Source organism: Bos grunniens, chromosome 15, assembly GCF_055505025.1.
Source record: "Bos grunniens cultivar Pamir isolate PY7600 chromosome 15, Bosgru_T2T1.0, whole genome shotgun sequence".
Lineage (NCBI taxonomy): Eukaryota > Metazoa > Chordata > Mammalia > Artiodactyla > Bovidae > Bos > Bos grunniens.
In genome coordinates, this window is record NC_141179.1 from 19,879,286 (window position 1) to 19,951,374 (window position 72,089).

Sequence of the window (72,089 nt, forward strand, 5' to 3'; positions counted from 1 at the left end):
AATGTCGATGTTTACCCTTGCCATCTCCTGTGTGACCACTTCCGATTTACCTTGATTCATGGACCTAACATTCCAGGTTCCTATGCAATATTGTTCTTCACAGCATCAGACTTTACTTTCACCACCAGGCACATTGACAGCAGGGTGTTGTTTCCACTGTGGCTCAGCCTCTTCATTCCTTCTGGAACTATATCTCCACTCTTCTGAAGCAGCATATTGGATACCTACCTACCTGGGGGTGGAGTGGGGGGCTCATCTTTCAGTGTTATCTTTTTGACTTTTCATACTGTCCATGGAGTTATCAAGGCAAGAATTCTGAAGTGGTTTGCCATTCCCTTCTCCAGTGGACTACGTTTTGTCAGAACTCTCCACAATGACACATTTGTCTTGGGTAGTGCTACATGGCATGGTTCATAGTTTCACTAAGTTACACAAAGCTGTGATCCATGTGATAATTTTGTTTAGTTTTCTGTGGTTATCATTTTCATTCTGTCTTTCCTCTGATGAATGAGGATAAGAAGCTTGTGCAAGCTTCCTGATGGGAAGCACTGGCTGTGGGGGAAACAGAGTCTTGCTCTGATGGGTAAGGCCATGCTCAGTAAATCTTTAACCCAATTTTCTGCTGATGGTGGGGCTATGTTCCCTCCCTGTAGTTTGACCTGAGGTAAAGCTATGGTAGGGGTAATAGTGACCTTGTCTAAAAGGACTCATGCCAGCACACATCACCTCCCATGACTGCTGCTCTTAGTGCCTTTAACCCTGTGGCAGTCCACTGTCAACCCACACCTCTGCTAGAGACTCCCAAACACTCACAGACCAGTCTGGCCCAGTCTTTTGTGGGGTCACTGCTCCTTTATCCTGGGTCATCATGACCCAGGTTTTATTTGTACCCTCCAAGAGTCTCTGTTTCCGCAGCTCTGTGGGCATTCTGTAATCAAATCCCACTGATCTTCAAAGTCAGATACCCTGGGGATTCTCAGTCCCTTTGCTGGATCCCCAGGTTGGGAAGTTTGTTGTAGGGACTAGAACTTTCACAACACTGTGAGAACTTCTTTGGTATAGTCATTCTCCAGTTTCGGGATTCCTCACCCTGAGCTCTAGGTGGGGAGAGGGGGGCTAATGGCAACCTCCTGCAAGGGGAGGAGGTTGCCATATACCACACCTCCTAGGGTTACTGCTGCCAGAGCCCCTATTCCCCCAGCAGGTCACTGCTGATACATGCCTCTGCAGGAGAACCTCAAACATTCAAAGGCAGGTCTGGCTCAGTCTCTTATAGAGGTCACTGCTCCTTTCCCTGGGTTCTGTTGCACACAATGTTTTGTTTGTGCCCTTCAAGAGTCTCTGGTGGATATGAAGTTTGATTTTAAACTCCATTTGCTCCTCCTACTGTCCTGTTGTGGTTTGTCCTTTGCCCTTAGATGTGGGGTATTTTTTTTTTTTTTTTGATGAGTTCCAACATTCTCCCATCAATGGTTTTTTTAGCAACTAGTTGTGATTTTGGTGGTTTCATAGGAGAAGATGAGCACACATCCTTCTACCCTGCCATCTCACTTACAGATGGTGATCAAAACCATCCCCAAGAAAAAGAAGGCAAAATGATTGTCTGAGGAGACCTTACAAATAGCTGAGGAAAGAAGAGAAGTGAAAGGTAAAGGAGAAAAAGACATACCCATCTGAATGCAGAGTTCCAAAGAACAGCAAGGAGAGATAAGAAGGCCTTCTTAAGTGAACAATGCAAAGAAACAGAGGAGAAAAAAATAGAATGGGAAAGACTAGAGATCACTTCAAGAAAATTAGAGATACCAAGGGAACATTTTATGCAAAGATGGGTACAGAAAAGGACAGAAAGAGCAAGGACCTAATAGAAGCAGAAGATATTAAGAAGAGATGGCAAGAATACACAGAAGAACTGTACAAATTTTTCTTAATGACCAGGATAGGTCATTTAGTTCCCCAAGAGGGAATTAAGAGTTTTCAAGAAGATGAAAGAGAGTGAAAACTAAGATAGCATCTTGTCCCATCTCTTCATGGTAAATAGATGGGGAAATGGAACCAGTGACAGACTTTGTTTTCTTGGGCTCCAAAATCACTGCGGACTGTGACCATAGCCATGAATTAAAAGACGTTTGCTCCTTGAAAGAAAAGCTATGACAATCCTAGGTGTATATTAATAAAGCAGAGACATCACTTTGCCAACAAAGGTCAATCTAGTAAAAGCTATGGTTTTTCCAGTAGTCATGTACAGATGTGAGAGTTGGACTATGAAAGCTGAGGACCAAAGAATTGATGCTTTTGAACTTTGGAAGGACTGATGCTGAAGCTGAAGCTCCAATACTTCAGGCACCTGATCTAAGAACAGGAGAACAGACAGAGAGAAAGAGAGATCTTCTGAAAGACAAGGCATTTACTCCCAGTGAAAGTCAGTTATACTTCATATAAGAGAAAAAAGGCGTGAGAAAATCCACCTGAGGCCCTTTTGGAATTGATCTATCAAAGATATGGAAAAATGGCAAAAGAATTGAGAGAAACCCCTTTGAGGCATTGAAGATCTTCATCAATTTCAGGGTATTTCTACTTCAAAAAAAGGGGGCCAGAGAAACAGGGATGAGATAAATTCCCAAGATACAGAAAGTTGACTCTGGTACCAGAGCAATAAAAATTCCCCAATTACTTAATAAGATGGCAGCCAGCTGTAATGCAGAAAAGACTTTTTTTTATAGTTAAGAAAACTGGTGGCTCAACTTTAAATCATAATGAGAACTGTGGAAACTTACCAGTGCTCAGATTTTAAGTCATGCAGAAAAGAAATCCCTGGAGAATGAGTAAATGAAGCCAAAAGGGAACTGAGTAAAACCAAGCAGCCATTCTAGAAGCATGACATGACAAAGAATGTGTCCTGTTTCTTTGAGTGACTATTATTTACTTCAGTGTCTATTTTTTAATATATAAAAGATCTGGCATAATGTAAATAATTACAGTACATATGGATGCCCAAAGAAGATATGACCCATGGACAATAAGAGAAATAATCAATTCAAGTAGAATCAAAGCTGATGCTGAAGTTGGCATTATCAGACAAAAAACCTAAAATATCTGTGATTCTTTCTGAATTAGTGAGGTCATTTTTAGATATATATTCAAGAGTCAAATTGCTGGATCATATAGTAGTTCTATTTTTAATTATTTTTCAGAAACTGCCATGCTGTTTTCCACAGTGGAAATACCAATTTACTTTCCCAAGAGCAGTGTACTAGGGTTCCCCTTTCTCCATATCCTCATCAACATTTGTTATTTGTGTTCTTTTTGATGATAACCATTTTGAAAGGTATGAGGTGATATCTCATTGTGGTTTTGATTTGCATTTGCCTGGTGATTAGCAATGTTGAACTTCTTTTCATGTGCCTGTTAGCCATCTGCATGCCCTCTTTGGAAAAATGTCCATTCTGTCCTTCAGTTCAATTTTCAATCAAGTTGTGTGTGTGTGTGTGTGTGTGTTTATCGTGAGTTATTTGAGCTGTTTATATACGTTTGGTATTGATTTCTTATCAGTCATATCATTTCCAAATATTCTCTCTTACTCAGTAGATTGTCTTTTTGTTTTGTTGATGGTTTCCTTGCTGTGAAAAAACTTCTAAGTTTAATTAGGCCCTGCTTATTTATTTTTGCTTTTATTTCCTTTACTTTAGGAGACATATTAAAAAATATTGCTACAATTATGCAAATAAGCAACAGGCACATGAAAAGATATTCAACATTGCTAATATGTATACACAAATATATACACAATGGGTTACCCCCCAGTCATAAAAAAGAATAAAATTTTGCCACTTGTAACAATGTGAATTGACATAGAGAACACTATGCTAAGTGAAATATTTCAGAAAGAGAATGAAAATACTGTATAATATTAGTTATATGTGTAATATAAAGAATATAAAAAAAGAAGTGGACTCACAGATATAGAGGCAAAAATAATGGTTGCAAGTGGAAGTGGGGAAGAGGGGCATACAGGAATGAGAGAGAATGAGAGATAAAAATTATTCTGTGTAAGATAGGTTAAGGATGTATAGTACAATTGGGGAATACAGACAATATTTTGTAATAATTTTAAATGGTATGTAATCTTTAAAAGATTACAGATACATCTAAAAGATAGATAGTGAAAAAGCAGAAACAGTGACAGATTTTATTTTCATGCACTCCAAAATTATTGTGGATGGTGACTGCAGCCACAAAATTAAAAGACACTTGCTCCTTAGAAGAAAAGTTATGACAAACCTAGACAGTTCATTAAAAAGCAGAGGTATCATTTTGTCAGCAAAGGTTAGTACAGTCAAAGCTATGTTTTTGTTTTTGTTTTTGTTTTTGTTTTCAGTAGTCATGTATGGTTGTAAGAGTTGGACCATAAAGAAGGCTGAGAGCACTGAAGAATTTATGCTTCTGAATTGTGGTGCTGAAGAAGGCTCTTGAGAGTCCCTTGGACAGCAAAAAGATCAAACCACTCAATCCTAAAGGAAATCAACCTTGAATATTCACTGGAAGGACTGATGCTGAAGCTGAAGCTCCAATACTTTGACCACTTGATGCAAAGAGCCAACTCATTGGAAAAGACACTGATGCTAGAAAAGATTGAAGGCAAGAGGAGAAGGGGATGACAGAGGATGAGATGATTGGATGGAATCACTGACTCAATGGACACGAGTTTGAGTAAACTCCAGGAGATAGTGAAGGACAGGGAAGCCTGGAGTTATGCAGTTCATGGGGTTGTAAAGAGTTAAACATGACAGTAATAGAACAAAAAGAACAACCTTAAAAATTGTAAAAAATTTTTTCAAATTAAAAAATAAAATACCCATGATGTTTTTTAAAAAATGCCGAAGGATTGTGGAATAGGTGGACAAAATATATAAAGCAATTGGTATCTTCAGTAGAGACATGGAAATTATGAAAAAAGAATCAAATAGAAATACTAGAATTGAAAATTAAACAAAAGAAATAAAGAATTCTTTAAATGGGCAGGGTAGAAACAACAAAGAAAAGAATGAGTGAAAATAAAACAGGTCAAAAATATAAACAGAAATGCAAATAGAAAAAAAATGAGTAAAATAAGAGAATAAAGTGACCAAGGTTTGTGGAATAATATCAAAAAGTCTCACATGCGTGTAATTGGAGCACTGAAAGTGAAAGCAGACAATTATTTCAAAAAGTAATGGCCAAAACTTTTCATTTTGGATACCAAATCAAAAAATTCAAGACCAGTAATCCCCAAAACTATGAACCGAAAGAAAATCACAGGTAGGCACATCACAAATCACGGTTTCTTTTTTAAGTGCAATTAGTCAAAAAGCCAGAGAAATTAAAATACACTGGATACACAGAGACAATAAATTACAGATGACTTTTCAGCATAAATAATGGAAACCAAAAAGCAATGGAATTACGTCTTCAAGAAGCTGAAAATAAAAATACTATCAAGCTAAAATTCCATTTCTAGAAAAAAATTTTAAATGAAAGTGATTAAAATTACAGACCATTAAGACAGACTTTTAAATAAATAATTCTGGGACAACTGGGTAGCTATTTGCAAAAAGTTAAAATTAGATCCACATCTAACACCATACACATGACTAAATTACAAGTACTGTAAGAAAGTAGAAACATATTCTTCCTTCAGTTCATTCACTCAGTCGTGTCCAACTATTTGTGACCCCGTGAATCTCAGCACGCCAGGCCTCCCTGTCCATCACCAACTCCCGGAGTTCACTCAAACTCACGTCCATCGAGTCAGTGATGCCATCCAGCCATCTCATCCACTGTTGTCCCCTTTTCCTCCTGCCCCCAAGCCCTCCCAGCATCAGAGTCTTTTCCAATGAGTCAACTCTTGGCATAGGTGGCCAAAGTACTGGAGTTTCAGCTTTAGCATCATTCCTTCCAAAGAACACCCAGGGCTGATCTCCTTTAGAATGGACTGGTTGGCTCTTCTTGCAGTCCAAGGGACTCTGAAGAGTCTTCTCCAACACCACAGTTCAAAAGCACCAATTCTTCAGTGCTCACTAGGTTGGTCATAACTTTCCTCCCAAGAAGTAAGCATCTTTTAATTTCATGGCTGCAATCACCATCTGCAGTGATTTTGGAGCCCGAAAAAATAAAGTCTGACACTGTTTCCACTCTTTCCCCATCTATTTCCCTTAGGTGTAGGGAAATTCTATCTAATATAGCTCAAAATCCTGAACCAATAAAAGAAAAGTTTTATATGTTTCATTACATAAAAATTTGAAGGAGAAAAGATTAACAACTTAGTAGAAAACTAATATGAAAACTAATATGAAGATATCATTTGCAGAAATATACAAAATAGCTCACAAACTCACTCATAATGAGGAAATGCCAATAAAAGAATACTAAGAAACCATTAATGACATATTAGACTGACAAAACTAAAATTATCTTGGCAATGCTGTGGAGAAATAGACACTCATACAATGCAGATGGAAATGCAAGTTGACTGAACCCTTAAAAAAGAAAATTTGAAAATATCTACTAATGCTATTTATGCACTTAACTCTGACCCATAAGTTCCCCTGAATTAAATTTAGTGTTCTAATTGAGGCACATACACACTGGTGGCTCAGAGGTTAAAGCATCTGCCTGCAACGCGGGAGACCAGGGTTCGATCCCTGGGTCGGGAAGATTCCCATGGAGAAGGAAATGGCAATCCAATCCAGTATTCTTGCTTGGAGAATCCCATGGACAGAGGAACCGGGTGGGCTACAGTCCACGGGGTCGCAAAGAGTTGGACATGACTAAGCGATTTCATTCACTCACACATCAGTTGGTGAAGACTCCTGAGAGTCCTTTGGACGGCGAGGAGATCCAACCAGTCCATCCTAAAGGAGATCTGTCCTGGGTGTTCATTGGTAGGACTGATGTTGAAGCTGAAACTCCAATACTTTGGCCACCTGATGTGAAGAGCTGCCTCATTTGAAAAGACCCTGATGCTAGGAAAGATTGAGGGCAGGAGGAGAAGGGGACGACAGAGGATGAGATGGTTGGATGGCATCACCGACTCAACGGACATGGGTTTGGATGGACTCTGGGAGTTGGTGATGGACAGGGAGGCCTGGCGTGCTGTGGTTCATGGTGTCGCAAAGAGTCAGACACTACTGAGCAACTGAACTGAACTGAATGAATAGCATGACCTCATTGAAGAGTATTGGGAAGAGAATAACTAGTAATTAATTTTGGAAAGCAGTATTTTGCTAAAGGCAAAAAGAATTACATTGAAATACTACAATCTAGTTAGTAATTTTTTTTATATACAAGAATATGTTATGAAGTCTGTAATTACTTCATGTGTATTCTGAAATTAAACAAACAGTGAGTTTAGTATAGATAAGGAGAGCAAGATTTCTGATTGTTGGGGGAAAATTTTACAAATAAGAAAGGAACAAGAAAGACTAAAATAAACTTATTATATTAAATTACAATCAGTGGTGTCTGTATGTACTACTCATTTTTTTTTAGAATAAGTATACATGCACAAACACATACACATGTGTGTGTGTGCAGCATAGAATACTTACAAATATTTAATAGTCTGTCTTCTAAGAGGATGTGGGAGAAATCAGAGTATCCAGAAGCCTAGATATTGATAAATATCCTTAAAAAAAAAAAAAAAAAAGCAGAGCACTTGGAAAAGAAGTTAATTCTAGGCTGCTGCTGCTGCTAAGTCACTTCAGTCATGTACGACTCTGTGCAACCCCATAGACGGCAGCCCACCAGGATCCCCCGTCCCTGGGATTCTCCAGGCAAGAACACTGGAGTGGATTCCCATTTCCTTCTCCAATGCATGAAAGCGAAAAGTGAAAGTGAAGTCGCTCAGTCGTGTCCGACTCTAAGCAACCCCATGGACTGCAGCCTACCAGCCTCTTCCATCCATGGGACTGGGGTGCCATTGCCTTCTCTGAGTACTCTAATTCTAGGACTGAGGCACAAAAAATGCAAGATAAACTTGAAACATCTTGTGATATCAGAACAAAGAAGTGCTTAAATGTATGGGGAGAAGATGAATCATTCATATTGCTGGTAGAAGTGCAAAATTGTACAGCCACTATGGGAAGAAATTTAATAGTTTCTTAAATAACAAATTATCATAAAACTCAGACATTGCACTCTGAACATTTACTCAAGAGAAATAAAAATTTATGTTCATGCAAAAATCTGTACATGAATGTCCATGGTAACTTAATTATAATAGCCAAAAACTAGAATCAACTTGAATGTCCTGCAATGGGTGAATAGTCAAAAACCTATTGTGCTGAATAAATCCATACCATGGCATAGCACTCAGCAACAAAAAGAGTGAATTATTCGGGAATTCCTTGGTGGTCCAGTGACCAAGCTGCTGCACTCACAATGAAGAGCACCCGGGTTCAATCCCTGGTTAGGAAACTAGATTTCGCATGCCATAACTAAAGATTCTGCACGTCATAACTTAAAAAAAAAAAAAAAAAAGAATTATTAGTACACACCACAACTTAGGTTAATCTTCAGTGAATAATGCTGAGTGAAAAAGTCATTCCCAAAAGACTATGCTCTCTGAATCCATTTATATAATATTTTTAAATGACAAAGATTTAGAAATGAAAAATAGATCATTGCTTGCCAAAGGTTAGATAGTGGTGAGGGGTACAAGGAGATTTATAAAAGGAAACAGTTGAAACTGTTCTGTATCTTGACTGTGGTGGTAAATACATAAACATGTAATAAAACTGCATAGAACTAAATAAGTACAAGTTAAATTTTGTAAATAATAATACTGGTGAATTGTACTGTCAGTATTTTTTTTTTTTAATTTTCATTTTAACACTTTTGAAAGTCTGTACAAAATTATAACAGAAACACTTACACAACACTTACTTTGTACCAGACACTATCCCAAGTATTTTGCATAGATTAAATTAGTTCACTCTAAAAAAAAAATTCCTGAAGAAAGCATAATTATTACACTAATTTTCAACAGAAGATGTAACTGAGTCACAGAGAGGTTAACTGATCAGATTCACACAATTAGTAAATGGCAGTATGAGGCTTCAAATTGTGTTCATACTCATTGTTTAAGAAACTCAAAATATTCTACAAGACATTATGAAAAACAGCCACCTTCTGCATTCCCTTTCCAGCCTTTCCCATATTGTATATTCAACTAATATGCTTACAAAAGATGAGGACTTAAGTCTCTTTTACCACTGTTAGAAACCACCACATACCTCTGACACTCCACATTTTCCCACTTGAATCCTTTTTATATCATTTTTATATATATATATATATATATATATACATATATTTGGCCTGGGCAGATGAGAACATATGCATACATGCACTTTCTTTTTTCTAATAATTAATCTATTTTTTATTGAAGGATAACTGCTTTATAGAATTTTTCTGTTTTCTGTCAAACCTCAACATGAATCAGCCATAGGTATACATATATCACCTCCCTCTTGAACCTCTCTCCCACCTCCCTCCCCATCCCACCCCTCTAGGTTGATACAGAGTGCCTATCGAGTCTTCTGAGCCATACAGCAAATTCCCATTGGCTATCTATTTTACATGTGGTAATGTAAGTTCCCATGTTACTCTTTCCACCATCTCACCCTCTCCTCCCCTCTCCTCATGTCCATAAGTCTATATTCTCTATGTCTGTTTCTCCATGTCTGTTGCCCTGTAAATAAATTCTTCAGTATCATTTTTCTAGATTCCTTGTGTATGCATTAGAATATGATATTTATCTTTCTCTTTCTGACTTACTTCACTCTGTATAATAGGCTCAGCTTCATCCACCTCATTAGAACTGACTCAAATGCCATCCTTTTTACGGTTGAGTAATATTCCATTGGTAACAAAGGAAACTATAAGCAAGGTGAAAAGACAGCCTTAAGAATGGGAGAAAATAATAGCAAATGAAGCAACTGACAAAGAATTAATCTCAAAAAAATATAACCAACTGCTGTAGTTCAACTCCAGAAAAATAAACGATTCAATCAAAAAATGAGCCAAAGAACTAAACAGACATTTCTCCAAAGAAGACATACAGATGGCTAACAAACACATGAAAAGATGCTCAACATCACTCATTATCAGAGAAATGCAAATCAAAACCACAGTGAGGTACCATCTCACGCAGGTCAAAATGGCTGCCATCCGAAAGTCTACAAGCAATAAATGCTGGAGAGGGTGTGGAGAAAAGGGAACCCTCTTACACTGTTGGTGGGAGTGCAAACTAGTACAGCCACTTTGGAGAACAGTGTGGAGATTCCTTAAAAAACTGGAAATAGAACTGCCATATGACCCAGCAATCCTACTTCTGGGCATATACAATGAGGAAACCAGAATTGAAAGAGACACATGTACCCCAGTGTTCATCACAGCAGTGTTTATAGTAGCCAGGACATGGAAGCAACCTAGATGTCCATCTGCAGACAAATGGACAAAAGAGCTGTGGTGCATATACACAATGGACTATTACTCAGCCATTAAAAAGAATACGCATACACACTGAAGAAACCAGAAGGGAAAGAGACACGTGTACCCCAATGTTCATCGCAGCACTGTTTATAATAGCCAGGACATGGAAGCAACCTAGATGTCCATCAGCAGATGAATGGATAAGAAAGCAGTGGTACATATACACAATGGAGTATTACTCAGCCATTAAAAAGAAAACATTTGAATCAGTTCTAATGAGGTGGATGAAACTGGAGCCTATTATACAGAGTGAAGTAAGCCAGAAGGAAAAACACCAATACAGTATACTAACGCATATATATGGAATTTAGAAAGATGGTAACAATAACCCTGTGTATGAGACAGCAAAAGAGACACTGATGTATAGAACAGTCTTATGGACTCTGTGGGAGAGGAAGAGGGTGGGAAGATTTGGGAGAATGGCATTGAAACATGTAAAATATCATGTATGAAACGAGATGCCAGTCCAGGATCGATGCATGATACTGGATGCTTGGGGCTAGAGCACTGGGACGACCCAGAGGGATGGTATGGGGAGGGAGGAGGGTTCAGGATGGGGAACACATGTATACCTGTGGCGGATTCATTTTGATATTTGGCAAAACTAATACAATTATGTAAAGTTTAAAAATAAAATTAAAAAAAAAATAAATAAAGTATCAACCAGTCAAATAAGAAAAGTATAGCATCTCAATAATGAGGAAAATACATGGATACTGTGCAAAATTCTTTCCTCAATATTTAAAAAAAAAAGTCTTCTTTAAAAAAAAAAAAAAGAATACATTTGAATCAGTTCTAAGGACGTGGATGAAACTGGAGCCTATTACACAAAGTGAAGTAAGTCAGAAAGAAAAACATCAATACAGTATATTAATACATATATATGGAATTTAGAAAGATGGTAACGATGACCCTATATACAAGACAGCAAAAGAGACACAGATGTATAGAACAGTCTTTTGGACTCTGTGGGAGAAGGCACAGGTGGGATGATTTGAGAGAATAGCATTGAAATATGTATATTATCATATGTGAAACAGATCACCAGTCCAGGTTCAATGTATGAGACAGGATGCTTGGGGCTGGTGCACTGGGATGACCCTGAGGGATGGGATGGGGAGGGAAGTGGGAGGGGGGTTTAGGATGGGGAACACATGTACACCCATGGCTGATTCATGTCAATGTATGGCAAAAACCACTACAATATTGTAAAGTAATTAGCCTCTAATTAAAATTAAAAAAAAATATTCCATTGTGTATATGTACCACAAATTCTTTATCCATGCATCTGTCGATGGACATCTAGGTTGCTTCCATATTCTAGCTATTATAAATAGTGCTGCCATGAACAATGGGATACATGTGTCTTTTTCAATTTTGGTCTCCTCAGGGTATGTGCCTAGGAGTGGGATTGCTGGGTCATATGGTGCTTTTATTCCTAGCTTTTTAAAGAATCTCCATACCGTCTTTCATAGTGGCTGTATCAATTTACATTCCCACCAAGAGTGCAAAAGTGTTCCCTTTTCTACATACCTTTTCCAGCATTTATTGTTTGCAGACTTTTGGATGATGGCTATTCTGACTGGTGTGAGGTGACATCTCATTGTAGTTTTGATTTGCTTTTCTCTAATAATGAGTGATGTTGAACATCTTTTCATATCTTTGTTAGCCACCTATATGTCTTCTTTGGAGAAATGCCTTTTTAGGTCTTTTTCCCACTTTTTGATTGGGTTGTTTTTCTGGTATTGAGTTGTATGAGCTGCTTGTATATTTTGGAAATTAATCCTTTGTCAGTTGTTTCATTTGCAATTATTTTCTCCCATTCTGAGGGTTGTCTTTTCACCTTACTTATAGTTTCCTTTGCTGTGCAAAAGCTTTTGAGTTTAATCAGGTCCCACTTGTTTATTTTCTTTTTATTTCCATTACTCTAGGAGGAGGGTCATAGAGGATCTTGCTTTAATTTATGCCACTGAATGTTCTGCCTAGGTTTTCCTCTAAGAGTTTTATAGATTTTGGTCTTACATTTAGGTCTTTAATCCATTTTGAGTTTAATTTTGTGTATGGCATTAGGAAGTGTTCTAATTTCATTCTTTCACATGTAGCTTTCCAGTTTTCCCAGCACCAGGTATTGAAGAGGCTGTCTTTGCCCCATTGTATATTTGTGCCTCCTTTGTTAAAAATAATGTACCCATAGGTGCATGGGTTTACTTCTGGGCTTTCTATCTTGTTCCATTGGTCTATATTTCTGTATTTGTGTCAGTACCATACTGGCTTGGTGACTATAGCTTTGTAATATAATCTGATGTCAGGAAGGTTGATTCCTCCAGCTCCATTCTTCTTTCTCAAGACTGTTTTGGCTATTTGGGGTCTTTTGTGTTTCCATATGAATTGCAAAATTTTTTGATCTATTTCTGTGAAAAAATGCCATTGGCAATTTGATAGGAATCACATTGAATCTGTAGATTGTGTTTGGTAGTATAGTCATTTTCACAATATTGATTCTTCCTACCCAGGAACATGGAATATCTCTCCATCTGTTTATGTCATCTTTGATTTCTTTCATTAGTGTCACAATTTTCTGTGTATACTTCTTTTGTCTCCTTAGCTTAGTTTATTCCTAGATATTTAATTATTTTTGTTGCAATGGTGAATGGGATTGATTCCTTAATTGCTGTTTCTGATTTTTCATTGTTAGTATATGCAATTTCAAGTGATTTCTGTGTGTTGATTTTGTACCCTGCAACTTTGCTAAATTCACTGATTGCTCTAGTAATTTCCTGATCCTATCTTTAGGGTTTTCTATGTACAGTATCATATCATCTTCAAACACTGAGAGCTTTACTTCCTTTTCAATCTGGATTCCTTTTATTTCTTTTTCTTCTCTGACTGCTGTAGTAGGACTTCCAGAACTATGTTGAATAATAGTGATGAAGGTGGACATCCTTGTCTTGTTCCTGATCTTAGGGGGAATGCTTTAATTTTTGTACCATTGAGAATAATGTTTGCTGTAGACTTATCATATATGGCCTTTACTATGTTTAGGTAGATTCCTTCTGTATCCATTTTTTGAAGAGTTTTAATAACAAATGGGTGCTGAATTTTGTCAAAGGCTTTTTCTGCATCTATTGAGATTATCATATGGTTTTTATCTTTCAATTTGTTATTATGGTGTATCACATTGATTGATTTTCATATATTGAAGAATCCTTGCATCCCTGGAATAAATCCAACTTGATCATGGTGTATGAGCTTTTTGATGTTTTGTTTAATTCCGTTTGCTAAAATTTTGTTGAGTATTTTTGCATCTATGTTCATCAGTGATATTGGCCTGAAGTTTTCTTTTTTGTGTTGTCTTTGTCTGGTTTTGGTATCAGGGTGATGGTGGTCTCGTAGAATGAGTTTGGTAGTGCTGCTTCCTATTCAATTTTTTGAAGGAGTTTTAGAAGGATAGGCATTAGCTCTTCTCTAAATGTTTGATAGAATTCTCCTGTGAAGCAATCTGGCCCTAGGCTTTTGTTTTTGGGGGGAGATTTTTGATCACAGCTTCGATTTCAGTGCTTGTAATTGGGTTGTTCTTAGTTTTTATTTCTTCCTGGTTCAGTCTTGGAAGATTGAACTTTTCTAAGAATACGTCCATTTCTTCCAGGTTATCAATTTTATTGCCATATAGTTGTTCATAATCGTCTCTTATGATCCGTTGTATTTCTGCATTGTCTGTTGTAACTTCTCCTTTTACATTTCTAATTTTGTTGATTTAATTCTTCTCTCCTTTTTTCTTGATGAGTCTGACTAAATGTTTATCAATTTTGTTTATCTTCTCAAAGCACCGGCTTTTAGTTTTATTAATCTTAACTATTGTTTCTTTCATTTCTTTTTCACTTATTTCTGTTTGGATCTTTATGATTTCTTTCCTTCTACTAATTTTGGTTTTTTTGTTGTTGGTGGTGGTCTTTTTTTTCCCCAGTTGTTTTAGGTGTAAAATTAGATTGTCTATTTGATATTTTTCTTTTTTCTTGAGATAAGATTCTGTTGCTATAAATTTCCCTCTCAGAACTGCTTTTGCTGCATCCCATAGGTTTTGAGTTGTGGTGTTTTCATTTTCATTTGTTTCTAGAATTTTTTTTATTTTCCTTTTGATTTCTTCAGTAACCTGTTGGTTACTTAGAAATGTGTTGTTTAACCTTCATGTGTTTGTGTTTCTTGCAGTCTTTTTTTTTTTTTCTTGTAATTGATAACTAGTTTCATAGCATTGTGGTTGGAGAATATGCTTGATACAATTACAATTTTCTTAAATTTACTGAGGTTTGATTTGTGACCTAAGATGTGGTCTATCCTGGAGAATGTTCCATGTGCACATGAGAAGAAGGTATACTCTTCTGCATTTGGATGGAATGTTCTGAAGATATGACATGAGATCCATCTCATCTAATGTGATATGTATTTCCTTATTAACTTTCTGTTTTGATGATCTGTCCATTGGTGTGAGTGTGGTGTTAAATTCTACTATTATTGTGTTACTGTCAATTTCTCCTTTTATGTCTGTTAGTGTTTGTCTTATGTTGGTGCTCTTATGTTGTGTGCATAGATATTTACAATTGTTATTTCTTCTTGGATTGATCCCTTGATCATTATGTAGTCTTGTAATGTTCTTTATTTTAAGGTCTATTTTGTTTGATATGAGGATTGCCAGCTTTCTTTTGATTCCCAGTTGCATGGAATATATTTCTGTCTTCTCACTTTCAGTCTATATGTGTTTTTAGGTCTGAAGTGGATTTCTTGTAGACAGCATATATATAGGTTTTGTTTTTGTATCCCTTCATCCAGTCTGTGTCTTTGGGTTGGATATTTAATCCATTTACATTTAAACAATTATTGATATATATGTTCCTATTGCATTTTCTTAATTGTTTGGGGTTTATTTTGTAGGTCTATTTTCTTCTCTTGTATGTCTTGACTATATAAGCCCATTTAACATTTGTAGTAAAGCTGGTTTTGTGGTATTGAATTCTCTTAACTTTTGCTCTTCTGAGAAGCTTTTTATTTCTCCATCAATTTTGAATGAGATCCTTGCTGGGTACAGTAATCTTGGTTGTAGATTTTTTCCTTTCAGTACTTTAAATATATCCTGCCATTCCATTCTGGCCTGCAGTGTTTCTGCTGAAAGGTCAACTGTTAAGCATATGGGGTTTCCCTTGTATGTTACTTGTTGCTTCTCCCTTGCTGCTTTTTAATATTCTTTCTTTGTGTTTAGTCTTTTGTTAGTGTGGTTAGTATGTGTCTTGGCATGTTTCTCCTTGGATTTATCCTATATGGGGCTCTTTGCACCTCTTGGACTTGATTGACTATTTCCTTTTCCATATTAGGGAAATTTTCAACATAATCTCTTCAAAAATTTTCTCACATCCTTTCTTTTTCTCTTCTTCTTCATCTGGGACCCCTATAATTCAAATGTTGGTGAGTTTGATATTGTCCCAGAATTCTCTGAGACTATCTTCAGTTCTTTTCATTCTTTTTACTTTATTCTGCCCTTCAGAAGTTATTTCCACCATTTTATCTTCCAACTCACTGATCCATTCTTCTGCTTCAGATATTCTGCTATTGTTCCTTCTAGAGTATTTTTTAGTTTCAGTAATTGTGCTGTTTGTTTCTGTTTGTTTATTATTTAATTCTTCTAGGTCTTTGTTAATTGACCCTTGCATTTTCTCCATTTTGCTTTCAAGGTTTTTGATCATCTTTACTACCATTATTCTGAATTATTTTTCAGGTAGTTTGCCTATTTCCTCTTCAATTCTTTGGACTTCTGTGTTTCTAGTTTCTTCCTTCATTTGTGTAGTATTTCTCTGCCTTTTCATTATTATTATTTTTTTAACTTATAGTGCCTGAGGTCTCCTTTTCCCAGGCTTCAAGACTGAATTCTTTCTTCCTTTTGGTTTCTGCCCTCCTAAGTTCCAGTGGTTTATGTAAGTTTTGTGAGATTTGTGCTGAGTTTTTGTTTGTTTTTCCTCTGATGGACAAGGCTGAGTGAGGTGGTAATCCTGCCTGTTGGTGATTGAGTTTGCATTTTTGGTTTTTTGTTTGTTTGTTTAGATGAAGCGTCCTGCACAGGGTGCTATTGGTGGTTGTGTGATGCCAGGTCTTGTATTCAAGTGGTTTCCTTTGTGTGAGTTCTCACTATTTAATACTCTTTAGGATTAGTTCTCTGGTAGTCTAGGGTCTTGGAGTCAGTGTTCCCACTCCAGAGGCTTAGGGCTTGATCCCTTTGGGGTTTGGTATTACAGGTTCCTTTTTTTCTTTCCACTCTTTTTTCCACGTTATGAACTTCTTTCTTCCCTGGGCTTCACCTTCACAGGCCTCAGAAACACTCAGGCCCCAAATATTCAGGACTGGAGAGGAGGGTTGTCAGTATCTTGATTGTGACATTTTACTAGTTTTATTCTCTCCACTGGGGAAGAGCTGGGTAAAGGCACATGAGATTTTTCTCTCTATTATTTTTTAAAACTGCATCTAAATTTACAATTATCTCCAGATTAAAAGTATAATTAAAGAGATAAATGGTGGAATGACAAAGTAACACAAGTGCAAAATAAAAGCAGCTCGCTATGACCAATATAATTTGAAGAACAAAATAAGTGAGTATTAGATACACACCACATAATAAAATAAATATCCATAAGACTAAACATACAAATTAATGAAAAAATCAAATGGAAGAGAATGGATAATTCTTCTCTACAGAGGAGATCCATGTAAAAGAAACTGAGAAATATAAAATAACCATTAGGCAAACACTTATTATGATGAAATCAGTGGGCAAAATTTGAGGAGAAACTGTATATTAACATAATCTTGAAGTATATCTCCCCAGGTATTTATTAATTAAAAATAAAATATTATTATGAATAAAGTTTCTGTGAACTCAACATTCATGTACAAATTTTTGTGTAAATATTAGCTATCCTTTCTCTGGGACAAAGTCTATCAGACACCACCTAGCTCGATGATAAAAGTTAATAAAATCAGTAGTAAGACAAATTAGTATAATCTGCTCCATACTAATACAGTTTGACTGTGAGTAAACACAGCAGGTCCATTTCCCTCAGTTCGTCCTCATGTCTGTAGCCATAATGATTATCCATTTTCAAATTCTGAAAACTACTGAAATAATTTTAAAATTACTTGGCAGTGATATTTTTCTATATGCCTAAAGCAGTGGGTGAAGATAAATCAAGTTATTGGAATGAACTAGTACCAGGTTTAAGGTTTTTTCATATAGAAGAGATGCATCTATGTAACCAGCTTCCTTTAAGAACTGTGGATCTAAAATGCAAGCTAGCTGTTTTGGAATCAGGCATCTCACACATAACCCTGCAATTCATAACTAGGAAGAAAGCCATGTCTGTAAATATTTGCCCTTAAAATGGATGACAGAATCTGTATTTGACTTTCCTAGTGTATGCTTATATATATCATTTTCCTGTTGAGTATTCTATGCCATAATGTATTAGCTGTGAGTATAACTTATATAGAGTTCTGTGAGTCCTTCCAGTGAATCATCAAATAGTTAATCCTTGACAGGGATCCTTGAAATAGGGACACAGTATCATATCTACTTTATTCTTGACAAAAAAAAAAAAAAAAAGTGTAATTCCAATCTGTATCTAAGAAAACACCAAACAAACCTAAATTATAAAATGTTCTCCTAAGTAACTGAATAGCACTCATAAAAACTTCAAAGTCATGAAAGTCAAAGAAAGAAACACAAGCTATCAATTATTGGATGAGACTAAAGACCACCAAAAATCGAATGCAATGTAAAATCTGGGGTTGAATCTTGGACAGCAGAAAAGACATTACTGAGGAAACATGAAATTTCAAAAATATAAGGTCTAGTTTTTGGTATAGTATAGTTAATGATATTTTATGAAAGGTAACTTCTTGATTTTCTTGTGTTTGTATCAGGGGATCTGGGTGAAATGTATGTGAACTCAGCCCTGTTTTTGAAAATCTTATGTACATCTGCAGTTATTTCAAAATTAAAAAATGAAAATCAACATGAAAAATAAAGACTTCTCAGACCGAGAAAAACTGGGAAAATTTATTTCAGCAAACTTGCATTACAAGAAACGCTGTAAAGCAGTATGTTCTTAAGTTTGAAGGGAAATAATAGCAGATGAAAGTGAGGATCTGTCAGACAATATTAATAACACCAGAAAGTGTAAATATAAAATTGTCTAGTGATTGCTTAAAATACAAGTAATATATTATGGGTTTATAGCATAATGTAGAAGAAAGTAAGAACATAAAAGGAATCCAGAATAAATAAAATTATAAAGAAGTTTCTTATACTTTTCTTGACTACTCTAATATTATTTGAAGGTAGACTGTGATCATTGAAAACTTCATGTTGAAATATCTATGTGCATGCATATGATACTTAGCTGCTTCATTTGTGTCTGACTCTGTGTGACACTATGAACCATAGCCTCCCAGGATCCTCTGTCCATGGGGTTCTCCAGAAAAGAATAGTGGAGTGGATTTCCATGCCCTCCTCCAAAGGAATCTTCCTGATCTAGGGATTGAGCCCGTGTCTTCTCTATTGGGAGGTGGATAATTAAAAACTAAAATGTAAAAATATACGATACAATAAAAAAAAATTTCAGTGAATGAAAAAGAAGTTGCTTGCTCCTTGGAAGAAAAGCTATGACAAATCAAGACAGTGTTTTAAAAAACAGAGACATCACTTTGCCAACAAAGGTCCATAGAATCAAACTGTGGCTTTTCCAGTAGTTATGTATGTATGTGAGAGTTTGACTATAAAGAAGGCTGAGTGCCAAAGAAGTGACGTTTTTGAACTGTGGTTCTGGAGAAGACTCTTGAGAGTCCCCTGGAGAGCAAGGAGATCAAACCACTCCAGTCGATCCTAAAGGAAATCAATCCTGAATATTCATTGGAAGGACTGATGCTAAAGCTGAAGCTCCAATACTTCGGCCACCTGATGCAAAGAGCTGACTCATTGGAAAAGACCCTGATGCTGGGAAAGATAGAAGGCAGGAGGAGAAGGGGATGACAGAGGATTAGATGTTTGGATGGCATCACTGACTCAATGGACATGAATTTGAGCAAGTTCTGGGAGATGGTGAAGGACAGGGAAACCTAGTGTGCCCCAATAAGCCACTTTATTTGCTCTCTCAGGGCCCAGGAAAGGAACAGATGCCTGAAGGGAGGAAACATTCAGAGGTGGGGCCAAAACCAAAGCTGAAATCCAGGAGCAGTTTAATTAAGGAAGAGGAATTGAAACCTCTCTGTGTAAATGCACAAGCCATGGATTTAATCTCTATGAAGCCTGCTTGGTAAATGATGCATCTGTGCATTCTCCAGGATAGATCACATCTTAGGTCATAAGTCAAGCCTCAGTAAATTTAAGAAAATTGAAATTTAATCAAGCATCTTTTCCAACCAAAACACTATGAGATTAAAAATTAATTAGAGGAAAAAAGCTATAAAAACACAAACATATGGAGGTTAAACACTAGGCTATTAAATAACCAAGAGATTACTGAAGAAATCAAAGAGAAAATGAAAAGAGACTTAGAAACAAATGACAATGAAAATTAAACATGGTTCTCTTAGAAGATAAACAAAATTGACAAACCATTAGCCAGACTCATCAGGAAAAATAGAGAATATTCAAATCAATAAAATTACAAATGAAAAAGGAGAAATAACAACAGACAATGCAGAAAAACAAAGGATCATAAGCTACTACTATAAGCAACTGGATGCCAATTAATGGATAACTTGGAAGAAATAGACAAATACTTAGAAAAGTAAAACCTCTCCAGAATGAACCAACCAGGAGGAAATGGAAAACGTGAATAGACCAATGACAAGCAATGAAATTGAAACTATGATTAAAAATCTCCCAAAAAACAAAATTCCAAGACCAGATGTCTTCACAGGTGAAATATATCAAATATTTAGAAACGAGCTAACACCTATCCTTCTGAAACTCTTCCAAAAATTTTCAGAGGAAAGAACACTCCTGACTCATTCTATGAGGTTTCTATCACCCTGATACCAAAATCAGGCTAAGATACCACACAAAGAAAATTACAGAACAATATCACTGGAGAACAAAGATACCAAATTCCTCAACAAAATGCTAGCAAACAATCCAACAACAAATTAAAAGGATCAGATATCATGATCAAGGGAATTTACCCCAAAATGCAAGAAAAAAATCAATCTATTCAAATCAGTGAATGTGGTGTATTTGATATACCATTTTAATAAAGTGAAGAATAAAAACCATAGCATTACCTCAATAGGTATAGAAAAAGATTCTGACAAAATTCAAGTACCCATTTCTAATAAAACTCTCCAGATAATGAGGATAGTGGGAAACTACCTCAACATAATAAAGGCCATATATAACAAGCCTACAGCAACAATCATTCTTAATGGAGAAAACTGAAAGCATTTTCTCTAAGACCAGGAACAGAATCCATTCTTGACACTAATATTCAACATTGTCTTGAAGTCCTAGCCACAGCAATCAGAGAGGAAAAAGAAATAAAAGGAATTCTAAATTGGGGGGAAAAAGTAAAACCATTACTGTTTGCAGATGACATGATACTATATATAGAAAATCCTAAAGATGTCACCATAAAACTACTGGAACTACTCAATAATTCTAGAAAAGTTTCAGGTTACTAAATTAATACTCAGAAATCTCCTGTACTCCTATACAGTAGCCACAAGTTATCAGAAAGAGAAATTAAGAAAACAATCCCATTCACTATTGCAACTGAAAGAATAAAATACCTAAGAATGAATCTACCTAGGAGACAAAATACCTATGTGAAAACAAACAAGCAAACAAAAGTATGAGGCGCTGATGAAAGAAATCAATGACAACACAAACATATGGTAATTATAGCATGTTCTTGGATTGGAAGAATCAATATTGTGAAAATGACTATACTACCCAAAATAATCTACAGATTGAATGCAATTTTTATTAAATTACCAATGGCATTTTTTACAGAATTAGAACCAAAATATTTTTGCAATTTGTATGGAAACACAAAGTACTTTAAACAACCAATTAATCTTGAGAAAGTACAATAGAGCTGGAAGAAACAGGCTCCCTGACTTCAAACTATACTACAAAGTTACAATCATCAAGACAGTGTGGTCCTGGTACAGAAACAGAAATATAGATCAATGGTACAGGATAGAGAATCCAGAGATAAACCCATACACCTATGGTCACCTAGTCTATGACAAAGTAGGCAAGAATATACAATAGGTAAAAACCATCTCTTCAATAAATGATTCTGGGAAAGCTAGATGGTTATATGTAAAACAATAAAATATGAGCAATCCCTAAAACCATACACAAAAATAAAATGAAAATGAATAAAAAACCTAAACATAAGGCCACAGACTAGGAAACTTAAAGGAAAATAGGAAAGTTAGGAAACAGTCAGGAGACTCTTTCACATAAATCGCAGTAATATATTTTGCCCACCTCCTAAACTAATGAAAATAAAAACAAAAAAATATTGGACATGATGATACTTAGAAGTTTCTGCACAGAAAATATCACCATAAACAAATGACAGCCCTTAGAATGAAACAATTTGCAAGCAAAGCTACTTACAATGGATTAATCTCCAAAATATACAAATAGACTATGCAGCCCCAAAGAAGACATACAGATTGCCAATAGGCACATGAAAAGACGCTCAGCATCAATAATTATCAGAGAAATGCAAATCAAAAACTGAAAATCTTTCAGTGGTCAGAATGGCTATCATCAAAAATGCTACAAATAACAAGTGCTTGGGAGGGTGTGGAGAAAAGAGAACCCTATTATTGTTGTGGAAATGTAAACTTATAAAGCCAGTATGGGAACAGTATGGAGGTTCCCTAAAAAAACTAAAAATAGAACTATCATATGACACAGCAATCCCACTCCTGGGTGTATACCTAGATAAATCCACAATTCAAAAAGATATATGCACACCAATGTTCATTGTAACACCATCAGAGATCAGATCAGTCGCTCAGTCGTGTCCGACTCTTTGCGACCCCATGAATTGCAGCACACCAGGCCTCCCTCTCCATCACCAACTCCCGGAGTTCACCCAGACTCACATCCATTGAGTCAGTGATGCCATCCAGCCATCTCATCCTCTGTCGTCCCCTTCTCCTCCTGCCCCCAATCCCTCCCAGCATCAGGGTCTTTTCCAATGAATCAACTCTTGACATGAGGTGGCCAAAGTACTGGAGTTTCAGCTTTAGCATCATTCCTTCCAAAGAAATCCCAGGGCTGATCTCCTTCAGAATGGACTGGTTGGATCTCCTTGCAGTCCAAGGGACTCTCAAGAGTCTTCTCCAACACCACAGTTCAAAAGCATCAATTCTTTGGCACTCAGCCTTCTTCACAGTCCAACTCTCACATCCATACATGACCACAGGAAAAACCACAGCCTTGACTAGACGAACCTTTGTTGGCAAAGTAATGTCTCTGCTTTTCAATATGCTATCTAGGTTGGTCATAACTTTCCTTCCAAGGAGTAAGCGTCTTTTAATTTCATGGCTGCACTCACCATCTGCAGTGATTTTGGAGCCCAGAAAAATAAAGTCTGACACTGTTTCCACTATTTCCCCATCTATTTCCCATGAAGTGGTGGGACCGGATGCCATAATCTTCATTTTCTGAATGTTGACCTTTAAGCCAACTTTTTCACTCTCCACTTTCACTTTCATCAAGAGGCTTTTGAGTTCCTCTTCACTTTCTGCCATAAGGGTGGTGTCATCTGCATATCTGAGGTTATTGATATTTCTCCCAGCAATCTTGATTCCAGCTTGTGCTTCTTCCAGCCCAGCGTTTCTCATGATGTACTCTGCATATAAGTTAAATAAACAGGGTGACAATATACAGCCTTGACGAACTCCTTTTCCTATTTGGAACCAGTCTGTTGTTCCATGTCCAGTTCTAACTGTTGCTTCCTGATCTGCATACAGATTTCTCAAGAGGCAGATTAGGTGGTCTGATATTCCCATCTCTTGAAGAATTTTCCACAGTCTATTGTGACCCACATAGTCAAAGGCTTTGGCATAATCAATAAAGCAGAAATAGATGTTTTTCTGGAACTCTCTTGCTTTTTCTATGATCCAACGGATGTTGGCAATTTGATCTCTGGTTCCTCTGCCTTTTCTAAAACCAGCTTGAACATCTGGAAGTTCATGGTTCACATATTGCTGAAGCCTCGCTTGGAGAATTTTGAGCATTACTTTACTAGAGTGTGAGATGAGTGCAATTGTGTGGTAGTTTGAGCATTCTTTGGCATTGCCTTTCTTTGGGATTGGAATGAAAACTGAGCTTTTTCAGTCCTGTCGCCACTGCTGAGTTTTCCAAATTTGCTGGCATATTGAGTGCCGCACTTTCACAGCATCATCTTTCAGAATTTGGAATAGCTCAACTGGAATTCCATCACTTCTACTAGCTTTGTTCGTAGTGATGCTTTCTAAGGTCCCATATATAATACAATAATGAGGACTTTGAAGAAACGTAAATGTCCAACAGAGGAATGGATAAAGAATATATGTACACATACAGAGTGGAATATTGCTCAGTCTTAAAGTGAAATAAAAGCTTGCCATTTGCAGACATGTGGATGGATCTAGAGACTGGCATACATAGTGAAATATGGCAGAAAAACAAATATTGCATATATATATATATGTATATAATCTAGAAAAATATTATAGATGATCTTGTTTGCAAAGCAGAAATAGAAGCACAAAGGATACCAAAGGAGAAAATGAGGATGGGATATATTGGGGAATTGAGTTGGACATATATACACTGCAATATATAAAATATATAACTAATAAGAACCTACTTTATAGCACAGCAAACTTTATTCACTCCACTGTGGGGCCTAATCTAGAAGGAAATCCAGAAAAGTGGGGCTATAAATATAAACATGGCTGATTCATTTTTCTGTACAACAGAAAGTGACATAGCAGTGTAAACAGCTATACTCCAGTTTTAAATAGATATATAAATGTTTACAGCTGCAAACTAGAAGAGAATTGACATATTTATCCTGACATGACCTTTTAAAGTATGTATCGTGGCATGTGATAATAAAAGTACTCATATTCTTTTTTTTTTTCTTTAATAGAAAATTATTTAATTAGTATACATGTGTTCCCCATCCTGAACCCTCCTCCCTCCTCCCTCCCCACACCATCCCTCTGGGTCGTCCCAGTGCACCAGCCCCAAGCATCCAGCATCGTGCATTGAACCTGGACTGGCATATTCTTAAAAAGTTATTAAAACTATATAAAACAAAGGTGTGTTTTCATTTCCATACATTTGGAGATTGCCTATTGTTCATTTCTTATTTACCCCTTTGTGGTCTAAGAATATACTTTGATTTCTATTCTTTTAAATTTAAGTTATTTTTTATGGCCAGGAGCGTGTTCTCACACAATTAATGTCCCATGTAAGCATGAGATAAAACTGTATTCTGTTTTGGATAAGAATGAACTATAAATTGCACCCCGCTCCAGTACTCTTGCCTGGAAGATCCCATGGATGGAGGAGCCTGGTAGCCTGCAGTCCATGGGGTCGCAAAGAGTTGAACACGACTGAGCAACTTCACTTTCACTTTTCACTTTCATGCATTGGAGAAGGAAATGGCAACCCACTCCAGTGTTCTTGCCTGGAGAATCCCAGGGACGGGAGAGCCTGTTGGGCTGCCGTCTATGGGGTTGCACAGAGTTGGACACGACTGAAGCGACTTAGTAGCAGCAGTACTATAAATATTAATTAGATCAAGTTGATTGATAATGTTGAGCAGGTGAGCTATGCTATTAATGATTTTCTGTCTGCTTGATCTATCAATTACTGAAAGCGAAGTGTTGATATCTACAACTGTGACATAAATTTGACTGTTTCTCCCTTCAGTTCTATCAGTTTATGCCTTGTGAACTTTGATATAATATTGTTAGGTACATATGCTAACAATAGGGTTTGTTTAAGGTTGTTCATGCTTCTTGGAGGACTAACCATTTACCATTATATGAGGGCCTCCTGACTCTTGATTGCTTTGTTGTTGTTCTGAAATCTGCTTCATTCAAATTAGTAGAGCTAAGCCAGCTTTCTTTTGAGTAGTGTCAGCATGGTACATCTTTTAAAAGGTCTTTTTTCTTTTAACTTACGTTTTTATAATTAAACTGGATTTCTCATTTTAAAAAAGCCCCACAATTTCATCTTATTTTATCAACTTCAAAAATCTGTCTTTTAATTGTGACTCAAAGTAACATAGTTTAGTTGGAATGATTATCTGCTGTATTTTAAATTTTTATTTATTTTTAACTGAAAGATAACTGCCTTACAGTATTGTGTTTGTTTCTACCATACAGCAACATGAATCAGCCATAGGCATACATATGCCCCCCCTCCTCTTAAATCTCCCTCCCACCTCCCACCCTTCTAGGTTGTCACAGAGCCCCAATTTGAGTTCTGTGTGTTATGCAGCAAATTCCAACTAGCTATCTATTTTAATATGGTAGTGTATATGTTGCCATGCTACTCTCTACATTCGTAGAACCCTCTTTCCCTTTCCCTGTTCCACAAGTCTGTTCTCTATGTCTGCATCTCTCCATTGCTGCCTTGCAAATAAAGTCATCAGTATCAACTTTCTATATTCCACATATATGCATTAGTATATTTGTTTTTCTCTTTCTGACTTACTTCATCCTGTAGAATAGACACTAGGGTCATCCACCCAATTAGAACTGACTCAAATGCATTCCTTTCCATGGTTGAGTAACATCCCCTTTTATATATGTACCACAGCCTCTTTATCCATTCATCTCTCTATGGACATCTAGGTTGCTTTCATGTCCCAGCTATGGTAAATGGTACTGTGATGATTACTGGGTTGCATGGTAGTTTTCTGAATATTTTAAACATGTATTAATTTTTAATTGAAAGATAACTGCCTTACAATATTGTGTTGTTTTCTACCATACAGCAACATGAATCAACCATAGGTATATATATGTCCATTCCCTCTTGAACCTCAGAACCTGAAAACATTCAGAAAACAAAGATCATGTCATCTAGTCCCATCACTTCAAGGCAAATAGATGGGGGAACAATGGAAACAGTGATGGACTTTATTTTGGGGGGTTCCAAAATCACTGAAGATGGTAACGGCAGCCATGAAATTAAAAGACGCTTGCTCCCTGGAAGAAAAGCTATGACCAACATAGACAGCATGCTAAAAAGCAAAGACATTACTTTACCAATGAAAGTCCACCTTGTCAAATCTATGGTGTTTCCAGTAGTCATGTATGGATGTAAGAGTTGGACTACAAAGAAAGCTGAGAACTGAAGAATTGATGCTTGGAACTGTGGTGTTGTGGTGTTGGAGAAGGTTCTTGAGAGTCCCTTGGACTGCAAGGAGATCCAACCAGTCAATCCTAAAGGGAATCAGTCCTTAATATTCATTGGAAGGACTTATGCTGAAGCTGAAACTCCAGTACATTGGCCACCTGATGAGAAGAACAGATTCCTTGGTAAAGACCCTGATCCTGGGAAAGATTGAAAGAGGAGGAGAATGGGACAGCAGAGGATGAGATGGTTGGATGGCATCATTGACTCAATGGACATGAGTTTGAGCAATCTCCAGGAGTTGGTGACGGACAGGGAAGCCTGGTGTGCTACAGTCCATGGGGTCGCAAAGAGTCAGACATGACTGAGTGACTGAACTGAACTGATGATAGTTTTGTTGTTAGTTTTATGAGGAATCAGCGTAGTATTCTCCATAGTGACTGTATATATGCTTCTACTAACAGTGAAATTGGGTTCCCATTTTTTCCACACCTTCTACAGCATTTATTGTTTGTAGATTTTTTATGATAGCCATTCTGACCAGTGTAAGGTGATGCCTTATTGCATTTTTAATTTCTCTAACAATAAGTGTCCTATCTTTTTGCCTTTTCATACTGTTCATGGGGTTCCCAAGGCAAGAATACTGAAATGGTTTGCCATTTCCTTCTCCAATGGACCACTTACTGTCAGACCTCTGAACCCTGACTGGTCCATCTTGGGTGGCCCCACACAGCATAGCTTAGTTTCATTGAGTTACACTAGGTTGTGCTTCTAAACTGCTGCTTCCTGACCTGCATATAGGTATCTCAGGAGGCAGGTCAGGTAGTCTGGTATTCCCATCTCTTTCAGAATTTTCCACAGTTTATTGTGATCCACAAAGTCAAAGGCTTTAGCATAGTCAATAAAAGAGAAATAGATGTTTTTCTGGAACTCTCTTGCTTTTTTGATGATCCAGTGGATGTTGGCAATTTGATCTCTGGTTCCTCTGCCTTTTCTAAAACCAGCTTGAACATCTGGAAGTTCATGGTTCACGTATTGCTGAAGCCTGGCTTGGAAAATTCTAAGCATCACTTTACTAGCGTGTGAGATGAGTGCAATTGTGCAGTAGTTTGAGCTTTAATTGGCATTGCCTTTCTTTGAGATTAGAATGAAAACTTTTTCCGGTCCTGTGGCCACTGGTGAGTTTTCCAAATTTCCTGGCATATTGAGTGCAGCACTTTCACAGCATCATTTTTCAGGATTTGAAAGAGCTCAACTGGAATTCCATCACCTCCACTAGCTTTGTTCATAGTGATGCTTCCTAAGGCCCAGTTGAAATCACATTCCAGGATGTCTGTCTCTAGGTGTGTGATCACACCTTCATGATTATCAGGATTGTGAAGATCATTTTTGTACAGTTCTTCTGTGTATGCTTGCCACCTCTTCTTAATATCTTCTGCTTCTGTTAGGTTGCTACCATTTCTGTCTTTTATTGAGCCCATCTTTGCATGAAATGTTCCCTTGGTATCTCTAATTTTCTTGAAGAGATCTCTAGTCTTCCCAATTCTATTGTTTTCCTCTATTTCTTTGCATTGATTTCTTTCAAAGGAAGGCTTTCTTATCTCTCCTTGCTATTCTTTGGAACTCTGCATTCAGATGCTTATATCTTTCCTTTTCTCCTTTGCCCTTCACTTCCCTTCTTTTCACAGCTATTTGTAAAGCCTCTTTAGACAGCCATTTTCCTTTTTTGCATTTCTTTTTGTTGGGGATGGTCTTGATTCCTGTCTCGTGTAGAATGTCATGAATTTCTGTCCATAGTTGATCAGGCACTCTGTCTATCAGATCTAGTCCCTTAAATCTATTTCTCACTTCCACTGTATAATCATAAGGGATTTGATTTAGGTCATATGTGAATGGTCTAGTGGTTTCCTCCACTTTCTTCAATTTCAGTCTGAATTTGGCAATAACAAGTTCATGATCTGGGCCACAGTCAGCTCCTGGTCTTGTTTTTTCTGACTCTATAGCGCTTCTCCATCTTTGGCTGGGAAGAATATAAACAATCTGATTTCGGTGTTGACTATCTGGTGATGTCCATGTGTAAAGTCTTCTTTTGTGTTGTTGGGAGAGGGTGTTTGCTCTGACCAGTGAGTTCTCTTGCAGAATTCTATTAGCCTTTGCCCTGCTTCATTCTATACTCCAAGGCCAAATTTGTCTGTCACTCCACGTGTTTCTTGACTTCCTACTTTTGCATTCCTGTCCCCGATAATGAAAAGGACATCTTTTGGGGGTGTTAGTTCTAGAATGTCTTGTAGGTATTCATAGAACTCTTCAACATCAGCTTCTTTAGAGTTACTGATCGGAGCATAAACTTGGATTATTGTGATATTGAATGGTTTGCCTTGGAAAAGAACAGAGATCATTCTGTCATTTTTGAGATTACATCCAAGTACTGCATTTCAGACTCTTTTGTTGACTATGATGGCTACTCCATTTCTTCTAAGGGATTCCTGCCCACAGTAGTAGATATAATGGTCATCTGAGTTAAATTCACCCATTCCAGTCCATTTTAGTTTGCTGATTCCTAGAGTGTCGATGTTCTCTCTTGCCGTCTACTGTTTGACCACTTCCAATTTGCCTTGATTCATGGACCTGACATTCCAGGTTCCTATGCAATATTGCTCTTTACAGCTTCGGACCTTGCTTCTATCACCAGTCCCATCCACAACTGGATGTTGTTTTTGCTTTGGCTCCATCCCTTCATTCTTTCTGGAGTTATTTCTCCACTGATCTCCAGTAGCATGTTGGGCATCTATCGATCTGGGGAGTTCATCTTTCAGTGTCCTATCTTTTTGCCTTTTCATACTGTTCATGGGGTTCTCAAGGCAAGAATACTGAAGTGATTTGCCATTTCCTTCTCCAGTGGACCACATTCTGTCAGACCTCTCCACCATGACCCGTCCATCTTGGGCAGCCCCACACGGCATAGCTTAGTTTCATTGAGTTAGACAAGGCTGTGGTCCATGTGATCAGATTATTAGTATTATTAGTATTAATACTTTAAATAAACTGCTGCCTTTATATCAACTATGAATAATAAAAATAAAAGATTTATCCTTTTACACTACTATGTCCATTATGATACGAGGTATGTCACACATTTCTGATCTCTTTAATTTCCCATGTTCCTGAAAAATTATTTTAACATCTTTTTCAGGGCTGGTTTGGTGATGATGAATTCCACCAGTGTTTGTCTGAGAAAGTATTTCTCCCTCATTTTGAAGGACAATTTTGCTAGATATTAAATTCTAAAGTAGCTGTATTTTTTATTTTAATACTTTAAATTTTCCACTATACTGTCTTGCCTGCACAGCTTCTGATGGAAATACTACTCTAACTCTTTTGCTCTTTTGTCAGTAATGTCCATCCCTCCTCCACATTTGGCTTTTTCAATGTTTTCTATCCTTGCTTTTACGTAGTTTAAACCTATATGCAGGTCAGGAAGCAACGGTTAGAACTGGACATGGAACAACAGACTGGTTCCAAATTGGACAAGGAGTATGTCAAGGCTCTATATTGTCACCATGCTTATTTAACTTACATGCAGAGTACATCATGAGATACATTGGGCTGGAGGAAGCGCAGGCTGGAATCAAGATTGCAAGGAAAAATATCAATAACCTCAGATATGCAGATGACACCACCCTTATAGCATAAAGCGAAGAAGAACTAAAGAGCCTCTTGATGAAAGTGAAAGTGGAGAGTGAAAAAGTTGGCTTAAAGTTCAACATTCAGAAAACGAAGATCATGGCATCTGGTCCCATCACTTCATGGGAAATAGATGGGGAAACAGTGGAAACAGTGGCTGACTTTATTTTTTGGGCATCCAGAATCACTGCAGATGGTGATTTCAGCCAGGAAATTAAAAGATGCTTACTTCTTAGAAGGAAAGTTATGACAAACCTAGACAACATATTCAAAAGCAGAGACATTACTTTGTCAACAAAGGTCTGTCTTGTCAAGGCTATGGTTTTTCCAGTGGTCATGTATGGATGTGAGAGTTGGACTATAAAGAAAGCTGAGCGCTGAAGAATTGATGCTTTTGACCTGTGGTATTGGAGAAGACTCTTGAGAGTCCTTTGGACTGTGAGGAGATCCAACCAGTCCTTCCTAAAGGAAATCAGTCCTGAATACTCATTCGAAGGACTGATGCTGAAGTTGAAACTCCAATACTTTGGCTGCCTGATGTGAGCTGACTCATTGGAAAAGACCCTGATGCTGGGAAATATTGAGGGAAGGAAGAGAGGGGGATGACAGAGGATGAGATGGTTGGATGGCATCACCAACTCAATGAACATGGGTTTGGGTGAAATCCGGAATTTGGTGATGGACAGGGAGGCCTGGTACACTGGGGTTCATGCAGTCACAAAGAATCGGACATGAATGAGTGACTGAACTGAACTGAACTGACTAGACATACACTTGTCAACAAAGTAATATATCTGCTTTTTAATATACTGTCTAAGTTTTCTTCCAAGGATCAAGCATCATTTATTTTCATGGCTTCAGTAATCATCCACAGTCTTTTTAGAGCCCAAGAAAATAAAGTCTGTCACTGTTTCCATTGTTTCCCCATATATTTGCCATGAAAATTATGGGACTTCAGTTTTTTTGAATGTTGAATTTTAAGCCAGATTTTTTACTCTCCCTTTCAGTTTTTTCATGAGGCTCTTTAGTACTTCTTTGCTTTCTGCCATAAGGGTGGTGTCATCTGCATATCTGAAGTTATTGATACTTCTCCTGGAAATCTTGATTCCAGTTTGTTTTTTATCCAGTCTAGCATTTTGCGTGATGTACCATGCATGTAAGTTAAATAATCACGGTGACAATATACAGCCTTGACGTACTCCTTTCCCTATTTGGAACTTGTCTTTTGTTCCATGTCCAGTTCTAACTGTTCCTCTTGACTTGCATACAGATTTCTCAGGAAGCAGGTAAGGTGGCCTGGTATTCCCATCTCTTTAAGAATTTTCCACAGTTTGTTGTGATCTGTGCTGTCAAAAACTTTGGCATAATCAATAAAGTAGAAGTAGATATTTTTCTGGAACTCTCTTGCTTTTTAGATGATCCAGCATGTTGGTAATTTGATCTCTGGTTCCTCTGCCTTTTCTAAATTCATCTTGAACATCTGGAATTTCTTGGTTCAAGAACTGTTGAAGCCTAGCTTGATAATTTTGAGCATTACTTTGCTAGTGTGTTTTAGATGAGTGCAATTGTGCAGAAGTTTGAACATTCTTTGGCATTGATTTCTTTGGGATTGGAATGAAAACTGACCTTTCCCAGTCCTGTGGCCACTGCTGAGTTTTCCAAATTTGCTGGCATATTGAGTGCAGCACTTTCACAACATCATCTTTTAGGATTTGGAATAGCTCAGCTGGGATTCCAGCACCTCTACCACCTTTGTACATACTGATGCTCCCTAAGGTCCACTTGACTTTGCACTCCAGGATGTCTGGCTCTAGATGAGTGATCACACCATCGTGGTTATCTGGGTCATGGAGATCTTTTTTGTATAGTTCTGTGTATCTTTGCCACCTCCTCTTAATATCTTCTGTTTCTGTTAGGTCCATAACATTTCTGTCCTTAATTGTGTGGGCAGGAGGAGAAGGGGACGACAGAGGATAAGATGGTTGGATGGCATCACTGACTCAATTGACATGATTTTGGGCGGACTCTGGGAGTTGGTAATAGACAGGGAGGTCTGGTGTTCTGCAGTTCTTGGGGTTGCAAAGAGTTGGACATGACTGAGCGACTGAACTGAAGTGAACTGAACTGAACTGAATTGTGTCCATCTTTGCCTGAAATGGTCTTTGATATCTCTAATTTTCTTGAAGAGATTTCTAGTCTTCCCCATTCTGTTGTTTTCCTCTATTTCTTTGCAATGATCCCTGAGGAAGACTTTCTTATCTCTCCTTGCCATTCTTTTGAACTCTGAATTCAGATGGATATATCTTTCCTTCTCTTCTTTGGCTTTCGCTACTCTTTTTTTCTTAGCTATTATGTAAGCCCTTCATTTTGCCTTTTTTTTAATTTGCTTTTCATGGGTATGGTTTTGATCACTGTCTGCCATACAATGTTTTGAACCTCCATCCATAATTCTTCAGGCACTCTGTATATCAGATCTAATCCCTTGAATCTATTTGTCACTTCCACTGTATAATCATAAGTGATTTGTTTCAGTCATACCTGAATGGCCTAGTTGTTTTCCCTACTTTCTTCAGTTTATGTCTAAATTTTGCATAAGGAGTTCATGATCAGAGCCATGGTCAGCTCCCAGTTTTGTTTTGGAGGACTGGATAGATGTTCTCCATCTTTGACTGTGAACAGTATAAAAAATCTGATTTTTATATTGGCCATCTGGTGATGTCCATGTGTAGAGTCATGTCTTGTGTTGTTGGAAGAGCATGTTTGCTATTTTGCTGTGACCAGTGCATTCTCTTGGCAAAATTGTTAGCCTTTGCCCTGTTTTATTTTGTACTCCAAGGCCAAACTTGCTGGATACTCCACGTTCTCTTGACTTCCTACTTTTGCATTCCAATTCTTATATGATGAAAAGAACTTCTTTCTTTTTCTTTGATGTTAGCTTTAGAAGGGTTTGTAGGTCATCAAGCTGCTACTGCTGCTAAGTTGCTTCAGTCGTGTCCGACTCTGTGCGACCCCAGAGACGGCAGCCTACCAGGCTTCTCCATCCCTGGGATTCTCCAGGCAAGAACACTGGAGTGGGTTGCCATTTCCTTCTCCAATGCTTGAAAGTGAAAAGTGAAAGTGTAGTCGCTCAGTCATGTCTGACTTGTAGCTACCCCATGAACTGCAGCCTACCAGGCTCCTCCATCCATGAGATTTTCCAGGCAAGAGTACTGGAGTGGCTTGCCATTGCCTTCTCTGGTAGATCACCATCAGTTCAGTTCAGTCACTCAGTCGTGTCCGACTCTTTGCAACCCCATGAATCGCAGCATGCCAGGCCTCCCTCTCCATCACCAACTCCCGGAGTTCACTGAGACTCACGTCCATCGAGTCAGTGATGCCATCCAGCCATCTCATCCTCTGTAGTCCCCTTCTCCTCTTGCCCCCAATCCCTCCCAGCATGAGAGTCTTTTCCAATGAGTCAACTCTTCGCATGAGGTGGTCAAAGTACTGGGGTTTCAGCTTTAGCATCACTCCTTCCAAAGAAATCCCAGGGCTGATCTCCTTCAGAATGGACTGGTTGAATCTCCTTGCAGTCCAAGGGACTCTCAGGAGTCTTCTCCAACATCACATTTCAAAAGCATAAATTCTTCAGCGCTCAGCCTTCTTCACAGTCCAACTCTCACATCCATACATGACCATAGGAAAAATCATAGCCTTGACTAGACGGACCTTTGTTGGCAAAGTAATGTCTCTGCTTTTGAATATGCTATCTAGGTTGGTCATAACTTTTCTTCCAAGGAGTAAGTGTCTTAATTTCATGCTGCTGCTGCTGCTAAGTCGCTTCAGTCGAGTCCGACTCTATGCGGCCCAATGGATGGCAACCCACCAGGCTCCCCCGTCCCTGGGATTCTCCAGGCAAGAATACTGGAGTGGGTTGCCATTTCCTTTTCCAATGCATGAAAGTGAAAAGTGAAAGTGAAGTCGCTAAGTCGTGCCCGACTCTTAGCGACCCCATGGACTGCAGCCTACCAGGCTCCTCCATCCATGGGATTCTCCAGGCAAGAGTACTGGAGTGGGGTGCCATTGCCTTCTCCGTTTAATTTCATAGAACCACTCAATTTCAGCTTCTTCGGCATTATTGGCTGGGTTATAGATTTGAATTACTGTGATATTGAATGATTTGCCTTGGAAACGAATAGAGATCATTCTGTTGTTTTTGAGATTGTACCCAAGTACTGCATTTTGGGCTCTTTTGTTGACTATGAGGGCTACTCCATTGCTTCTAAGGGATTCTTGCCTGCAGATGTAGATATAACGGTCATCTGAATTAAATTCACCCATTCCAGTCTGTTTTAGTTCACTTATTCCTAAAATGTTGATGTTCCCTCTTGCCATCTCCTTTTGTCCACTTCTAATTTACCTTGATTCATGGATCTAATATTCCAAGTTATTATGTGATATTGTTCTTTACAGCATCAGACTTTACATCTGTCACCAGTCGCATCCATAACTGGATGTTGTTTTCGCTTTGGCTCAGCTTCTTCATTCTTTCTGGAGCTATTTCTGCACTCTTCTCCAGTAGCATATTGGGCACCTACCAAACTAGGGAGTTCATCTTTCAGTGTCATGTCTTTTTGCCTTTTCGTACTCTTCATGGGGTTCTCACGGCAAGAATGCTGAAATGGTTTGCCATTCCCTTCTCCAGTGGACCACATTTTGTCAGAACTCTCCACCATGACCATCATAACTTGGGTGACCCTACATGGCATGGCTGATAGTTTCATTGAGTTAGACAAAGCTGTGATCCATGTGATCAGTTTGGCTAGTTTTCTGTTATTGTTGTTTTCATTCTATCTGTCCTCTGGTGGATGAATATAAGAGGTCTGTGGAAGCTTCCTGATGGGAGGGACTGGCTGTTGGGGCATCGGTCTTGCTCTGATGGGCAGGGTCATGCTCAGTAAATCTTTAATCCAATTTTCTGTTGATGAGTGGGGCTGTATTTCCTCTGTATAGTTTGGAGGCCAAGCCATGGTATGGGTATAGGCTGTAATGGCTACCTCCTTCAAAAGGACTTATACCACCACAATGAAGCTCCTAGTACTGTTGCATTTAGGGCTCCTGACTGACCCAACAGCAGGCTATTCTTGACCAATGCCTCCACTGAAGACTCCTGGACAGTCACAGGCAAGTCTGGCTCAGTCTCTTTTGAGATAACTGTTCCTTTCTTCTGGGTCCTGGTGCACACAAGTTTTTGTTTGTGTCCTCCTAAAGTCTGTTTCCCTAGTTCTGTGGAAATTCAGTAATCAAATCCCACTGGCCTCCAAAGTCAAATTCCCTGGGGATTCTAAGTCCATTTGCCAGATCTTCAGGTTGGGAAGTTGTTGTGGTCCCTAGAACTTTTGCAACAGTATGAGAACTTCTTTGGTATAATTGTTCTTCAGTTTGTGAGTCATCTGCTCAGTTGCTCTATGGTGGGACTAATGGCAACTTCCCCCAAGAAGACTTATTCCACACACTGTGCCTCGCAGGTCTGCTGCAGCCAGAGCTCCTATACCCGTGGCAGGCCATTGCTGACCCATGCCTCCACAGGAGACATTGAAACATTCATAGTCAAGTTGGACGCAGTCTCTTGTGGAGTCATTGGGGTGGTCCTTGTCCACACAAGGTTTTGTTTGAACCCTCAAATGTCTCTGGTGGGTGTAATACATGGTTATTATACTGGAACTCTGTTAGCATAGTGATGGTTGGCATAGAGAGTGTAATTTAATCTCAATTTTGTGGGCCTGTGTCTTTGAGTTCTGATCTTCACAAATGTTTCTCCAATATATAGTTCTACCTTCCCACCAAGGTGAACCAGGAAAACTATTCAAACTTGGAGTCAAATTCATCTTCTTACACCAGATAGGATAACAGTCTGATAAAGTTTTCCTTCTCAAGGGTCAGCCTTTGTTTTGGAGAAATACTCAGAATTTTTTCACAGTGAACACTCTACTCTTCTTCCTATCAGTGTCATGGTGAAATCTTTCTCGGACCCTAACTATGAGAATCCAATGATATTGCTGAATGTAACATTCCCAAAATTCAGCATATGGACTTCTCCTCTTGGTGCCCGAAATGTCCCTTTGTTATTATGTCTGACTTATCCCAGAGCACACAGTTAAATAACCAAAGTTTTAATCTCTATAGCAACCAAACTCTCCCACAAGTATCTTGGAATCATGACTCTTTATATCATGATGGTCTTATTGTTTAGAAGCAGGGTATTAATTTCCAAATATTTGGAGATTTCAAAGATACCATATTGTCACTAATTTTTTAATTTAATTCCACAGTGTCATAGAACATGCAACTCTGTAATTCAATCTTTTCACATTTATTGAAATATATTTTAAAGCTCAGCATGTGATTCACACTTGAAAACAATAAATGTGTATTCTGAAGTTGTTGGGTGTAGTATACTATAAATGTTAAGTTGATCAAGTAGATCACCTCTTCTTTAGTTTTACCAAATTTTTGTCCTAGTCTTATACCAATTAAAGAAAAATGTTAATACATTTTCTAATAATGAAGGCAGATTTATCTTTTTTCCCTAAAGTTCTGATTTTCTACATGAATTTTTCAGCTCTATTACTAGCTGTATAACATTTAGGATTAGTTTGTCTTGTTAATAATTTGATTCTTGTATTATCATGAAATAACTAACTTTATATCTAATAATATATTTTATCTCAGTCTATTTGTTTCACATTTGAGGATTTGCCAATACGGCAGAGTAGGAAGACCCTGAGCTCACCTCCTCCCATGGGTATATTGAAATTGAAACTATTTACAATGTGAGTACCTGTAAGAACAGCCTGAATTCTAGAAGCAAAGATTTTCTACAGCTAAAGTTACAGAAAAAGGAACCACAATGAGACAGGCAGGAAGCATGGAATAGTTAATATTCAACACCTAGAGGTAAGCAAACTACAAACAGAAGGATAATTACAACTTTGGAAGTTCTCCACAAGGGATCTGAGCTCCACATCAGTCTATGGGCCCTGTATCAGGATGATGAGCAACCCTCCACCCCTCCCGAATGTTTGATTTTGAAGGCCAGTGGTACTTACTTTAGGGAAAGAGACTCCACTCTTAAAGGGTACACACAAAATCTCACATGTTTTGTTGATCCAGGGTAGAAGCAGTGATATGAAAGGAACCTGAGTGAAACCCACTTATCGATCTTGGAGACCCTCCAGGAGAGGCAGGAGGCAATTGAACATTCACCCTGGGGACACAGATGTTGGCAACAACCACTTTTTGGAGCTGATCCCACCATGAGAACATTGGTAGTAGTGTCATTTTGGATTCCTCCCACTAGTTTATTAGTGCAAGGACAAGGCCCTATCCACCTTCTTTCTAGCTGATCCTCCAGTCACACCAAGACCCAGCCCCAAACACCATAAGGCCCAGGACCTGACCCCACCAACCAGTGGGCCAGGACTAGCCCTGAGATGAAACTCACATAATAGTGGGCAGACAAGTGACCTATGACTATGGAGGCCCTGCAGCCACCTGTGTCAAGACCTAGCACACTTACCAGCAGTCTCGAACAAGCATCAGGTCCCTTGCAGGTCAAAATGAACACTGAGACAACCAGGGCCCTGTAGCAAGAGGCCCTAGGAGCCTATTCTGCTAACCAATGGGCCAGTACCAGCCCTGGGTACCTGTATGCCATAACACCACCCATGCAGGCTAGCACCAGCTCCAGGTCCTCTGATCTCACAGCCAAAATTCTAGAACCCAGCTCCTCACATCAGTGGGCTGACACTAGCACCAGAAGTCAACCTCACCCACTATTGAGTAAGCACCAATACTGGAACCCCTTGGACCCTGGTTCTGCCTACCAGTGGACCAACCAGCTACTGGACCATCATAGGCTGTAGTGAGCTGTGACAAGGCCCAGCCGTACACTAGCTGGCTGAAACCACACCTGAATGTCCTGGTCTCAGTTTCCATGACACAAGCTCTAGGACATCTCAAACCTTAGAGCCAGCCATGAGAAGAGTCAGTTCCAATCATTAGCAGGCAAGTACCAGTTTGAGGATCCCCAGTCATGGCCCTGATTACAGCAGGTCAGTATGAGCTCTGAGAACCTAAGCCAGCAGCCAGCCACTTTGGAACCTAGTTCTATCCACCAGTGGTCCAGTACTAGACCTGGGATCCCAAAGGGCTTCATAGCCAGTCTCCTCATGACCCAGTTCTGCCCACTTGCTGACTGGCACAAGGATCACCCAAGTTAAACAGCCAGCTGAACAGTACTAGGCCCTGCCACACAGCAATTGGTGGCCACCACACAAGGCAGGGCCAGCAATGAACCACCTACTGGCATGCCCACAGTAGTCATACTGCCACAAAAGAAGGACCCACGCAATCCACATAAAGGGTACCCTTAAAGTATATAACACTGGTGGCCCCATAGAGCGTTTCCTATAAAAGCCACTTCTCCAAGATTGGAAAATGTAACCAACCTACCAAATATATAAAACCCAAAACAAAAATTAGGCAAAATAAGGCAATAAGGACATGTTCCAAATGAAAGAACAAGAGAAAAGCTCTGAAGAAGAACTAACTGAAATGGAAAAAAAAAAAAGAAATCTACCCAATAAAAAGTTTAAGGTAATGATTGTAAAGATGCTCAAATTACTTGGATAAGAGAAAATAAACAGAATGATAAATTAGAAGCTTTTAACAAAGTGCTAGAAAATATAAATAAACTAAGAGTTGAAGGATAAAATCACTGAAATAAAAAATACAGCAGATGAAATCAACAGATTAGAAATAGAAAGGAAGAGATCCAGTGAGCTGGGAGACAGAGTAGTGAAAAATCACTGATGCTAAATAGAAAAAAAAAAAAACAGAATTAAAAAATGAGGACTGTTTAAGAGACCTTTGTGACAACACCAAGATTACTTATATTCATATCATAGGGGTCCCAAAAAAGAAAAGAAAACAAAAAGGGGACAGAGACCATATTTCAAGGCATAATAGCTTAAAAACTTTTCTAACCTTGGAAAAGCAACCTCCCTAGTCAAGAAAGCAGTCTCAAACATGACCAACCCAAAGAGAACCACATCAATACACATTATAGTCAAAATAGCAAAAATTATAGATAAAAACAATATTTTTTTCTTATTTTTGAGGGTTTTTTTGTTTGTTTCTTGAGACAGGATTTTATTGTTATAAACTTCCCTCTTATAACTGCTTTTCCTGAATCCCATAGATTTTGAGTGGTCATGTTTTCATTGCCATCTGTTTAAGTGTTTTTTGTTTCCTCTTTAATTTCTTCAGTGATATCTTGGTTCTTAATAGCATATTGTTTTGCCTCCGTGTGTGTGTGTGTGTGTTTTACAATTCTTTTTTTCTGTAATTGGTTACTAATCTCATAGCGTTTTGTTAAGAAAAAAAGCTTGATTAGAATCAATTTTTCTTAAGTTTACAGAGACTTGGTTCGTGACCCAAGACGTGATCTATTCTGGAGAATATTCTGTGTGTGCTTGAGAAGAAACGTATTCTGCTGCTTTCAGGTGGAATGTACTATAAATATTAATTAAGTCTAGCTGGTCTAATGTGCCATTTAAGATTTGTGTTTTCTTATTGATTCTTCTGAAATCTGTCCATAGTGTAAATGGAGATTTAGCCCCCAATTATTGTATTACTGTCTATTTTCCCTTTTACGGCTGTTGTGAAGTGTAAAAGTGTTAGTCGCTCAATTGTGACCAACTCTCTGCAACCCCATGGACTGTAGACTACCAGTCTCCTCTGCCCTTGGGATTTCACAGGCAAGAATACTGGAGTGGATTGCCGTTTCCTTCTCCAGTGGATATTTCCAACCCAGGGACTGAACCCGGGTCCCCCGCATTGGAGGCAGATTCTTTAAGTCTAACCCACCAGGTAAGGTAGCATTTGCCTTATGTATTGAAGTGCACCTAACATTGGGTGTATAAATATTTACAATTGTTATATCCTCTTCTTCTTGGATTGATCCCTTGATCATTGTATAGTGTTCTTTCTTCTCTCTTTCATTTTTTTATTTTTTGCTTCAAACTCTTCTTTAATTGTTCTTTTTCACTCATTGTTTTTTTAATTCATATTTTAATTTGAGGAAAATTGTTTTACAATATTGTGTTTGTTTCTGCCATATATCAACATGAATCAGCCATAGGTATTCATATGTTCTCTCCCTCTTGAACTTCCCTCCCACTTGCCACCCCATCCTACTCCTCTAGGTTGTCACATACTGCTGGACTTTTGCTTCCTGCATCATACAGAAAATTTCCATTGTCTATCTAGTTTTATATATGGTAGTACATATATGTTTGAATGCTACAATCTCATTTCATCCAATCCACTCCCTTCTACCTTGTGACCGCAAGTCTCTTCTCTATGTACCTCCATTGCTGCCCTGAAGCTAGGTTCAATACCAACTTTCTAGATTCCATATATGTCCATTAATATATGATATTTGTCTTTCTCTTTCTGACTTACTTCACTCTTTTTAATAGGCTCCAGATTCATCTACCTCATTAGAACTGAGTCAAATGCATTCCTTTTCATGGCTGGGTAATATTCCATTGTGTATATGTACCACAACTTTTTTACCCATTCAACTATTCAGAGACATCTATGTTGTTTCTGTGGCCTAGCTTTTGTAAATAGGGCTGTGATGAACATTGGGGTACATGTATCTTTTTTGATTATAGTTTCCTCAGGGTATATGCCCAATAGTAGATTGCTGGGTCATATGGTACTTTTATTCTTAGTTTTTAAAGAAATCTCCATTCTGTTCTCCATAGTGGTTGCATCAGTTTACATTTCTACCAACAGTGCAATTGGGTTCCCTTTTCTCCATACCCTCTCCAGCATTTATTATTTGTAGATTTTTTTGATGACAGACATTCTGACCAGTATAAGGTGAAACCCCATTACAGTTTTGACTTGCATTTCTCTAATAATGAGCAATGTTGGCATTTTTCATGTGTTTATCATCCATCTGTATGTCTTCTTTGGAAAAATTTTATTTAGATCTTCTGCTCACTTAGATTGGGCTGTTTTACTGGTATTGAGTAGCATAAGTTGCAAGTAAATTTTGGAAATTGATCCTTTGTCAATTGTTTCATTTGCTATTAATTTTCTTTCATTCCAAGGCCTGTCTTTTCACCATGCTTATGGTTTCCTTCACTGTTTAAAACTTTTAAGTTCAATTAGTTCTCATTTGTTTATGCTTGGTTTTATTTCCATTACTCTGGGAGGTGGGTCATTAGAGGATCTTGCTGTGATTTATATCACTGAGTGTTCTGCCTATGTTTCCCCCTAAGACTTATATAGTTTCTGGTGTTACATATAGATCCTTAGAGTCTGTCTTTGTGTATGATGTTAGGAAGTGTTTTGATTTCATTCTTTTACACAGAGCTGTACAGTTTTTCCAGCACCACTCATTGAAGAGACTATCTTTTCTCCATTGCATATTCTTGCCTCCTCTGTCAAAGATAAGGTGCTTATCTCTGGGCTTTCTATCTTGTTCCATTGGTCTATATTTCTGTTTTTGTGCCAGTACCATGTGTCTTGATATTAGTAGCTTTGTTGTATGGCCTGAAGTCAAGAACATCCAAGCTCCTCCAGCTCCATTCTCCTTTCTCAACATAGCTTTGCTATTCAGGGACTTTTGTATTTCTTTACAAATTGTTAAAATTTTTTGTTCTAGTTCTATGAAAAATACCTTTGGTAGTTTAATAGGGATTATATTGAATCTATAGGTTGATTTGTGTAGAATCATCATTTTCATAATATTGATTTTTTTCATCCAAGAACATGGTATATCTCTCCATGTGTTTGTATTTTCTCTGATTTCTTTACTTAGTGTCATATTTTTCTCCATACAGGTCTTTTGTCTCTTTAGATAGGTTTATGTGTAGGTATTTCTTTCTTTTTATTGTAATGGTGAATAATATTGTTTCTTTAATTTCTTTTACTGAATTTTCATTGTTAGTATATGGGAATGCAAATGATTTATGTGTATGGATTTTCTATCCTATCACATTACTCTATTCACTGATTAGCTCTAGTAATTTTCTGGTGGCATCTTTAGGGTTTTCTATATATAGAATCATGTTATCTGGAAACTGAGAGTTTTGCTTCTTCTTTAACATTCTTGGTTCATTTTCTTCTCCAATTGCCTTAACTAGGACTTCCAAAACTATATTGAATAATAGTGGTGAGGTTGGGCACTCTTGTCTTGTTCCTTACGTCAGAGAATATGCTTTCAATTTTTCACCATTGCAAATAATGTTTGCTGTGAGTTTGTCATATATGGCCTTTATTATGTTGAGGTATATTCTTTCCATGTCCACTTTCAGAGAGTTTTTATCATAAATTGGTGCTGAATTTCGTCAAAACCTTTCTTTCAATACTTTGGCCGCCTCATGCGAAGAGTTGACTCATTGGAAAAGATCCTGATTCTGGGAGGGATTGGGGGCAGAAGGAGAAGGGGATGACAGAGGATGAAATGGCTGGATGGCATCACTGACTGAACAGACATGAGTTTGGGTAAACTTCAGGAGTTGGTGATGGACAGGGAGGCCTGGCATGCTGCGATTCATGGGGTGGCAAAGAGTCGGACATGACTGAACGACTGAACTAAAAACTACTCTCTGCATCTATTGAGATAATCATATGTTTTTGCCTTTCAATTTGTTAATAGTGCATCACATTGTTTGATTTGCTTATGTTGAAGAGTCCTTACATCCCTAAGATAAAGCCTATTTGGTCATGATGTATGATCTTTTTAATGTGTTGCTGGATTCTGTTAGAATTTTGTTGAGAATTTTTGAATCCATGTTCATCAGTGTTATTGGCTTGTAATTTTCTTCTTTGTGACATTTTTTATGGCTTTGCTATCAGGGTGATGGTGGCCTCATAAAATGAGTTTTTCAATTTTCCTTCCTTTGCAATTTTCTGGAAGAATTTGATCAGAATATCTGATAGTTGTTCACTAAACTTTTGTTAGAATTCAACTGTGAAGCCCTTTGGCCCTGGACTTTTGTTTGTTGGAAAATTTTTTATTATAGTTTCAATTTCCATGATTGTGCTTTGTCTGTTCATATTTTATATTTCGTCCTGGTTCAGTTTTGGAGGGTTATAATTTTCTAAGAATGTATCCATTTCTTCCAAGTTGTTCATTTTATTGGCATATAGTGGCTCATAGCAGTCTCTTGATCCTTTGTATTTCTGTGTTGTCTCTAGCTCTTTCGTTTCCAATTTTGTTGATTTGAATCTACTTTTTTTTTTTTTTCCTTGTTGAGTCTGGTTAATGGTTTTCAATTTAGTTTATCCACTCAAAGAACTGGCTTTTAGTTTTATTGATTTTTGCTATTGCTGCCTTCATTTCTTTTTTATTTATTTCTGCTTTTTTTTTTTTTTCCTTTTACTAACTGAGGTATTTTTTTAATTTTATTTTTGAAGTTTCTTTAGGTGTAAAGTTAGTTTCTTTATTTGATTTCTCTCTTGTTTCTTGAGGTAGAGTTGAATTGCTATAAACTATCCTCTTAGCACTGCTGTGTCTCATAGGTTTGAGTTACCATATTTACACTGTCATTTGCCTCTGTATTTTGCAGTTTCTCTTTGATTTCTTTAGTGACCTCTTGGTTATTTAGAATCATATTGTTTAGCCTCCATGTGTTTGTGTCTTTTATAGTTTTTTCCTGTAGTTGATATCTAATCTTATTATGTTGTCATCAGAAAAGATTCTAGAAATGATTTTAATTTTTAAAAATTTACCAAGGCTTGATTTGTGATCCTTGATGTGATCTCTCCTGGAGAATGTTCCATGTGTACTTGAGTAAAACGTGAAATCTACTGATTTGGGATGAAATGCCCTATAGATATCAGTTATGTTCAACTGGTCCAGTGTATCTTTTAAAGGTTGGTTTCTTTATTAATTTTCTGTCTATATGATTTGTCCATTGGTGTCAGTGTGTTATTAAGGTTTCTCACTATTATTGTGTTACCTCCAACTTTTCCTTTGACCATTGTCAACATTTGTTTATGCACTGAGAAGGTCCTATATTGGGTGAATATATATTGATAGTTGTTTTAACATCTTATTGGGTTGATCCTTTGATCATTATGTAGTGTTCTTCTTTGTCTCTTGTAATGGTCTTTATTTTAAAGTCTTTATTCAATATAAGCACTACTATACCTGCTTTCTTTTATTTCTATTTGCATAGAATACCTTTGTCCAGAATACCTATGTCCTCACTTTTAGTATGTGTGTGTCCCTAGGTCTGAGGTGTGTCTTTTGTATACAGCATATATATGGGTCTGGTTTTTGTATCCATTCAGCCAATCTGTGTCTTTCTGCTGGAGCATTAATCTATTTCTATTTAAGATAATTATATATGTATGATCCTATTACCACCATTTACTTTTATTGTTTTGGGTTTGTTTTTGTAGGCCTATTCTTTCTCTAGTATTTCTAGTCTAGAGAAGTTCCTTTAGCATTTGTTATAGAGCTGATTTGGTGGTGCTGAATTCTCTTAAGTTTAGCTTGTCTCTAAAACTTTTGATTCCTCCTTTGAATCTGAATGAGATCTTTGTTGGATACATTAATATTTGCTGTAGGTTTTTTCTTTTCATCACTTAAAGTATATCCTTCTTCTGTTGAAAAATCTGCTGTTAGGCTTACGGAGGTTCTCTTGTATGTTATTTGTTGCTTTTCCCTTGCTGCTTTTAATATTTGCTCTTTGTGTTTAATTTTGTTGTTGTTGTTGTTAATATGTCTCTGGTGTATTTCTCCTTGGGTTTATTCTGTATGGGATTCTAGGCTTCCTGAACTCGTGTGGTTATTTTCTTTTCTATTTTAGGGAACTTTTTGACTATAATCTCCTCAAATTTTTTCTCATACCCTTTCTTTTTCTTCTCTTCATCTTGAATGCTATAATTCCACTGTTGGTGCACTCAATGTTGCCCTAGTTGTCTCTGAGACTGTCTTAATTTCTTTTACTTCTTTTCTTTTATTCTACTGTGCTTCAATCATTTCTACCATTCTATCTTCCAGTTCACTTATTTGTTCTTCCTCAGTTATTCTGCTACTGGTTCCCTCTAGTGTACTTTTAATCTCATTTATTGTGTTGTTCATTTCTGAATATCTGTTCTTTAATTTTTCCAGGTCCTTGTTAAACATTTCTTATATCTTCTTGATCTCTACCTCCAGCCTATTTATCTGTGCCTCATTTTATTTCCATTATTTTGGATCATCTTTACTATCATCACTCTGAATTTTTTCAGGTATACTGCTTATTTCCTCTTCATTTATTTGATCTTGTGGGTTTTTACCATGGTTCCTCATCTGCTGTATATTTCTCTGTCTTTTCATTTTGTTAAATTTACTGTGTTCCTGATCTCCTTTCTCCTGGAAGGTCATAGTTTCTCCTAATTGTGGATTCTGCCTGCCGTGGGTTGCATTGGACCAGTACCTTGTGAAGATTTCCTGGTCAGGGGGACTTGTGTCTGAATCCTGGTGTATGGAGCTGGATCTTGTCTCTCTGTAGGGCAGTGCTATGTCCAGTAGTGTGTTTGGTGGGCTTTGCATGGCTTTGGGTAGCCTTTCTGCTAATAGCCAGGGTTGTGTTCCTATTTTTCTGAAGTTTTGGCATAAGGTGTCTGGTATTGGACCTTGCTGCCCTTGGGTGGTACTTGGTCTTAGTGCTGAGATGGAGGCATTTGGGAGAGTTCTTACTGATTAATGTTCTACTGGGTCTGGAGTTCTCCAGTGGCCTAAATTCCTGGACTCGGGTTTCCCACCTCAGGGCTCAGGCCCAACTCCTTACTGCAGCACTGACTTTACACACCACACAACACAGAAGACAAAACTTGAAGACTAATGAGGAAACAACACTCAACAGCAAAGAACACCCAAAGGGACTCACAGTCTTACAAAGAAAAAAGAAGTGAGATAAAAGGAGAAAAAAGGAGAAAAACAGGAGTTGATAAAGAAGAAAGCTATCATACCTGTATACAAACCCCCAAATGAAAATAAATTCTAGAAGTTAGAGTAGCAAAAATGCAAAATCAAAAACATGGGGAAAATGCAGCATAACTAAACAGTATTGCAAAGATTAAAATAAAATGAATTTATTTAAGAATAAGGTGTTTTTTAAAATAAAATGAAAAAGTTGGCTATAAATATATGTTAAAGGAATAATAAAGAAAAACATTAGAATAACATTTAAAAAAGGAAAATTATATATAGAGTAGTAGCAAGAAGAATGTCCTTGTTCTTCCTCCATATTCTTCTCCACACAGCGTGCTCCTGTCAATCTGCTTACTCAGAAAGTTCTCCAACATATCTAGGAAGGTCTTTGGACCTGTTGCCAGCAGTGTTTGGTCACCTCAGCCTCTAATTTTGCCTTATTTCAGCTTGTACTTCTTTCCAGAGTCCACACTCAGAAACTCCTGAAATATATCTAGGAAAATCTCTGGACCTGTTGTGGGCAGTGTTGGGTCACCTCAGACTCTAATCTTGCCTTACTTCAGCTTGTACTTGCTCCCAGAGTCCATAATTGCCCCTCAAGTCCACAGCCTCAGGCTAATTGTGGGATTTAACCTGCTGCACCTGAGTCTGCAGGAACTAATGTCTTTCCTCTTCTTTGGTCACACATCCCCTAGTGTTTTGCTTTGGCTCTGGCCCTGCCTCTAACTGTAGGCCACCCTCCAGTGGTGGCTTCCCACCCAGACAAGAGGGGGTGAAGACAGAGACTTGTTAGGCTCAGTCAGGCAGGGGAGAAAGAGAGGTATGGCCACCACATTTTGGATATGGAGTGTCTGTGGTGATAAAGACCTGCTGGATATTGTTACAGTTTGAAGCAGCCTGTGCACTATCCCAGAGGAATTGGCCCCCAGTTGTTTGTTCCTAGGAAGAGCCAAGACGCTTAGGTTCCCAGCAAATTATGGGCAGTAACCAGGGTCTACTCCCAGCTTGGCGGCAGCTACAATCTTTGGAGTTGGGACTGTAGTAGTGGCATTTTTTCCACTGCCTCAGTCACTCTACTTGGCTTTGGCAGTGGCTACTGGCTTTTGTTTCCTGCTGTGTGATCATAAACTATAGTTATGCCTAGTTCTGCCACTGCCACTGGCACTCAAGATGACTTTGGTGATTGACACTAGGCACATAACTCTCGTCTGTGAGTGCACAGAGTTACAGCATTCCCAGTGGCAGCCATCTCTTGCTTCCCTGGGCAGTACAGGCTTTCCTCTGGACTCTCTCAGCTGTGTTGTACTAGCTCCTCAAATATTTTCAAGGCAGTCAATCCCATTTTGCTCCCTGAGGTCTGATCATGAAATCTGAGCCTGAGCACCCAATCCCACTCTCTGTGGGTGAAGAACTGAGAGCTGCTTCTGTGCTGGAACTGCTGTTTGGCAATAATCTCTGTGTTGAATTTTCTGTTTTGCCTCTGGAGTACCTATTGCTGCATTCCTCTCTGAGGTTCCGAAGTTCCCTACTGTTCCCAATTGTGAGAGGGTTTCTGAGTGTGTGAAAACTTTTCCTCCTTCCTGACTCCCTCCCAGGGTGCAAGTCCTCATCCTGAAATCCATTGTCTCTTTTTTCATCTTTATCTTTGCCCTATCAAAGATGCCCATTTCATTATATGGGACTGGAATGCAAAAGTAGGAGGTCAAGAAAAACATGGAGTAAAAGGAAAATTTGGCCTTGGAGTACAGAATGAAGCATGGCAAAGGCTAATAGAGTTTTCCAAGAGAATACACTGATCATAGCAAAAACCCCTCTTCCAACAATGCAAGAGAAGACTCTACACTTGGATATCACCAGATGATTGACACCAAAATCAGATTGATCATATTCTTTGCAGCCAAAGATGGAGAAGCTCTATACAGTCAGCAAAAATAAGAACTGGAGCTGACTGTGGCTCAGATCATGAACTCCTTATTGCCAAAATCAGACTGAAATTGAAGAAAGTGGAGAAAACCAGTAGACCATTCAGGTATGACCTAAATCTAATCCCTTATGTCTATACAGTGGAAATGAGAAATAGATTTAAGGGGCTAGATCTGATTGACAGAGTGCCTGATCAACTATGGACAGAGGTTAGTGACATTGTACAGGAGACAGGAATCATGACCATTCCCCAAAAAAAAGAAATGTCAAAAAGCAAAAGAGCTGTCTGAGGAGGCCTTACAAATAGCTGTGAAAAGAAGAGAAGTGAAAACCAAAGGAGTAAAGGAAAGATATACCCATTTGAATGCAGAGTTCCAAAGAATAGCAAGGAGAGATAAGAAAGCCTTCCTCAGCAATTAATGAAAAGAAATAGAGCAAAACAATAGAATGGGAAAGACTAGAGATCTCTTCAAGAAACTTAGAGATACCAAGGGAATATTTCATGCAAAGAAATGGTATGGACCTTAAAGAAGCAGAAGATATTAAGAAGAGGGGGCAAGAATACACAGAAGAACTGTACAAAAAACATTTTCGTGACCAAGATAATCACGATGGTGTGATCACTCACCTAGAGGCAGATCCTGGAATATGAAGTCAACTGGGCCTTAGGAAGCATCACTACAAACAAAGCTAGTGGAGGTGATAGAATTCCAGTTGAGCTATTTCAAATCCTGAAAGATGATGCTGTGAAAGTGCTGCACTCAATATGCCAGCAAATTTGGAAAAAGCGGTGGCCACAGGGCTGCAAAAGGCCAGTTTTCATTCCAATCCCAAAGAAAGGCAATGCCAAAAGAATGCTCAAACTACCGCACAATTGCACTCATCTCACGTGCTAGTAAAGTGATGTTTAAAATTCTCCAATCCAGGCTTCAGCAATATGTGAACCATGAAATTCCAGATGTTCAAGCTTGTTTCAAAACTAATACAATTATGTAAAGTTTAAAAATAAAATAAAATTAAAAAAAGAAAAGCCAGAGGAACGAGAGATCAAATTGCCAACATCCACTGGATCATGGAAAAAGCAAGAGAGTTCCAGAAAAACATCTATTTCTTCTTTGTTGACTATGCCAAAGATTTTGACTGTGTGGATCACAATAAACTGTGGAAAATTCTGAAAGTGATGGGAATATTAGACCACCTGACCTGCCTCTTGAGAAACCTATATGCAGGTCAGGAAGGAACAGTTAGAACTGGACATGGAACAACAGACTGGTTTCAAATAGGAAAAGGAGTATGTCAAGGCTGTATATTGTCACCCTGCTTATTTAACTTCTATGCAGAGTACATCATGAGAAATGCTGGGCTGGAAGAAGCACAAGCTGGAATCAAGATTGCTGGGAGAAATATCAATAACCTCAGATATGCAGATGACACCATCCTTATGGCAGAAAGTGAAGAAGAACTAAAGAGCCTCTTGATTAAAGTGAAGGAGGAGAATTAAAAAGTTGGCTTAAAGCTCAACATTCAGAAAACGAAGATCATGGCATCTGGTCCCATCACTTCATGACAAATAGATGGGGAAACAGTGACTGACTTTATTTTTCTGGGCTCCAAAACCACTGCAGATGGTGATTGCGGCCATGAAATTAAAAGACGCTTACTCCTTAGAAGGAAAGTTATGCCCAACCTAGACAGCATATTAAAAAGTAGAGACATTATTTTGTCAACAAAGGTCCATCTAGTCAAGGCTATGGTTTTTCCAATGGTCATGTATGGATGTGAGAGTTGGACTATAAAGAAAACTGAGCGCCAAAGAATTGATGCTTTCAAACTGTGGTGTTGGAGAAGACTCTTGGGAGTCCCTTGGACAGAAAGGAGATCCAACCAGTCCATCTTAAAGGAGATCATCCTGAGTGTTCATTGGAAGGACTGATGTTGAAGCTGAAATTCCAATACTTTGGCCACCTGATGCGAAGAGCTGTCTCATTGGAAAAGACCCTGATGCTGGGAAAGATTGAGGTCAGGAGGTGAAGTGGACGGCAGGGGATGAGGTGGTTGGATGGCATCACCCTCTCAATGGACATGGGTTTGGGTGGACTCCGGGAGTTGGTGATGGAAAGGGAGGCCTGGTGTGCTGCGATTGATGGAGTCGCAGAGTCAGACATGACTGAATGACTGAACTGACTGACTATCTCATTCAGAAGAGATATGGTTGGCTTTTTGGAAGTCTGGAATCCTCTGCCAGCCTTCAGAGGGTGTTTTGTAGGAGTTGTTCCATGTGCAGATAGTTTTTAGTATACTTTTTAGGGAGGGAACATGATCTCCCCATCTTATTCCTCTGCCATCTTGAAGGTCTCCCTCTCTTTTCTCTTGTAATAGTGTTTATTTTAAAATCTATTTTGTCTTATATGAGTATTGCTACTCCAGCTTTCTTTTGTTGTCCATTTGCATAGAATATCTTTTTCTATCCCCTCCCTTTCTGTCTATATGTGTCCTGAGGTCTGAAGTGGGCCTTGTAAACAGGCAATCTACCTGAAAAAGAACGCAGACTAATGGCAGTAAAGATGAGATTCCAATAATTTTGGTATTTTTTGAGATTCCAAGATATTAGAAATAGGATGAAGGCATGGATCAAGATGATGCAGGAAATATTTAATAAAAACCTGGAAGAACTGACAACAATTAGTGATGAACAGCACAGTAACTGAAATGAAAATTTCACTAGATGGAATCAATAGCAGAATAACTGAGGAAGAAGAACAGATAAATGAGCCAAAATATAGAATGATGGAAATAACTGTCAAAGAGCAGAATTAAAACAGATGAGGGCAGCATCAGAGACTCCTGGAACATTAAATGAGCCAACATTTGAATGATAGGGGTATGCATAATGCCACAAAATAAAAATGGGTCTTGTATTTATTTATTTAGCTAATCTGTGTCTTTTAGTTGAGGCGTATAATCTATTTACATTTAATGTCATTATGAACATGTATGCTTCTATCACATTTTAAGATTGTTTGGGATTTGATTTGTAGGTCTTTTTCTTCCCTTTGGGCATCCCACCAAGAGAAGTTCCTTTTGTATTTGTTGTAAAACTGGTTTGGTAGTGCTGAATTCTCTTAACTCTTACTTGTATGTAAAGTTTTGATTTTTCTGTCAAATCTGAATAATGTCCTTGTTGGTTAGTATATATTGTTTGTAGGTTTTACCTTTCATTATTTTAACTATATCCTGTCACTCCCTTCTGGCCTGCAGAGTTTCTGTTGAAAAATCAGCTGATAACCCTATTGGGATTCCCTTGTATACTATTTGTTGCTTTCCCCTTGCTGCTTTTAATATTTTTTCTTTGTATTTAATTTGTGTTAGTTTGATTAATGTATCTCAGCATGTATGGGATTCTCTGCACTTCCTTGACTTGAGTGACTATATCCTCTCCCATGTTAGGGAAGTTTTTCACTATAATCTCTTCAAATACTTTCTCAGACCTTTTTTCTTTCTTTTCATCTTCTTATACCTCTATCATTCAAATGTTGGCTCATTTAATGTCCCAGGAGTCTCTGATGCTGCTCTCATCTGTTTTTATTCTGCTGTTTGACAGTTATTTCCACCATTGCATCTTTCAGCTCATGTACTTGTTCTTCTTCCTCAGGTATTGTTACTGATTCCATCTAGTGAATTTTTCATTTCAGTTACTGTGTTGCTTATTACTAACTGTTGTCAGTTCTTCCAGGTTTTTATTAAATATTTCCTGCATTATCTTGATCCATGTCTCCATCCTATTTCTGAGATCTTGGAATCTTAGAACACTCCAAAATTATTGGAATCTCATCTTTACTGCTATTAGTCTGCATTCTTTTTCAGGTATTGCCTATTTTCCCTTTACTTTGTCTTGTGTATTTTTACCTTGCTTCTTCATCTTCAATATAGTTCTCTGTCATCTTATTTTGTCTTCCTGTGCCTATGGTCTCCTTTCTGCAGGTTACAGAGTTGTAGTTCCACTTGCTTGGTGGGAGAGGTTGGTCCAGGTTCTTGTGTAGGCTTGTGTAGTGGTAGGAGCTGAGTCTTTTTTTTTTTTTTTTTAATTTTTTTTTAATTGAAATTGTTTAGAGAACTTTGCTGTTTTCTGTCAAACTTCAACATGAATCAGCCATCAGTTCAGTTTACTTCAGTCACTCAGTCGTGTCTGACTTTTTGTGACCCTATGAATCGCAGCACGTAAGGCCTCCCTGTCCTTCACCAATTCGCAGAGTTCACTTAAACTCACGTCCATCGAATCGGTGATGCCATCCAACCATCTCATCATCTGTCATCCCCTTCTCCTCCTGCCCCCAGTCACTTCCAGCATTGGAGTCTTTTCCAACGAGTCAACTCTTCGCATGACGTGGCCAAAGTAATGGAGTTTCAGCTTCAGCATCATTCCTTCCAAAGAACACCCAGGACTGATGTCCTTTAGAATGGACTAGTTGGATCTCTTTGCAGTCCAAGGGACTCTCAAGAGTCTTCTCCAACACCACACTTCAAAAGCATCAATTCTTTGGTGCTCAGCTTTCTTCACAGTCCAACTTTCACATCCATTAATGACTACTGGAAAAACCAAAGCCTTGACTAGATGGACTTTTCTTGGCAAAGTAATGTCTCTGCTTTTGAATATGCCATCTAGGTTGGTCATAACTTTCCTTCCAAGGAGTAAGCATCTTTTAATGTCATGCCTGAAATCACCATCTGCAGTGATTTTGGAGCCCCCAAAATAAAATCTGACACTACTTCCAATGTTTCCCCATCTATTTCCCATGAAGTGATGGGACCAGATGCCATGATCTTCATTTTCTGAATGTTGAGCTTCAAGCCAACTTTTTCACTCTCCACTTTCACTTTCATCAAGAGGCTTTTCAGTTCCTCTTCACTTTCTGCCATAAGGGTTGTGTCATCTGCATATCTGAGGTTACTGATATTTCTCCCGGCAATCTTGGTTCCAGCTTGTGCTTCTTCCAGTCCAGCGTTTCTCATGATGTACTCTGCATAGAAGTTAAATAAGCAGAGTGACAATATATAGCCTAGACATACTGCTTTTCCTATTTGGAACCAGTCTGTCATTCTATGTCCAGTTCTAAGTGTTGCTTCCTGACCTGCATACAGGTTTCTCAAGAGACAGGTCAGGTGGTCTGGTATTCCCATCTCTTTCAGCATTTTCCACAGTTTATTGTGATCCACAAAGTCAAAGGCTTTGGCATAGTCAATAAAGCAGAAATGGATGTTAATCTGGGACTTTCTTGCTTTTTCCATGATCCAGCAGATGTTAGCAATTTGGTCTCTGGTTCCTCTGTCTTTTCTAAAGCCAGCTTGAACATCTGGAAGTTCATGGTTCACATATTGCTGAAGCCTCGCTTGGAGAATTTTGAGCATCCCTTTTCTAGCGTGTGAGATGAGTACAATTGTGCGGTAGTTTGAGCATTCTTTGGCATTGCCTTTCTTTGGGATTGGAATGAAAACTGACCTTTTCCAGTACTGTAGCCACTGCAGAATTTTCCAAATTTGCTGGCATATTGAGTGCAACACTTTCACAGCATCATCTTTCAGGATTTGGGATAGCTCAACTGGAATTCCATCACCTCCACTAGCTTTGTTCATAGTGATTCTTCCTAAGGCCCACTTGATTTCACATTCCAGGATGTCTGGCTCCAGGTGAGTGATCACACCACAGTGATTATCTGGGTCTTGAAGATCTTTTCTGTACAGTTCCTCTGTGTATTCTTGCCACCTGGTCTTAATATCTTGTGCTTCTGTTAGGTTCATACTGTTTCTGTCCTTTATCAAGCCCATCTTCGCATGAAATGTTCCCTTGGTATCCCTACTTTTCTTGAAGAGATCTCTAGTCTTTCCCATTCTGTTGGCTTCCTCTATTTCTTTGCATTGATCACTGAGGAAGGATTGTTCTCTCTTCTTGCTATTCTTTGGAACTCTGCATTCAGATGCTTATATCTTTCCTTTTCTCCTTTGCTTTTCACAGCTATTTGTAAAGCCTCCTCAGACAGCCATTTTGCTTTTTTGCATTTCTTTTCCATGGGGATGGTCTTGATCCCTGTCTCCTGTACAATGTCATGAACCACTGTCCATAGTTCATCAGGCACTCTATCTATCAGATCTAGGCCCTTAAATCTATTTCTCACTTCCACTGTATAATCATAAGGGATTTGATTTAGGTCATACCTGATTGGTCTAGTGGTTTTCCCTACTTTCTTCAAATTACGTCTGAATTTGACAATAAGGAGTTCATGATCTGAGCCACAGTTAGCTCCTGGTCTTGTTTTTGTTGACTATATAGAGCTTCTCCATCTTTGGCTGCAAAGAATATAATCCATCTAATTTTGGTGTTGACCATCTGGTGATGTCCATGTGTAGAGTCTTCTCTTGTGTTGTTAGGAGAGGGTGTTTGCTATGACCAGTGCATTCTTTTGGCAAAACTCTATTAGCCTTTGCCCTGCTTCATTTTGTACTCCAAGGCCAAATTTGCTGTTATTCCAGGTATCTTTTGACTTCCTACTTTTGCATTCTAGTCCCCTATAATGAAAAAGACATCTTTTTAGGTGTTAGTTCTATAGGTCCTGTAGATCTTCACAGAACCGTTCAACTTCAGCTTCTTCAGCATTACTGGTTGAGGCATAGACTTGGATTACTGTGATATTGAATGGTTTCCCTTGGAAATGAACAGAGTTCATTCTGTCGTTTTTGAGATTGCATCCAAGTACTTCATTTCAGACTCTTTTGTTGACCATGATGGCTACTCCATTTCTTCTAAGGGTTTCCTAAACCGCAGTAGTAGATATAATGGTCATCTGAGTTAAATTCACCCATTCCAGTCCATTTTAGTTTGCTGATTCCTAGAATGTCGATGTTCACTCTTGCCATCTCCTGTTTGACCACTTCCAATTTGCCTTGATTCATGGACCTAACATTCCAGGTTCCTATGCAATATTGGTCTTTACAACATAGGTATACATATATCCACTCCCTTCTGAAACTCCCTCCCCATCCCACCCCTCTAGGTTGATACAGAGCTCCTGTTTGAGTTTCCTGAGTCATACAGCAAGTTCCCACTGGCTATCTACTTTACATATGGTAATGTAAGTTTCCATGCTACTCTTTCTGTATATCTCACCCTCTCCTCCACTCTCCCCATGTCCATAGATCTATACTCTATGTCTGTATCTCCTGGAGCTGAGTCTTTCCTCTCTTAAGGGCAGGGCTGCATTAGGTGGTGTTTTTTGTGGTGTCTGTGAGCCTAGTATTACTTTAAGCATCCTGTTTGCTAATGAGTGGGATGTATTCCTGTCAATCTGATTGTTTGACATGAGGTATCCAGCATTGATAGAGAAGGAAATGGCAACCCACTCCAGTATTCTTGCCTGGAGAATCCCAGAGAGAGGGGAGCCTGGTGGGCTGCTGTCCATGGGGTTGCACAGAGTTGGACACGACTGAAGTGACTTAGCATGCGTGTATGCACTGGGGAAAGAAATAGCAACCCACTCCAGTATTCTTGCCTGGAGAATCCCAGCGATAGAGGAGCCTGGTAGGCTGCTGTCTATGGGGTCACACAGAGTCTAACATGACTGAAGCGAATTAGCAGCAGCAGCAGCATCCAGCACTGAAGCCCGTAAGCAGTTGGGTGGAGCTAGATCTTGTTGTCAAAATTGATACCAAGCTGACTGTGTGGGTTTAACCCACAGCCTATGCAGTTGTACTGAATGATTTTCATTCTTCTTTCTTAATCACACTGCCCCTGGGGCTTAGCTTTGATATTGGCCCTACTTTTTGATGTGCACCACCCTCAGACAAGAATTCCATTCAGATGAGAGTACAAAAGTAGAAGCTGATTGGGACACACTCACTCAGGCCAGGGAGGAATATAGTGGCCACAACTGGTATGTTGCACAGTGCCTGAAAGCTGAGACTGATAGTCCTTTGCAACAGATGGGGGGCATGCATATTGTGTTGTGAGTAGATAACACTCTTTTGAATAACTAATTGGAAAAATAAGAAATCTCAAGAGAAAATTTAAAACATCTTGAATTAAATGAAAGTAAGGACCTGCCTCTTGAGAAACCTATATCCATGTCAGAAAGAAACAGTTAGAACTGGACATGGAACAACAGACTAGTTCCAAATAGGAAAAGGAGTACGTCAAGGCTGTATATTGTCACCCTGCTTATTTAACTTCTATGCAGAGTACATCATGAGAAAAGCCGGGCTAGAAGAAGCACAAGCTGGAATCAAGATTGCCAGGAGAAATATCAATAACCACAGATAAGTAGATGACACCACCCTTATGACAGAAAGTGAAGAGGAACTCAAAAGCCTCTTGATGAAAGTGAAAGTGGACAGTGAAAAAGTTGGCTTGAAGCTCAAATTTCAGAAAACGAAGATCATGGCATCTGGTCCCATCACTTCATGGGAAATAGATGCAGAAACAGTGGAAACAGCATCAGACTTTATTTTGGGGGCAGGAATCCCTCAGAAGAAATGGAGTAGCCATCATGGTCAACAAAAGAGTCCAAAATGCAGTACTTGGATGCAATCTCAAAAGTGACAAAATGATCTCTGTTTGTTCCAAGGCAAACCATTCAATATCGCAGTAATCCAAGTCTATGCCCCAACCAGTAACGCTGAAGAAGCTGAAGTTGAATGGTTCTATGAAGACCTACAAGACCTTTTAGAACTAACACCCAAAAAAGATGTCCTTTTCCTTATAGGGGACTGGAATGCAAAAGTAGGAAGTCAAGAAACACCTGGAATAACAGGCAAATTTGGCCTTGGAATACAGAATGAAGCAGGGCAAAGACTAATAGAGTTTTGCCAAGAAAATGCACTTGTCATAGCAAACACCCTTTTCCAACAACACAAGAGAAGACTCTATACATGGACATCACCAGATGGTCAACACCAAAATCAGATTGATTATATTCTTTGCAGACAAAGATGGAGAAGCTCTATATAGTCAGCAAAAACAAGACCAGGAGCTGACTGTGGCTCAGATCATGAAACCCTTATTACCAAATTCAGACTGAAATTGAAGAAAGTAGGGAAAACCACTAGACCAATCAGGTATGACCTAAATCAAATCCCTAATGATTATAGAGTGGAAGTGAGAAATAGATTTAAGGGCCTAGATCTGATAGACAGAGTGCCTGATGAACTATGGACAGAGGTTCATGACATTGTACAAGAGACAGGGATCAAGACCATCCCCATGGAAAAGAAATGCAAAAAAGCAAAATGGCTGTCTGAGGAGGCTTTACAAATAGCTGTGAAAAGAAGAGAAGTGAAAAGCAAAGGAGAAAAGGAAAGATATAAGCATCTGAATGCAGAGTTCCACAGAATAGCAAGAAGAGATAAGAAAGCCTTCCTTGGTGATCAAGCGAAGAAATAGAGGAAAACAACAGAAAGGGAAAGACTAGAGATCTCTTCAAGAAAATTAGAGATACCAAGGGAACATTTCATGCAAAGATGGGCTCAATAAACTACAGAAATGGTATGGACCTAACAGAAGCAGAAGATATTAAGAAGAGACGGCAAGAATACACAGAACAACTATACAAAAAAGAACTTCAAGACCCAGATAATCACGATGATGTGATCACTGACCTAGACCCAGACATCCTGGAATGTGAAGTCAAATGGGCCTTAGAAAGCATCACTATGAACAAAGCTAGTGGAGGTGATGGAATTCCAGTTGAGCTATTTCAAATCCTGAAAGATGATGCTGTGAAGTGTTGCACTCAATATGCCAGCAAATTTGGAAAACTCTGCAGTGGTCACAGGACTGGAAAAGGTCAGTTTTCATTCCAATCCCAAAGAAAGGCAATGCCAAAGAATGCTCAAACTACCACACAATTGCACTCATCTCACATGCTAGTAAAGTAATGCTCAAAATTCTCCAAGCCAGGCCTCAGCAATAAGTGAACCATGAACTTCCTGATGTTCAAGCTGGTTTTAGAAAAGGCAGAGGAACCAGAGAAAAATTGCCAACATCCGCTGGATCATGGAAAAAGCAAGAGAGTTCCAGAAAAACATCTATTTCTGCTTTATTGACTATGCCAAAACCTTTGACTGTGTGGATCACAGTCAACTGTAGAAAATTCTGAAAGAGATGGGAATACCAGACCACCTGACCTACCTCTTGAGAAAACTGTACACAGGTCAGGAAGCAACAGTTAGAACTGGACATGGAACAACAGACTGGTTTCAAATAGGAAAAGGAGTACGTCAAGGCTGTATATTATCACCCTGCTTATTTAACTTATATGCAGAGTACATCATGAGAAACACTTGACTGGAAGAAGCACAAGCTGGAACCAAGATTGCCGGGAGAAATATCAATAACCTTAGATATGCAGATGACAACACCCTTATGGCAGAAAGTGAAGAGGAACTCAAAAGCCTCTTGATGAAAGTGAAAGTGGACAGTGAAAAAGTTGGCTTGAAGCTCAACATTCAGAAAACGAAGATCATGGCATCTGGTCCCATCACTTCATGGGAAATAGATGGGGAAACAGTGGAAACAGTGTCAGACTTTATTTTTGGGGGCTCCAAAATCACTGCAGATGGTGACTGCAGCCATTAAATTAAAAGACGCTTACTCCTGGGGAGGAAAGTTATGACCAACCTAGATAGCATATTCAAAAGCAGAGACATTACTTTGCCAACAAAGGTCCGTCTAGTCAAAGCTATAGTTTTTCCAGTGATCATGTATGGATGTGAGAGTTGGACTGTGAAGAAAGATGAGCGCTGAAGAATTGATGCTTTTGAACTGTGGTATTGTAGAAGACTCTTGAGAGTCCCTTGGACTGCAAGGAGATCCAACCAGTCCATTCTAAAGGAGATCAATCCTGGGTGTTCTTTGGAAGGAATGATGTTAAAGCTGAAACTCCAGTACTTTGGCCACCTCATGTGAAGAGTTGACTCATTGGAAAAGACTCTGATGCTTGGAGTGATTGGGGGCAGGAGGAGAAGGGGACGACAGAGGATGAGATGGCTGGATGGCATCACCAACTCAATGGACGTGAGTTTGAGTGAACTCCACGATTGATGATGAACAGGGAGGCCTGGTGTGCTGCAATTCGTGGGGTCGCAAAGAGTCGGCCACGACTGAGCAACTGAACTGAACTGAACTGAAGGTTATATATTAATACAACATACCACAGCTTATGGTAATGCAGTGAAAGCAATGTTAAGACCTTATGTGTATATGTATATATGTATTTAAATGATTATATACATATATACAACTATAAAATACATTTATGTATACATGACTACAAGATATATGCATATTTATAATATGTTACACTCGTATCACACTTACAATGAAATATATATCTGTAGTTACTTATTTTGAAAAAGGAGAACTTTAGTCAGTAACCTAACTTTACATTTCAGGTACTAGAAAAAGAACAAACTAAACCCTAAGCTAGCAGAAGGAATGAAATAATTATCAGAATAGAGATCCATAAATAGAAAATAGGAAAACAATAGAGAAAATCAATGAAACCAAAAGTTGTTTCTTTAAAAGTATCAAAAAATTGTCAAATCTCTAGCTGGAATAATAAATTTAAAAGGGGAGAGATAAATAATTAAAATCAGAAATAAAAAGAATTAGAAAGAATAATATGAACGACTGTATGGCAACAAAATAGATAAATGAAGTGGAAAATTTTCTAAAAACATACAAATTACCTAAGCTGATTGAAGAAGAATTAGAAAATCTTAACAGAGCTTTAACAAATAAAGAGATAATATCAGTGATCAAAAGACTCCCAACAAAGAAAAGTCCCAGACCAGATGACTTCACTGATGAATTTTATTAAATATTTAAAGAAGAATGAACACCAAATCTCAAATTCTTCTAAAAAAATAAAGAGGAGGAAACATTTCCATTTCTTTCTATGAAACCAGCATTATCCTCATTTCAAAGCCAGATAAAGACATCAGAAGAAAATAAAATTACAGATTAAATCCTTTATGAATATAGATGTAAAAATTCTCAACAAAATACTATTTCACTAATCCATAGTATATTGAAAGGAATATATACTATGAGCAAATTGGATTCATCCCAGGAAACCAGGAATGATTCAGCATAATAAAATGATCAATTTAATAAACTACAAAATGATCAATTTAATAAACTACAAAATTATCAATTTAATATAATAAAGAAAAATCATATAATTTTCTCAATTGGAAAAATAAAGCTCTGTTGATGAAATCCAATAGGCTTTTATAATAAAAACACTTAGAAAATTAGAAAGTGAAGGAAACTTCCTAAACATTATTAAGGGCATTCATTAAAATTCACAGACACAGCATATTTAATGGTGAAGGACTGAAAGCTTTACCTCTAAGATCAGTAACAAGACAAGGGTGCCTATTTTTACAAATGCTATTTGACATTATACCAAAAGTTCTAGGTGGAACAATTTGATAAGAAAAAAAATGAAGAGCATACAATTTGGAAAGAAGTAAAGCTATATTCTCAATTGATATTATACCATGTATAAAAAAATCCACAACAAAACTATTAATACTAATAAATAAGTTCAGCACAAGATTAATAGATAAATCAGTCATGTTTCTATACATATGAAAAGAATAATCTGAAAAAAGAATTGAGAAAACAATAGCACCTGTAATAGAGTGCAAAAGAATAAAATGCTAGAAATAAATTTGACCAATGAAGTTGAAGATTTATACACTGAAAACTACAAAATATTGCTGAGAGAAATTAAGTTGGTAATAAATAAGAGATGTTTCCCTGGTGGCTCAAATGGTAAAGAATTTACCTGCAATTCAGGAGACCTGGGTTTGATCCCTGGGTTGGAAGGATCACCTGGAGGAACGCTTGGCAACCCACTCCAGTATTCTTGCCTAGAGAACCCCCATGGACAGAGGAGCCTGGCGGGCTACAGTCCATGGGGTCACAAAGATTCAGACATGACTGAGCGACTAAGTACAAACAAGTGGATGCCACTAATATCCAAAGTTATTTACAGATTCATCACGATTTCTATCCAGATTTCAACAGCTTTATTGAAGAAACAAAAAAGCCAACCCTAAAAGCCATATGAAATTATAGTATGCTCCAAACAGTTAAAGGAAATCTTGAAAATTAACAACAAATTTGTTAGACCAACACTTCCTGATTTCACAAGTCAGTATAAATCTATGGTAACCAAAGGGCTTCCCTGGTGGGTCACAAAGTAAAGAATCTGCCTGTAATACAGGAATCAAAATGGTGTGGTACTGTCATTGAGATGCATACATTGACCAATGAAGTATAATTGAGAGTTCAGAATTAAATCTGCACACCTATTGCTATTTGATTTTTGACAGTGCCATATGCCCTGAATGGGCGAAGAACAATCTCTTGAACAAACGGTGCTGTAACAACTGTATTCTACATATGAAAGAATAAATTTGGACACCTAACTCACATCGTATTAAAAAACTTAAGTCTAGTCAATGACCTAAATATTAGTGATAAAGCCACAAAAATCTGAGAAAAAAACATAAGAAAAAATCTTAAGCACCCAATGTGGCAAAGGATTTTTAGATATGACACCAAAATATAAGCAGCAAAACAAAAGATAAATTTGGCTTCATCAAAATTAAAAGCTTGTCTGCATCAAAGGACCTTATCAGTAAAATTAAAAGGTAGCCTACAGAATGGGGCCAAATATTTACAAGCTATATAGCTCACAAGAACTTAATAGCCAGAAAAATGTGAAGCTGCCACATTTGAACAACAACAAAACTAATTTTAAAAATTGGTAGCGAGTTTTTTTTTTTTTTTACCATTTTTTAAAATTTTATTTAACTTTAAAATATTGTATTGATTTTGCCATATATCAAAATGAATCTGCCACAGGTATACATGTGTTCCCCATCCTGAACTCTCCTCCCTCCTCCCTCCCCATACCATCCCTCTGGGTCGTCCCAGTGCACCAGCCCCAAGCATCCAGTATCGTGCATCAAACCTGGACTGGCAACTCATTTCATATATGATATTATACATATTTCAATGCCATTCTCCCAAATCATCCCACCCTCTCCCTCTCCCACAGAGTCCAAAAGACTGTTCTATACATCAGTGTCTCTTTTGCTGTCTCATATACAGGGTTATTGTTACCATCTTTCTAAATTCCATATATATGCATTAGTATACTCTACTGGTGTTTTTCTTTCTGGCCTATTTCACTCTGTATAATAGGCTCTAGTTTCATCCACCTCACTAGAACTGATTTAATGTATTCTTTTTAATGGCTGAGTAATACTCCTTTGTGTATATGTACCACTGCTTTCTTATCCATTCATCTGCTGATGGACGTCTAGGTTGCTTCCATGTCCTGGCTATTATAAACAGTACTGCGATGAACATTGGGGTACACTTGTCTCTTTCCCTTCTGGTTTCCTCAGTGTGTATGCCCAGCAGTGGGATTGCTGGATCATAAGGCAGTTCTATTTCCAGTTTTTTTAAGGAATCTCCACACTGTTCTCCATAGTGGCTGTACTAGTTTGCATTCCCACCAACAGTGTGAGAGGGTTCCCTTTTCTCCACACCCTCTCCAGCATTTATTGCTTGTAGACTTTTGGATCGCAGCCATTCTGACTGGCGTGAAATGGTACCTCATAGTGGTTTTGATTTGCATTTCTCTGATAATGAGTGATGTTGAGCATATTTTCATGTGTTTGTTAGCCATCTGTATGTCTTCTTTGGAGAAATGTCTATTTAGTTCTTTGGCCCATTTTTTGATTGGGTCATTTATTTTTCTGGAATTGGGCTGCAGGAGTTGCTTGTATATTTTTGAGATTAGTTGTTTGTCAGTTGCTTCATTTGCTATTACTTTCTCCCATTCTGAAGGCTGTCTTTTCACCTTGCTTAGAGTTTCCTTTGTTGTGCAGAAGCTTTTAAGTTTAATTAGGTCCCATTTGTTCATTTTTGCTTTTATTTCCAATATTCTAGGAGGTGGGTCATAGAGGATCCTGCTGTGATTTATGTCGGAGAGTGTTTTGCCTATGTTTTCTTCTAGGAGTTTTATAGTTTCTGGTCTTATGTTTAGGTCTCTGTGGTGGATTAATTTTGATATTTGGTGAAACTAATACAATTATGTAAAGTTTAAAAATAAAATAAAATTAAAAAAAGAAAAAGAAAAAAAATTCATTTTGAGTTTATTTTTGTGTATGGTGTTAGAAAGTGTTCTAGTTTCATTGTTTTACAAGTGGTTGACCAGTTTTCCCAGCACCACTTGTTAAAGAGATTGTCTTTAATCCATTGTATATTCTTGCCTCCTTTGTCAAAGATAAGGTGTCCATAGGTGTGTGGATTTATCTCTGGGCTTTCTATTTTGTTCCATTGATCTATATTTCTGTCTTTGTGCCAGTACCATACTCTCTTGATGACTGTGGCTTTGTAGTAGAGCCTGAATTCAGGTAGGTTGATTCCTCCAGTTCCATTCTTCTTTCTCAAGATTGCTTTGGCTATTCAAGGTGTTTTTTTGTTTTTGTTTTTTTTTTTTCCATACAAATTGTGAACTTATTTGTTCTAGCTCTGAGAAAAATACCATTGGTAGCTTGATAGGCATTGCATTGAATCTATAGATTGCTTTGGGTAGCATACCATTTTCACTATATTGATTCTTCTAATCCATGAACATGATATATTTCTCCATCTTTTAGTGTCTTCTTTGATTTCTTTCACCAGTGTTTTATAGTTTTCTATATATAGGTCTTTTGTTTCTTTAGGTAGATATATTCCTAAGTATTTTATTCTTTTTGTTGCAATGGTGGACGGAATTGTTTTCTTAATTCCCCTATTTTCTCATTATTTGTGTATAGGAATACAAGGGATTTCTGTGTGTTGATTTTATATCCTGCAACTTTACTATATTCATTGATTAGTTCTAGTAATTTTCTGGTGGAGTCTTTAGGGTTTTCTATGTAGAGGATCATGTCATCTGCAAACAGTGAGAGTTTTACTTCTTCTTTTCCAATTTGGATTCCTTTTATTTCTTTTTCTGCTCTGATTGCTGTGGCCAAAACTTCCAAAACTATGTTGAATAGTAGTGGTGAAAGTGGGCACCCTTGTCTTGTTCCTGACTTTAGAGGAAATGCTTTCAATTTTTCACCATTGAGGATAATGTTTGCTGTGGGTTTGTCCTATATAGCTTTTATTATGTTGAGGTATGTTCCTTCTATTCCTGCTTTCTGGAGAGTTTTTATCATAAATGGATGTTGAATTTTGTCAAAGGCTTTCTCTGTATCTATTAAGATTATCACATGGTTTTTATTTTTCAATTTGTTAATGTGGTGTATTACATTGATTGATCTGCAGATATTGAAGAATCCTTGCATCCCTGGGATAAAGCCCACTTGGTCATGGTGTATGATCTTTTGAATGTGTTGTTGGATTCTGATTGCTAGAATTTTGTTAAGGATTTTTGCATCTATGTTCATCAGTGATATTGGCCTGTAGTTTTCTTTTTTGTGGCATCTTTGTCAGGTTTTGGTATTAGGGTGATGGTGGCCTCATAGAATGAGTTTGGAAGTTTACCTTCCTCTGCAATTTTCTGGAAGAGTTTGAGTAGAATAGGTGTTAGCTCTTCTCTAAAGTTTTGGTAGAATTCAGCTGTGAAGCCGTCTGGACCTGGGCTTTTGTTTGCTGGAAGATTTCTGATTACAGTTTCAATTTCCATGCTTGTGATGGGTCTGTTAAGATTTTCTATTTCTTCCTGGTCCAATTTTGGAAAGTTGTACTTTTCTAAGAATTTGTCCATTTCTTCCAAGTTGTCCCCCCCCCCCTTTTTTTTTTTGGCATATAATTGCTGATAGTAGTCTCTTATGATCCTTTGTATTTCTGATTAAACACAATCACTCTTAAAAATTAAATTATATAAACTTAGAGTTAAGTAAAATGCATTGGGCTTCCCTGGTGACTCAGACAGTAAAGAATCCACCTGCAATGTGGGATACCAGGTTTCTATCCCTGAGTTGGGAAGATCCCCCTGAGGGGTGTATGACAACCCACTCCAGTATTCTTGCCTGCAGAATCCTGTGAACAGAGAAGCCTGGAGGGCTAGAGTCCATGGGGTCACAGAGTCAGACATGACTGAGGGACTAAGGACAGCATAGCACAAGTACGTTAGTAAAAGGACACTCAAAAATCATGGCGGATCATGTTGATGTATGGCAAAACCAATACAATATTGTAAAGTAATTAGCCTCCAATTAAAAAAATAAATAAATAAAAAATCACCATCTCATAATCATTTTTCTATGTTTTACTATTCTCTATGTTGCTCTTGTTTAGTTGCTCAGTGATGTCCAACTCTTTTGGGACCCCATGGACTGTAGCCAGCAAGGTTCCTTTGTTCATGAGATTGTCCAGGCAAGAGTTCTAGAGTCAGTTGCCTTTTCCTACTCTAGGGGATCTTCCTGACCCAGGGATTGAACCCATGTTTCCTGCAAGTTTCCTGCATTGCAAGCAGATTCTTTACCGCTGAGCCACCTGAAGTCCACTATTCTCCACACTTGAATGCTGTTTACACGCATTGGTTCTGTAAAGTGAAAATAACGCTGTTCCACTGCTTGTCATCTCCTGGCTTTGCATTGAGGAACATTATATTTGTAGTTTGAAATCAGCTATGGTGGGAAAGCTTACATCATGTAAACTGTCAAATACTAAAAATGAGGATATGATTTCTTTTTAGATAATTTTTTTAGATTTAAGAAAGTCATACAGAAATATTAATAATACAGATTAAACTTGAAAGCATGTCATGTCTGTAACTGTTACACAGTAAGTAAAGTTGATCATTGAACACATGGAGACTAGGGTGATCCACTGCACAGAGATGAAAAATCTTTGTGTAATTTTACAGTCAACCCTGAGTGTCCAGTTCTGCATCCACAGCTTCAACCAACAATAACTAAATATGTCTATTAGTAATAAAAATTCTAGTGTAAGTGGACCCCTAGAGTTGAAATCCTTGTTGTTCAAGTATCAACTGTAATGCAAAAAAAGTGAGAAAATATTCTTTCAATATTCAAATCTATTGTCCAAGTCAATAAAGAAGTCACTTAAGCTTCCCCAGTGGCTCACTTGTAAATAATCTGCCTGCAATGTAGAAGACACAAGTTTAATCCCTGGGTTATGAAGATCCCTGGATTGGGAAGTGGCATTCAACATCACTATTCTTGCCTGGGAAATCCCATGGACAGAGAAGCCTGGTGGGCTATAGTCCATGGGGTCACAAAAGATCAAGCATGACTTAGCAACTAAGAAACAAAACAAAAGGAAGTCACTTATGTCATTGAAAACAAGTAAGTAAAGTTCCAACATACATTTGCCTTGTTTTACTTTGGTCTTATTCATTAATATAAACAAAATATCAACCAGTGTTAATGTTAGAAATACACTTGTGTTAAGTACTGAGACATCCCATGTATTCAAGGTACTTAACTTTAGAAACAGAAATGTATAACTAGAATACAATGTGACCAGCTTTACAGATGGAGAAATTAACTAAACTGAGCTTGGAGTCTATCAGGAAAAGAAGTAGATGAAAGAAGGCAAGTATAGTGGCTCATAAGATGAGTAAGAGATTTTTGATTTGCAAAGGAGAAAAGAAAATTGCAAGCACATTCAAGCTGTAACTAATTCAGTTTGGGGAGAATGCTGCTGCTGCTAAGTCGCTTCAGTCGTGTCTGACTCTGTGCAACCCCATAGACGGCAGCCCACCAGGCTCCCCCATCCCTGGGATTCCCCAGGCAAGAACACTGGAGTGGGTTGCCATGGGGAGAATACATGTTAGTAAAAGATTATAATATGTATATATGGCATGAAAGAATAAAAAGCTCATCAGGGAACCATGGGAAGCCTGAGGGGACAGATATAACATTTCAGAATAGTTAACATGAACTTCAGGATGGAGAACAGTTTAGAGGCAAAAATAGTGGCAGCAATACCAGGAAAAAGGCCATGATCATATTCTAAACCATTATTACAAAGAAACAATATGAGGCCTGGAACTAGGGTTGTGGTAGTGAAATGTAGAGGAAAATAAGCATGCAAGAAGCACCATGAAAATTAAAGGATTTGGTAACTTACTAGTCTATCAGTTTACACAAATTTACATAAAAGAAGTTTAATGTCTGAAACTTCTCTAGACATGTCAGTGCATCCACATTTGCCCACAAGTTCTCCAAAGCCCAACTGATGTTTCATTTATAATAGAACTCAGGTGTCTGCTCTTTGTGCAAACACAGTGACTCCATAAACTTTGGGATGGCCTTGATCAATTATACCTCATCCTTTTTATGAAGTAGAATGATTGCTTTCTTAGCTGTCAGGCTCAAAAAAAGCAGTTCCTCTGTGTTTTCTAGAAGGTTGCATTGACTTAGTTTACAGCTTAACCTGAAATGTATACCCAAGCACATCCTATGAGGATCTACAGTGCTGCTGACAAGCACCATCAGGGTTTTCAGATGGACTTTGTATTGTATTTTATGTTGGCTCAGGACTCTTAAAATGTAATTGGCTATCTTTTGACAAATGAACTGAAGTTTCACCTAACTTTATTAAAATTCCATGACAATAACTCACAGTTCTGTTTATTTTGCAAGTAACACACATAGTAATTCTTTAAATAACTAAATTGTAGCTCTTTTGAATAAAAATCTAACTGTAACAATCAAGGGTTGACTTTTTTATTCATAAAATAAGGCCAGTTAATTTTATTTTTTTCTCTATAAATAGATCACGAAGGTTAAACACAGCTATAAATAATCCTTTTCTTAGTAGAGATTATATAATTTCTTTAATTATCATTTCTTGTAGCTTCTTTTGATTCTTTTCATGTATTGAGAGGTGTAGTTTTCTTAAAGAATTGTATGTTACTCTGATTGGAAGCCACAAATTCAATGTAAACCAGTTCTAGTCTTCCCTCAGAGTTGAGATATCCTAACGTGTGAAGAAAAGAGGGCTCTGTCAGACAGATTCAATTCAGCTCAACCATTGCAAGAAGATAACTGAAGAACTTCAAGATCATGATGGCAATAGTTGCTGCTAAGTTGCTTCAGTCATGTCCGACTCTGTGCGACCACATAGATGGCAGCCCACCAGGCTCCCCCGTTCCCTGGGATTCTCCAGGCAAGAACACTGGAGTGGGTGCCATTTCCTTCTCCAATGCATGAAAGTGAAAAGTGAAAGTGAGGTCGCTCAGTCATGTCTGATTCTTAGAGACCCCATGGACTGCAGCCCACCAGGCTCCTCCGTCCATGGGGTTTGCCAGGCAAGAGCACTGGAGTGGGGTGCTGTTGCCTTCTCCGATGATGGCAATAGTGAAACTCAAAAACACAAGTGTTACAGATACAATATTCCAGGGAGAATTACAATTAGACCAAGTCCAAAAAAATTCTTTATTGAATATTCATTTGGGATGAAAAGAGTGTTCTGACAGTTACATTGAGTGGTTCTCCAGCAATGATCCAATTATGGCAAGAGTGGTTTTCTTACTTAAGTATTGGGTTTATAAGTGTCTTAAATCTGTCTGCATTGAAGAATGTAGCCAAAACTGAGAAAATAACAATGAGAAAGCTTGCCTTTGAAGAAAGCCATGAGACACCATTGTGTTTTAGTCCTGTGGTTGTTTCGTCTTCTCTGCTTGATTCTGTTACTTCATAAGTTAGGTTTCCAACTGTCATAGAACATTTTTATTTTTTAAACAGTTCATTCTTTCTCTAGAAAGTGTGTTTTCCACTAAACAGTGTGTTGTAGGTCAAGTTTCTATTATATGTAAAATATCCTGTTTTTGTCTATTCTCTGCAAGAGTTGTGTAATCGTAAGCATTTCTATTTCTTAAGAGAGGTGATACATACCTACACAGCTGTCTAGTCATGATGCTTGTTTTGTTGGTCTATTGATAAGCACTCATTAGATATATATTTTAGTTATAGAATTATTTAAGGAGTTTGTCACTTTGATAAATTTTCTATGAATTTCAATGGTTTTATCTTTTAATCTCTTTTTCATGTTTCCACCTCTTTGTCTCTCCTACATATTGTATAACTTTTCTATTACTTCTGTTGCAGAAACTCTTCAGCTGTGTTTATTCTTTAAAACTATCCACTGTGCTTTGTAATTTTAACAAAATATGAAAATATAGCCCATATGTAAAAGTTTAGAGTTAATAAGTAAACAGTTTCATTAATTTTAAAAGTGTGAACACACTAACATAACCACAGCCTACAATAACAACAACAAAAAATTAAGTTACAGACTCCTAGAATTTTTTGTCTCTTTCCAATCACTATCCTCTCATCCATAAAGGCGATCATTATCCTTACTTAAACCATTAGTGAGTTTACATATTTTTAAACTTTATATAAATGGAATCACGTAGTTTGATCTCTTTAGTGTGTAGCTTTATTCCCAGCTTATTAATACTGAGAGTTTTTCAGTCAACTAACTTCTGATTTCCTTAATTTTATTGACTTCTTTCTTTTCTTTTTACTGATTTCAACTCTGATGCTCATTATTTCATCCCATACTTGTTTGCTCATCTTTCTAAATTTCTTATGGTAAAAGCTTAACTATTGAATTTAGTTTTTTTCTTTTAAGATAAGCATTTAAAGATTTAAACATCCTCTGAATTATTCCTTCAGTTGCATCACAAAAATTTATATATATTATGTTTTATTTTTATTGAAACCTCTCAATTTCTAACTTAATTCAAAGATTTACTGGAAAAAAAAACTTTACACGAGTTCAATCATTTTCAATTTATAGGGACTTATTTTATGTGTTAGAATATTGCATAAAGTGAATAATTATCCGTTTATATTTGGTAATTATATGTATTTTGCTATTTAATGGAATGTCATATATGTCAATTAGGCCTTAAATCCTACGTTGTTGTTGTTGTTCAGTCATCCAGAAGTGTCCAACTCTTTGGGATCCCATGGACTGCAGCACTTCAGGCCTCCCTGTCCCTCACCATCTCCCAGAGTTTTCCCAAGTTCATGTCCATTGCTTTAGTGATGCCATCCAGCCATCACAGACTCTAATGCCCTCTTCTTCTGTCTTCAATCTTTGCCAGCATCAGGGTCTTTTCCAATGTATTGATTGTTTGTATCAGGTGACCAAAATATTGGAGTTTCAGCTTCAGCATCAGTCCTTCCAATGACTAGTTAGAGTTGATTTCCTTTAAGATTGACTGGTTTGATCACCTTGCTGTCCAAGAGACTCTCAAGAGTCTTCTTCAGCACCACAGTTCAAGGCATCAATTCTTTGACTGGCTTATTTTATATCTAAGAGCTTCCAAATATGCAACCATAAATGTTGAATTCCTCTTTTCAAGTTTAACTTTTTGCATTTTGTATTTTGAGGCTTTTTCTTATGTGAAAAGTGAAAGTGTTAGTTGTTTATCCTGTCCAACTCTTCGTGACCCCCTAGACCACCAAAGCAGCTTTGTCCATGGATTTCTCTAAGCAAGAATGATAGAGAGATTAGACATTCCCTTCTGCAGGGGCTCTTCACAAACCAGGGATTGAACCTGGATTTCCTGCATTTGCAAGTGGATTATTTACCATCTGAGACACCAGAGAATTGTGCACACTGATTGTTGATAAGTCACTAAGCCATGTCTGACTCTGTGACTCCATTGACTGCAGCATGTCAGACTTCCCTGCCCTTCACTATCTCCTGGACTTTGCTCAAATTCATGTCCATTGAGTCAGTGATGCTATCTAACTCTCATCCTCAGCCACTCTCTTCTTCTCCTATCCCCAATCTTTCCTAACATTAGGGACTTTTCCTATGAAATGGCTCTTCACATCAGGTGGCCAAAGTATTGGAGTCTCAGTTTCAGGATCAGTCCTTCCAATGAATATTCAGGATAGATTCCTTTATGATTGACTGGTTTCATCTCCTTGCAGACCAACAGACTCAAGTTTTCTCCAACATCACAATTCAAAAGCATCAATTCTTTGGCGCTCAGTCTTCTTTATGGTACAAATCTCACATCTGTACATGACTACTGGTAAAACTGTATTTTTGACTGTATGGGCTTTTGTTGGCAAACTGATGTCTTTGCTTTTTAATATGCTGTCTAGATTTGTCATAGATTTCCTTCCAAGGAGCAAGTGTCTTTAATGTTATGGCTGAAGTCACCATCAGGAGTAATTTTTGAGCCCAAGAAAATAAAATCTGTCACTGCTTCCATTTTATCCTTTTATTTCTTATGAAGTGATGGGACAATATGCCATGATACTTTTTGAAGCTGAGTTTTCAGTCAGCTTTTTCACTCTCCTCTTTCACTCTCATCAAGAGGTTCTTTAGTTCCTCTTCACTTTCTGCCATTAGAGTGGTATCATCTGCATATCACCTTACCTACCTCCTGAGAAATCTTTATGCAGGTAAACAAGCAACAGTTAGAACCGAACATGGAACAACAGACTGGTTCCAAGTTGGGAAAATGTTGTATAGTG